Source organism: Amia ocellicauda, chromosome 12 (genome assembly GCF_036373705.1).
Source record: "Amia ocellicauda isolate fAmiCal2 chromosome 12, fAmiCal2.hap1, whole genome shotgun sequence".
NCBI classification, from domain to species: Eukaryota; Metazoa; Chordata; class Actinopteri; order Amiiformes; family Amiidae; genus Amia; species Amia ocellicauda.
The window spans coordinates 27,285,932-27,358,020 of record NC_089861.1 but is presented as its reverse complement, the minus strand read 5'-3'; the positions used below and the strand labels follow the sequence as shown (position 1 = coordinate 27,358,020).

The 72,089-nt window shown below is 41.4% G+C and overlaps 3 protein-coding genes across 4 annotated transcripts in view; 1 reads left to right on the top strand and 2 right to left on the bottom strand.

Annotated features, from left to right (window-relative positions):
- Nucleotides 1–6,398, bottom strand: part of psmc4 (proteasome 26S subunit, ATPase 4) — a 7,386-nt gene extending 988 nt beyond the window's left edge. Inside the window, exons 1-10 of the mRNA XM_066719142.1 lie at nucleotides 6,285–6,398; nucleotides 5,318–5,416; nucleotides 4,643–4,829; nucleotides 4,144–4,290; nucleotides 3,936–4,045; nucleotides 3,093–3,186; nucleotides 1,813–1,980; nucleotides 1,424–1,500; nucleotides 1,030–1,198; nucleotides 483–538 (exon numbers count right to left, since the gene is read on the bottom strand). Of these exons, the coding sequence (XP_066575239.1) occupies nucleotides 483–538; nucleotides 1,030–1,198; nucleotides 1,424–1,500; nucleotides 1,813–1,980; nucleotides 3,093–3,186; nucleotides 3,936–4,045; nucleotides 4,144–4,290; nucleotides 4,643–4,829; nucleotides 5,318–5,416; nucleotides 6,285–6,320 (1,143 nt within the window). The 5' untranslated portion in view covers nucleotides 6,321–6,398. The remainder of the gene's footprint in view (nucleotides 1–482; nucleotides 539–1,029; nucleotides 1,199–1,423; nucleotides 1,501–1,812; nucleotides 1,981–3,092; nucleotides 3,187–3,935; nucleotides 4,046–4,143; nucleotides 4,291–4,642; nucleotides 4,830–5,317; nucleotides 5,417–6,284) is intronic.
- A 10,110-nt stretch (nucleotides 6,399–16,508) lies between these two features.
- Nucleotides 16,509–54,736, top strand: LOC136764813 (beta-1,4-galactosyltransferase 3). 2 transcript variants are annotated; one of them, XM_066719139.1, is made up of 7 exons: nucleotides 16,509–16,634; nucleotides 39,790–40,560; nucleotides 46,920–47,155; nucleotides 47,715–47,902; nucleotides 48,215–48,337; nucleotides 51,717–51,821; nucleotides 53,590–54,736. In XM_066719139.1, the coding sequence occupies exons 2-7, from the start codon at nucleotides 40,287–40,289 to the stop codon at nucleotides 53,738–53,740; spliced, it is 1,077 nt and encodes a 358-aa protein (XP_066575236.1). In that variant the 5' UTR covers nucleotides 16,509–16,634; nucleotides 39,790–40,286; the 3' UTR covers nucleotides 53,741–54,736. The 2 variants fall into 2 exon arrangements, with proteins under 2 accessions (XP_066575236.1, XP_066575237.1); XM_066719140.1 differs by lacking the exon at nucleotides 16,509–16,634 and adding an exon at nucleotides 34,220–34,240.
- A 4,396-nt stretch (nucleotides 54,737–59,132) lies between these two features.
- Nucleotides 59,133–61,448, bottom strand: LOC136764042 (uncharacterized). The gene is made up of 3 exons (XM_066717874.1): nucleotides 61,047–61,448; nucleotides 60,372–60,479; nucleotides 59,133–59,984 (listed from the first exon to the last, which is right to left on the bottom strand). Exons 1-3 carry the CDS (start codon nucleotides 61,059–61,061, stop codon nucleotides 59,133–59,135), a joined length of 975 nt encoding a protein of 324 aa, XP_066573971.1. The 5' UTR covers nucleotides 61,062–61,448.
- Between the last annotated feature and the right edge of the window lie 10,641 nt (nucleotides 61,449–72,089).

Here is a 72,089-nt window from a genome sequence, read left to right as displayed (position 1 = left end):
AACAAATAAGTGGTCTATTGTAGCAATTGTAAGTCACTCTGGATAAGGGTGTCTGCTAAGAAATGTAACAAAACAATCAAGGAAAATAACAGGATTCATTAATTCTCAAGCTTCTCCCCCAGATAAAGAAAACGTGTGCGACGGTTTGAATTTAAACCGCTCAAATGTTCCCGCAGTAAAAAGTCACTTTCAAGGCTGAACCTGCTCTACATCTTCAAACTTCAAACATTCCTGCATTTTGTTCCCCACAAGTGAAACAAGCTCTCATATTCTCTATATAAATGTGATTTGTTTCATCCCAAATTTGTACCTCAGTAGCTTGTTGTCTTCAAATGTTTAGAATTTCCCTCCAGATAAATGGAGAGCAAGGTTTTGGGGGAGGGGAAGAAAAGGCTTTGGAAAAACAGAAATGCTTAACTCTTAAAAAAACAAAAAACAAAAAAACCTGCATGCTTTAAAAATACAGAAAGTTTGAATCTTACCTCCTGGCAGATGGAGTTGATGTCGGCACCAGAGATCTTGTCCGGACGGGCCACATCTTAGAACTAAAGTCAAGGCCAACCAACAGAAACCGCACACAAACACTAGCAGCACAGTGAGAGCAAGAGAACTGTCACTGACCCGCACTTCCACACACTACTATGGAATGACCTGCCCACTTCTGAAAACGGATTTCCTTCACTTATTATTTGTTTTAAATGGCATCAGACATTTTGATTCTGCCAAACTTACAATAAGTGCCAAAGCACAGATGCATATCCTTACACTGAATACACATGGGACATCTGGATGTCATATATATGGATCTAATGAACTTAAACACAGAAACTCAAGCAGACAAAGCTTGTTCTAATGGCACAGATGATCAGAGACAATGCAGACTGCCCCCTTTACAAAAAAATATATCTTTACAGTGGAACTTGCCCGAAGTGTGTGCGTGTCTGTCTGTTTACTGACAACAGACTTGCTGAAAAGAGACAGATCTCACTGAAACAGGGAGCTCAATGGCTTTTCTTTGAGGTAGGATACAGTCTTCCAGGTCCACCTCCTCCGACAGGTTCATCTTGCTGGTGATGGTGGTGAAGACTAGACGTTTCTGGCGCCGATCGGGAAGAGGGAACTCAATCTTCCTGTCCAATCGACCAGGCCTCAGCAGAGCCGGGTCAAGTGTGTCTGCTCTGTTGGTGGCCATGATAACCTTTGGGAAGCAAGAGGCAGATGTTCAGGGAACCAAATGAAGACAAAGGGCTAGAATGATCAAGGAATTCAAAATTATGAATGGCATCGACCATGTGATTCCAGAGGACCTCTTCCAGGTCAACAGAGAGTCCACGGCATCATTCGGGTACAGACAGCGACCCAGGAGTCACATCCTAAGTTACCACATAGATGGTTCGAATGGAGGAGGAGGCGTCATCCTTACCTTGACATTGACGTTCTGGTCAAACCCGTCCATCTGGTTGAGCAGCTCCAGAAGGATCCTCTGGACCTCTCTGTCAGCTGGGAGAGAACCATAACCAGTGAGGGAGGGGGGACAGGAGGGGGTGCTTTTTATTGCCTGTGTAGGTCTTCAGCAGCTTCTAATTTAAAAAAGCTGGATGCTCCATATCTCGGAACACAAACATGCATTTCTGTTTGAGACTTCAATACAAGAGCCTGCAGATTGGAACGCCTGAAACAGGAAGGGAGTCTTTCCTCTAGCCCTTCTGATTAGCACAGTCCCCACAAAGTAAATATGACTGAGCGTCGGGTCAGTGTATCTGAGGAGTCAGTCTGCGGGGAGGGAGGGAGGGAGGGAGGGAGAGAGAGTACCTCCCGTCTGGGCGTCAAATCTCTTGGTGGCGATGGCGTCAATCTCGTCAATGAAGATGATTGCGGGCGCATTCTCCTTGGCCAATCGGAAGACGTCTCGCACCATCCTAGGCCCCTCCCCCAGGTACTTCTGGACAAACTCAGAGCCCACCACTCGAATAAAGGCCGCTGAGAGAGAGACAGGGTGGGGTTACATGATACGTCAATAGATATATAAAGGGAGACAGACGAGAACTTGATGGGAGGTACATGAGGGACTTTTTAAATTTGATGTTGGATAATAAAGTAACAAATATACTGTGGTTAAAAAACAAAACAAAAAAAACTGCACTTATTTGCACTGAAATGTAAAACTTTGGAAACACTATACTGCCCTGGAAGTGTGCTAAGCAAAAAATAAATCATCATTATCATATAACACCAGAGGATCTAATGCAGCTGGAACTGCCAACTGTCATTATTAGGCACGTTTACACTGCCATTTCTGATCCGGATCAACTTTCAGCCGCCTCAGCACACTAGCACCTAACCCAATTATATGCATATTAATCCTTTAGAACACAGCTATATCAGAAACTGTTGTTTAATCTCGTTATTCTATTCATCTAAATTATTCTAACAAGTAAAACCAACGCACTTGCATATTTTTCACATCCGAAGCATTTAAAATAAACTAATATTTTGCTAACATAAGTTACTTTTCACAACCAAAGCATTTTAAATATATATAATTGTATTTGTATTGTGCCAACATAAAATAACAAAAAATTAAGTGTTACTTTTAATAATTGTATTTATAATGAGGGAAGTAGGGAAGTGTTCTCCTATCAGCTCCACTGACGTGAAGGTCTGGCCCCCTGTCTCTTAAACAAAGGCCACAGCAGGGCATGACGGAACTTGAGCCAGTCGATCATTTACACTGCCAGGATCAAATACTGCCAATGCATTTGATCCGGATCAGAAATGGCAGTGTAAACGCAACTATCGTGAAAATGCTGGTGCCTGATAAGCCACGAGAGACCCCTCAGTGCCCCAGGCAACTTCTACTATAAATGTGGAAACGAGGCAGAATCTGTACTATTTTATGGATTCATTCATGAATATACACTTGATTGTTTGATTGTGTGATTCTGATTACTTCTGTTAATGTTGTGTGACAGATGGTAATACCATCATTTTGTACTACATTTGAATTAATTGCATTCAGCAGGAGTTCCACCTTTAACAGATTTTCTGCAGGTTTTTGTAAAACAAGTTTATGGATTAAAAACCACTGTTACCTGTTGTGTGATGAGCAACTGCTTTGGCAAGCATGGTCTTCCCACAACCTGGGGGTCCGTACATCAGCACACCTCGGGGGGGGTCAATCCCAATCTGAGACACACACACACACACACACACACACACACACACACACACACACACACACTTTAGTCTCAAACTTGCAGACAATAACTATTGGTTCACTTCCCTCTGCTGAAACATATCTAAATTAATGTATAGATAGGGATCACTAGGAAACAACAGGTTGGACAATTGCACAGTTTAACAGTTTATTCAACAGTTCAAACAATTCGTTAGGAGAGGTCTGCCACCGCTGAGCTGACATTGTCTGGGGCATAGGGTGTTTGACTCTTGTGCAGTTCTCTTTACTACAAACTGAAGAAATCCCCCCTCAGAAATAAGTGAATCTGCACTTGCAAAAAAATTAAAATAAATACAAAGTGATAAATGGATTTAATATTGGCTTATAGTGGCTTGCGTAAGCATTCACCCCACAAAGGTCTTTTTGACATTTTGTAGGGTTACAATCTGGAACTAAAACTCATTTAATCGGGATTTTCTGTCACTGATTTACATGAAGTATTGCATAATGTTGATGTTATATTGTGGTGCAGCCAATTGCCTTCAGAAGTCACAATTAGTTGAATAGTCCACCGTTGTACAATGAAAGTGTCACATGATCTCATATTAAATACACCGGTTTCTGGAAGGCCCCAAAGTGTATAGAGCACACCATTTTTCATTGATTTTAACATAACAAAATGTGAAAAAGTCCTTTTGGGGGGTGCAATCTACTGCATGTATACGCTCAATAGCAACCCTCTTGTCTGGTGCTGTACCTGTTTGTAGAGTTCAAAGTGCGTCAGGGGCAGTTCCACTGCTTCCCGAACCTCCTGTTTCTGAATGTCCATGCCTCCAATGTCTGCGTACATCACATCTGGTTTCTGATCTGTAAAGAGACCAGGTGTTAGAGAATCCATCAATACTGTGGCACAGAAATCCCACTGCACAAAATCTATGCAAAACAATCTATGTATAAAATCTTACCTGAGGTGAGCATCATGATGCTGCTGTCTGCCTCTGGGGGCAGGACGTCCACCAGGGCATTGCTGTGCTTGTGAAGAGCCACCGAGGCGTTGGGCTTGAGCAGCTCCCGGTCGATGGTGCTAAGGATGCGCACATAGTAGTTGGACCCTGAAGGGGAACGGAAAGCAAAGACTGGAACGTGAGCATCGGGATCTGGCACACGTGACTGACAGGCTAGAGACGGGCTGCGATGGCCATTTTATCTCTGGCGGCCATTGCAGGACTTCCACTGAATGAATCAGCTGACCTGCACTGACCCCATCCCACAGAGGGGGGAACAGCGGTCAGTTACAGCTTTTACAGTTAGTTACCTTTCAACTGTCCAATTGGTATTCATAGCGGGGTCTCTAAAGACTACATTTAGTAACTGATATAAAGGCTGCACAAGAAACAGTGACCTCCCAGCATCCTGATATACATGCAAGATAGAGATAGGGCGAAGACAGCCATGGCAGTTTACCGGTGGTGGAGCCCACGATGGCTGTGTTTTGGTCCACTGCCTCCAGGAACTGGCCGATGACCAACGGGATGCTCTGGATCCTCTTGACCTCCTCTTGGGCGTGCAGGAACTCCTTCTTCAGGTTCTTCTGTTCATCTTTGATATATTCCTCCTGCACCTCCAAGAACTCCAGCTCCTGCTGCAGCTTCTGTGAGCGCACAGAGAGAGAGACACATAGTGAACAACACACAGAGAGACAGACAGATCGACAGAGACAAGCCATGAACAACACAGACACACACAGTGAACAACACACAGACACAGCTTTTGCAAATCATGATGATAATCTTTAAATTCAAATTTTCCCACATGCTGTCTCAGGGTTTTAGCCTCACTGTCTGGGTTTCTGCATGAGTTCCTTTATGCTCTAAGTGACATTTACTTTCGTCTGTGTGCACGATAATAATAACAGTATTAATAATGATAATAATCCTGCAACAGAGCATGTAACAAAAAACTGTTTCTCTCCTGATAACCCACACGTTTAAAACAAACAAAAAATAAAATCCATGCTTTCCAATGTGCAAACAAGACTAAGCCTGCAGTCCCTTCTCTACTTGCTTCATTTTTGAACAAAGTCATGGCTGATCCCCACCGTCATGGAAAACAAATGTTCAAATATGGTGCTGGGCTGACCTTGTAGCGGCTGTATAGATCCTCCAGGTCTTCTGGTTCAGGGGCAAGGAAAGACAAGCCAGTCTGGGGCCGGGAGGTGGACAGGGCAGGAACCTCATCCTGTAGAAACACAGATGGCAGAAAATATGATACTAATCTTTCAAAATACATTTTTAATTGGCAAGTTAATTGAATACACGATAATAAATAGCTGGGGGTGTCAGACTCCAGATCTGCTGGGTTTCATTATAGACCAGCATTAAGGAGCCCCTTAATTGGTCTAATTAAGCAATTAACAATGAATTGGAACACTTCGACTCTGAAATGTTGTGGTTTCAGTGTTTTGAGTAATCAACAGATTGTAAGGAATCGGCTATAAAAAATGTAATATGAAAGTTTTAGATACGCCTACCTCAGTAAATTACATAAGTAATTGGGAGCTCATGTTGGAACAAAAACAAGCAGACTGGAGTCTGACACCCCTGATATATAGGCTACAATTTCAATTATAATTAAAATAATATACGGCTCTGAATTTGGTATCGAGTGCAGAATCCCGCACTCAATGTGAATATATACATATATTCCTTAAAAAACAAGAACAGACCATTTAACCTAAGGAGTCTTTGTTTACAACCAGGAATTAAAAACCAAAGCAATCGTTCACAATCACGATTAAATACACAAATGCGGTTCCTTATGTACTAAATGTTAAGTTGCAATTATCCAACAAACTTGTTATTATTACACGGATTTTAAAAATAAGCTCTCTCTCGGCTAGGCCTCAGTTACAGTAAAATGAATAGGGCATAACTGAATGAATCTGCACCTTTTGGGAGAATAAACCTATCAGGGCTACAGAGGCTGTTTATGAAGTCGAGCCGTGTGAAATGTCACCATTAGGTTGGTCCGGGTCGTTTACAACATACTGTAAAAAGTGCGAGATCGGTGCGCGTTGGATGTGTATAAAAAAAGAGACATTTCCTACCTGGGTTTTCTCAACTATCACTCCAATTTCCTCCATGTTGGTTCAGTCTCCCAGTCTAGCGCACACTCATACCGGCCCGGCAGTGGCGTCACTACTTCACTGTCAACAATGAGGCATTCTGGGGCTTGTAGTTCTGTTCAGGGTCTTCTCCACTCCTGGCCCTGCAGAGCCACACGGCCTGCACCGGGGGTGGCCACGCTGCTCAATTGTCTAAACTGATTGGCAATTTAGAAAACCAGTCAGTGTATTTGTCAGCGAACAGCGCCCACGTTATTGTCCGGATAGTCATGATTTACTCGGGTTCTTGTGCACAGATTTTCGCAGTTTTGCGCAGAACTGCAGGATCCACCGCTCCCATTGGTGGAGCTGCGCAGATCCGCGCAGAACTGCGAAAATCTGCACTTCACGAACGAGATGTTAATGTTATGATGTCAGTTTATTCTGCGGTGCGGCGCTCTGCGACCGAGAGGAAGATGACAAAACTGTAAGTCTGTCCTCTTGTGATTAATTGTGTTCAGCAACGGACGTGTTTTTTTTTTTTTTTTTTTTTTTTTACAGTTATCTCCTGTATCAAATGGAGAAATGGCCACACATTCATATTTAACACTCCGACAATTTAAAAACTTCAAAAAGTTGGAAAAAGAAAGCTGTAAATTCTCAAAAATAAATAAATTATGCCTTTGATTTGTAGAGTACATTTGTGCACATTCATTCTCACGGTAGATTGATAACACTGCATTATTTTCTTCTTAAAACATAAAGTGCCACACAATGTATATTAATCTACCAGTTTTAGTTATTTTACAAAATGTGAAAGCAGTAGATAACTATACACTGAAAAAAATGAAGGTGCATTGGTAATGATTGAGAGCAGACAAAACAAAACAATAATGCAGCCAAATGAACAAACCTCTACGTCTTGTATGTAACGGCAGGGCAATGGGAGAACCTGTGGGACTTTGTTTTGGGGGTAGATTGTGATTTTAATGGGGGTTTAAAATATATTTTAGCATTATAATCCTCAAACTTAATGCGTGATGAAATGTGATTCATGCATTTTTCTGCACTGTAGCACTACTGCAACATTTAAATGATGTATTCATTGTATGATGCACTTATTCTTTATTCTTTATGTTGTGACATGCTTTGGCGTGGTGTTGCACTATGTACAATTAAGATTGATTGATTTAATTTGAATGAGGATTGAATATTCTCATTATCCAAAATAAAAAGGGACACATTCCAAAAATGATTGAGCTAGTGAAGAAATATTACTATATTACTGTTTGTAACTTGACAATAATCTGTGAGCAAAAATGGAACCTGCATATTTATAATAGTTTTTGGGAAGAATATGTGCCTCACTTCATTTAGCTTCATATTCTGCAGCAGACTCCCATTAGCAGACTGGAGCTGCACTTGCTCTCCAGACTACAGAGGGATAAGGGGGTGGGTTCAAGGTGGGGGGAGGTTGGTAGTGGGTGCAGGTGGTGGGTTGGTGGGATGGTTCCCCCTGTTCATACTTTCAAGTTTTTTCTGTATTGCGGTTTATTTTGTTAGCATGTTTGCTTAATAACTTAATTACAACAACAAAAAAGAATATAAATATTGGTTAAAAAAATGCTGTTTAGCCCCTGTATAAACTTTTATATCACTAATTTATCATTGGCACCCTTTGGCACTTTGGCAAACCAAACTTTGGGCACTCCAGCCAAAAAAGGTTCGCCATCCCTGGCCAACACGTTGTACCTGGATCTGCTTAACTGCTTAATTGAGCCAATCGTGTGTCTTAATTAGGCAAAATGTCCCTGTGTTCAAGGTATCCAGTGATTCTTCAAGAACAAGGTTGGCCACCCCTGTGGTTTGTGTGGTTTACTGTAAAATGTAATGTGCTGCACTACATGTGTAGTGTACTGTGGTAATCTATTAATACAGAAACATTTCATGTGGTGTACTCCGAATTCTTTACCTCTGCTTAACCACAATCTGCGTTGACATCAAACTGCAATGATATGAAATTAATAATCGTAAATGCCTTTTACACACACACACACCCACACACACACAGAGACCAGTGGTGTAGTTGTAACATAATAAGCGATATGCTATATGGGCCAAAGATAAGGCTACATAAGACATTTCACTGTCCCCAAGACTCACCAATGCCCTGTAATGACTGAATGACTGATACACTAACAGATTGTAACCTATATACACTGCTATGAGTAAACTGAAGTATATATATCTATCTATCTATCTATATATATATATATATATATATATATATATACACTCACCTAAAGGATTATTAGGAACACCATACTAATACTGTGTTTGACCCCCTTTCGCCTTCAGAACTGCCTTAATTCTACGTGGCATTGATTCAACAAGGTGCTGAAAGCATTCTTTAGAAATGTTGGCCCATATTGATAGGATAGCATCTTGCAGTTGATGGAGATTTGTGGGATGCACATCCAGGGCACGAAGCTCCCGTTCCACCACATCCCAAAGATGCTCTATTGGGTTGAGATCTGGTGACTGTGGGGGCCAGTTTAGTACAGTGAACTCATTGTCATGTTCAAGAAACCAATTTGAAATGATTGGACCTTTGTGACATGGTGCATTATCCTGCTGGAAGTAGCCATCAGAGGATGGGTACATGGTGGTCATAAAGGGATGGACATGGTCAGAAACAATGCTCAGGTAGGCCGTGGCATTTAAACGATGCCCAATTGGCACTAAGGGGCCTAAAGTGTGCCAAGAAAACATCCCCCACACCATTACACCACCACCACCAGCCTGCACAGTGGTAACAAGGCATGATGGATCCATGTTCTCATTCTGTTTACGCCAAATTCTGACTCTACCATCTGAATGTCTCAACAGAAATCGAGACTCATCAGACCAGGCAACATTTTTCCAGTCTTCAACTGTCCAATTTTGGTGAGCTTGTGCAAATTGTAGCCTCTTTTTCCTATTTGTAGTGGAGATGAGTGGTACCCGGTGGGGTCTTCTGCTGTTGTAGCCCATCCGCCTCAAGGTTGTACGTGTTGTGGCTTCACAAATGCTTTGCTGCATACCTCGGTTGTAACGAGTGGTTATTTCAGTCAAAGTTGCTCTTCTATCAGCTTGAATCAGTCGGCCCATTCTCCTCTGACCTCTAGCATCAACAAGGCATTTTCGCCCACAGGACTGCCGCATACTGGATGTTTTTCCCTTTTCACACCATTCTTTGTAAACCCTAGAAATGGTTGTGCGTGAAAATCCCAGTAACTGAGCAGATTGTGAAATACTCAGACCGGCCCGTCTGGCAACAACAACCATGCCACGCTCAAAATTGCTTAAATCACCTTTCTTTCCCATTCAGACATTCAGTTTGGAGTTCAGGAGATTGTCTTGACCAGGACCACACCCCTAAATGCATTGAAGCAACTGCCATGTGATTGGTTGGTTAGATAATTGCATTAATGAGAAATTGAACAGGTGTTCCTAATAATCCTTTAGGTGAGTGTATATACACACACACATATGTCACTAGACGGGGGCTAATTGTAGTTATTGTTGCTTTGATGATTCATTATCTTCATGTTTTTGTATTTTGACTTTTATTTTAATCTCTGGGTTGTTGCAATGCTTTTGTTTTTCCTGATGCACGTGCAATAGGGATTTTTAATTCATGACATGCACATTTTGCTAATTGAGCACTTATTCCCTCCCTGGAGCACACCTATTTCTAGAGGTTTGTGCTTAGCAACAGGCTTTGGACAGTGTTTCACCTGAATTGCCTTTCCCAGTAATTGGGCTGGGCTTTAAATGCAGCTGCCCAGAAGGACTGAAAACCCATGGGGAAGTACACAGAATAAGGTGTACCATTTGGCAGCCAAGAGCTGGAGAGCCACACAGCGCCAAGCAAACTGTGCCTGACTATTCGAGACGATTTGTGCAGTGGAGAGGAAAACGGCAGTGCTGAAAGAGGACTGGGAGCCAACAGGGAGAGAAGCGAAGTGTTGCATTACCTGCTTTGTGGGGATAAAAGGGCTTCTCCCTTCATATCGGGGTCTTGTTTCCTGACCGTGTCACTGAATAATACACAGAACCCAAAGTGATTTAAAAGACTCCTTTATTGAGTCAGTGCTGCTTTCTGGATCTCCCGGTGTAAAGCGCACCTGAAAAATAGAGGGGAAACATTAACCTTTTGTTTGACTCTCACATTGAACACTTATCTGCAGACCCTGATTGTGTCTCCTGCCCCTACTTTCTCCCTGGGGTCAGTCTTCAATTGTCAGAGGGAGCCGCCAGTCCAGATGCTGCTGGAGGGAAATAGGAGCCATACAGGGACTTAACTGAATTTCAACTGGAATCGTGCTGTGTTCAAGGACTGCAACGATAAGCAATTTTATTTTTTATTTTTTTACTGGCTTCAAAGTAATGTGAATAGTAGATTTATTTTTCTTAGTTAGGTTTTTAGTTTTATTGCCCATCGAATTCAAGGCGGTTTCAGAGTTAGTTGGCTATTTTCATAGCCTGTGGTTGTGTATAAAGGTGCAGCCTGTTAATGCACTTAATTTTTGCATAGATGTGTATTGTGCCAAAAGAAACCCAGAGAGGTTTAATTTAAAGAGCACCTTGTACCTACCTTTTAGTCCATTGTGGGAACTGATTTTTTTCCCACAAAATTGTGTGGGGACAGGGCACAGGTTGATGTCCCCAAAGCATCCAAACAAACGAGGGCTGGTGCAGTTGATTTGTAGGCTAGTGTAATTAGTGCCTGTGAAACATGTGTGATCGGCCCATATGGATCCGCTGCTTTAATACTAACAAACTCAATGCCACACATTGCAGTGTACTCCACCGACTGTAAAATATCCTGTTTTGAATGTGAAGTTTCTAACATCCATCCAATAGATGGCGGTAGAGAGCTATCAAACTACAATAACCACTCATGCAATTCGTTGTTCCCAAGTGTTTACACACTAAAACTGGAACTTGAGGCACAATGAGCAAAACCTGTAACTCATCCACCAGATTGGCACACTTTCTGCTTTCCACTCAGATTGCAGTTCTATAACACACGTTTATCAAACTAAAATCTCTTGTGTGCAAATGAAATGAATCACCATTCAAATAAGATGAATTATCAATTGACCACATTCATTTTACGACTCAAGTGTAGTCAAAGTTTTGAGGCAAATGAGGCGCAACAGAGAAGCATCTTATCCCACCGGCGTTGCAATAACAACATGAACCCCCCCCCGCACACACACACACACACACAAATGTCAACAATCAAATAAAACCTGAATTTAACTTTTGGTCTGATTGCAATAAATAAGCTAATTATTAGTCTACGACATTAGAAATTCCTAAAGCGATCGGCAAATCGTGTGCATGTGTGTTATTCCCCCAGTGTCATGCATGCCATTTTGGGTGTGGGTTTCTCTACGTGTCAGAAGTCAAACAAACCTTATCAGAACCATGGTGATGACGTAAGAACATCCCTTTATGAAAACCTCTCAAATACAAGTGCAAACACTATCAATAACACAGGCTTAAGTATCGTATTACAGTTAGAAATGACTCTAACAATAAATGCATTTTTGAAATAAATTAAAGACGTTAAAAAAATAAAAAGATACAAACCAAATGATATAAGCAAAAATAAAACCTAATAATAATAACAGGTAGTCTTTCTTAGTCGGCAGAATGAATTCCTTCCAAAAAAGTCCACTCCAAATTACGCGCGCCTTCCGAATAAACTATCGCTAATGTAATTGTTGTATTTTGTCAGGGTTAAATCAAAATCAAGGAATAAAGGAAGCTATAGAGATATGAGGAAACTCGTTCAGTATATGTGCATAGGCTGTTACAATTTGCATTTGTGAGTCTCCTGATGTATTCATGGCAAAGGGGAAACCACAGCCAGTGCTTAATACACAAAGGGCTTCTGCCTTATACTGTCTCAACAGGGGGAAAAAGTATAAGGGAGGCAGTTGAGGTCAAGAGAATTGTGTGTCTATGTCTCATTTGTTAACAGAAGCTTTACTTAGCCTGAGGTTTCTCAAAAGAATAAGTGCTCAATGGTGTTGATCTTGAGCTTCTCTAAATTAATATGAGAGATCAAAGCACCGCTCCTGACCTCCCATTATGTTCAAATGACTGTTCTCCCACAGATGCTAAATAAGGAATCTCTCACACCAAAACCTTGCTAAGCCACTTCAAAGCTGAACAACCGCAGCTGAGATAAATGAGTCTTTGTGATTGAGCCTAAGCGGCTGCCTCGACCTGAGTTGACCTTGTATCATGATTAGTTAGTACTGTAAGGTTTCAAAAGGAAGAGGCTGCACACAGTGGTCTATAAAACACACTGAATGTACAACACCACCTACCAGTTTGGAAGCCAAACATTCAAGAACCCTTTTGTGAGGTGCTAAACATCTCACAGGAGCTGTGGACTTCCAGCTTTTGTCTGCAAGTAACCACTGAATTGCCCAACTTCAGTAGTAATTACACCCAGTTCTGTGCTGTGAGCCAAAAGCCATGATATGACCTGAAGGCATAAAGTAACCACCATAAAAAAAATCCCATGCAGTTATCCGATCACTGTCCCCAGGCTAACTGCCCTCATTTGTTATACTGGCCATTTTTTTATGGTGCCTTATTTCATGCTGTATGGTATAATTGCTCCCCATACTTCTTAACATACTTTTTGCTGCACTCTCATGCCATTACTGTAACTGCTTCTGTAATATCAGTCATTTTGGCTGCTCTGACCCCACTCCACACAATATTAATAAAATATTTTTCCTTAATGTGTTTGACCCCAGAAATGGAGCAGCCGTTATCTCAGACTGGATAACCTCGAGAAGAAATATGTGTGGTCTTAGCAATATACACCACACCCAGTCACTCACTCACATCGGTATGGGCCTGATTTCCTAATGCTTTTGTTACAGTGAGATTAATTTCAGGATGCATCAAGGATATGTGAACAGGAAACTGTGCAATATTTACGTGTGTAAATGGCAATCCTGACGCAGTGCAAGGAGGCAGGGGGATAACGTGGGTGTATGTTGAAATGATTGCTATAGATCAAAGGCACAATGACCATGCAGGTTAAATATTTGAAGTTCTAATAAGGCAACTTGGCATATGGGAGAGCAAAGCTTAGATCCTGTATTGCACTGATGTGCTACCCCTTATGACGAAACAGTCATGTTGCATATATATTAATTACCCCTTAGCTAAACCACACTTTGCTTTCCCGACATTTTAATATGGTTTTAAGGGACAGGTTGTTGGTTGTTGGAGGGCAAATAACCACAAACCAAACACAAGCTGTGCATCTGTACACATCCACCAGTATAGACGTTCAAGGTATGATAGCAGCGAACAGTTGAGATAACTTCACAGATACCTTCTCACCATCGCTCCTTGTATAAACATTCAATGAGCATTTTCCCACCAGGCTACCCAGATGCTGGTGTTTGAGGTTCTTCCCTTTTGTTCTAGGTATTGTGTCACAGTTTGCACTACATCCAGCTCAGGGCTGTATGGCGTTAATCCCCTTAAGCAGTCGGTTACCATTCCCTTTCTTAGCAGTAAAGTCGGTATGTGCATCACCTTTAAACTTTTAAAGGGAAAACTTCACTAAAGTAATTTCAGGCAACTGGCAACAAGTATTTGACTTGTAACAATTTAATATGACAAACAACAACAACAAAAACAATAATAACAATAATAACCCTACTTTATTGAAATGTGTGTGCTGGCTGGTTGTCATAGCCATACATCTGAAACAGGAAGTCATCTGTAGAAATAGCCTTTGCATTTTCTGTCCCACCTCCATAGTGCGACAGGCGGGAGAGGCAGGGCCCAGGGATCCGGTTTTGAATTGGGGTGGCGGGGTTATAAGGTGGTGTCCAATGGTGGGCTTTCTGGTGGTCGCCGCTCTCTGGCTCCTCGTCAGCCCAAGATGCGAAACGGCTCAACAGGAGGCTGCAGAGCTCCGGTTGGCCCCTGGGGGAGGCGGGGGGCAGCTGGCTGGTCACAGGGTCGAAGAAATTACAGTAGAGCGCTGGCGTGTGGGAGAAACCATGGCCCTCGGAGAGCTGGCAATAGGAAGGCGCCAGGTCGATACTGGGCGGCACTTTCTGCCCAGGAAAGGCACTGCACCACAGGGCAGAGAGAAGGTGGTCCAGGGAGGTGTAGGAAAACCACAGCTGATACAGCGGCCATCCGGCCATCCTAATAAGGGGCGAGAGGGGAGAAAGACCAATCTAGGGTGTGTCATCACAGGAGACTTGCATTGGTTCTATATAACATTGATAGCACAGTCAGAAAGCCTTTTTTAAACATATAAATCTAGGTTGAATTAAGAGGTGTGATATGACACCACTGGTCACAGGAGTCTGCAGTAGAGTGCCCACTCAAGCTTATTTTTTCATTCATCTTTAAATAGTGTACCAATCAGTTCAAGTGTTCTGCACAAAGTACTCTAAATAGTCAATACATTACTGAAAGGGAAAACTAGCTTCAGACTGATTCATACTAAAGGGTTGCCTGAAAAATAAATAGTGAAGAAAGGTAATGGAATATAGTAGCGGTTTTCCCCCGAAATGTTTAGGTGCTTCTGTCTCACTAGTCCATGAATGCTTCTTTGTAATTTTCAAAAGAGATATATAATAAAGCAGCACTCTTACTGTGTTCATATACAGTGCATCACTGTCTTCCTGCACTGAGATTAGACTCTTTAGCATACTGTGTAGACCACTCTGACCTTTCCCCATACATGACTTTTTCTCGAGATGCATTTACCCTTGTAAATCTGTATACATGTATGACATGGTGTGTTATGGTTCGTTAAACCCTAGGGTCTCCTTTGACAAAAATAGCTGCAAAACAATAATAATAAATAGTGTGCGTTTTCGGAAATTGTTAGTCAGCACATCTCAGTGTGTCAGTTTTATACAACAGGCCGCATTCTAATTGACCTTGGGATGAATGGCCTGGACTGATTTTTCCACCCTCAATTTCACCTTGGCTTCCCCTTAACACTGGTTAATCCTCATGAACTTCCGTTGCAACTTTCTATCATCTCTCTCTCCTGCACCATGGTGGCAGAACCGAAAGGAGTTAGTAGTTCATGATCAGCTAATCTGCTGAAAACTGAACACAGGAAACCTATGTTACAACACTCGAGAGATTATAAACAATTAATTAAAATAAAATCATGTGTATTGTATCACGTAGGTAGGGAGTACTTGGTTGACATACCTGTTTGTTTTGTGATAATATCCCACCGATAACCTGGTTGTAATGAATTGCCTCGCACTTCTAGCCAAGGAAAGTCAATATAGTCAACTCTAGTATTGAAAAATAAACTTGTTTTGGATTGATTTCAGGTTTAGAACGTCGAATCATAGATGACGTCATGGGGTTGGTGGTACTTCGCCTACAACTTACAGCACAAAGTTTTGGTTTCACTGTTGGGTCTAAAGGGAGTTTAGCTGTTCTTTTGCAAAATCTCTGTAGCCGCCTATCGCTCTACGAAATTGTTTTCGGTTGTATAATGTACCCGCATTCGCTCATCGTTAGTCGTTACATAATACATTAATACAAAATAAATGAATATAGAAATATTGATCATTTTATATTGACACACTGCACACACGTATCCTCCACTGCGGATAATAAATAAATACATACATACATAGACAAACCGAGTAAGTTACAGTCTAAAACACATCCTGTTATAAACTTTTCAGCTGCTTTTTTCCCACGCGTGCGGTCATTGCGCTCCGCCGGCCCTTCTGGTCTGACGAGCCGCTGCGCGTTTTACGTCGTTGCCCTCGCTCGCAGACCCGCACGTCTGTCTCACGGCAGGGCGGCCCGGCCACCGTAGTCGTGAAAGCCCCGCATGTGCCCCCCGTGCAATGAAAGGGGAGAGAGGAAAGCGCGGCTCCCCCTCCCGCTCCTCTGCCGTTACAGCCTAAACCATTATCAGCGTCACGCAGCGGAAACCGGGCTCGTTTGGTGGTTGTCTTGTGGAGAAGAAAACGGCGGCGCCGAGACGGGGAATATAAAACCGACGTCGTCAACGTCCAAACCGCAGCGTTACGCGGGGCGCTACGGATGAGCTGCGCGGTCTGGGAGGAAGGGGGCGGAGAGAGGAGGGAAAACGTGCGCTTGTCTGCTTCTTCTGTATACGTCACTTCCTGTGTGTGGAATAGTTTTTTTTTTTTTTTTTTTTTTTTAAAGGTTCAACTTCGTGTCTTTGGTGAAAAGAAAGCAAGGGAGATAAAGAAACGAGCGGATGGGGCTGGAGCTGACTTCGGCCTCCCCACACTACACGTACGTATTATCATGTATTACTCCTATTATTAGCAGTAGCGTGTTGTATGGCTCATTTTTGTGGACCGCTCACACATTGAAGTTTGTACTGAACTTTCCGTCGAGAACTGGTTCAAATGTAGCGGAGTGCTCCTGAGCCAGTACACCCCCCCCATACACACACACCGTATGCGCGCACATTCCCGCAGCTCTGCGCAGATCTGCACAATCCCACCGATCCCATTGGCGGAGCAGGGCAGAATTGCGGACATCTGCGCTCCGTGGATCTACTCGGATACCAGCTTTCGAGACGACAGGCCCGTTTTGTTTTCTTGCCGTGTCCGCTGCGGCTCGGCAGTGTAGTGATCTCTCGCTGGATTAAAGTTCCCCACCGCCCGGCGTGCTTTCATTGATCCAGCGACTCGATCTGCGTGTGTGTGTACTTTAGACCCGCGGCCGGGGTCAGGTCAACGTTTTCTGTCATATTGCTTACAGGCTATGATTGAAGCGGCTGCAATCAACGATGCGATAGCGGGGTTGTCCCCCCAAAATCTACCGTTACTTTCCCCGTAGTGGCGGTGGCTCCTCCGGTGGAGACGAGCATAGCGGTGCGCAAGGATACACATGTTACCAATTGTATCTCTATTGCATCCATGTCGAGAGGAGAGGGAGTCCATTCTGCTACAGGTTTTGCACCCTCAATATATGCACAGCCTTTCGCGTACACTGCACGCTAATCTCCTTTTGTGTGTGGTCCTGTTACAAACTATTGTTGGGGCTTGCCACGGCGAGTCTGAATGCTGGTTAGTTTCGGCTCGCCTTGCTGGTAATACTAGTACTACAAGATTACCCATCCCACACTGTATGATCTAGACATGCTTACTATTGCATCTCCCTCTGGCACTTGAATGCGGTGTATCTGGTGACCCAAGGTGGGCAGAGACGGTTCAGCTGTTCAATTGATTGAGTGAGTGATATTTCACTGTTTCGTCTGACAGTCACACCAAGACAACCCGCCAGAAACGTGTGCGATACTAAATGTGATGGATCACGTAGGAAGACGAGACCAGTAGTTATAACGCAGGCTATTGACTCCATTGATCTGTGTGTCTGGCATGCATACAAGTTCAATCTGTCAGTCGGTGGGAACAGTGTTAGCTAACACGGTTTGCTTGTAACTGCAAGACATCTCTCAATATAGAAGAAAACAATGATTTTTCAAGTTCAAGTAATGTCGAAAAGTTGTATTCGAGTTGTGCCTTTAGATGATCGTGCAGCTGAGCCATGGAAACACAATTGTGATGCTGTCAACATGGACTATTTTATAGTTATTTAAACACCACTTATCACAAGCATGGCCCAAATGTCCCCTATTGGATATACACTCACCTAAAGGATTATTAGGAACACCATACTAATACTGTGTTTGACCCCCTTTCGCCTTCAGAACTGCCTTAATTCTACGTGGCATTGATTCAACAAGGTGCTGAAAGCATTCTTTAGAAATGTTGGCCCATATTGATAGGATAGCATCTTGCAGTTGATGGAGATTTGTGGGATGCACATCCAGGGCACGAAGCTCCCGTTCCACCACATCCCAAAGATGCTCTATTGGGTTGAGATCTGGTGACTGTGGGGGCCAGTTTAGTACAGTGAACTCATTGTCATGTTCAAGAAACCAATTTGAAATGATTCGACCTTTGTGACATGGTGCATTATCCTGCTGGAAGTAGCCATCAGAGGATGGGTACATGGTGGTCATAAAGGGATGGACATGGTCAGAAACAATGCTCAGGTAGGCCGTGGCATTTAAACGATGCCCAATTGGCACTAAGGGGCCTAAAGTGTGCCAAGAAAACATCCCCCACACCATTACACCACCACCACCAGCCTGCACAGTGGTAACAAGGCATGATGGATCCATGTTCTCATTCTGTTTACGCCAAATTCTGACTCTACCATCTGAATGTCTCAACAGAAATCGAGACTCATCAGACCAGGCAACATTTTTCCAGTCTTCAACTGTCCAATTTTGGTGAGCTTGTGCAAATTGTAGCCTCTTTTTCCTATTTGTAGTGGAGATGAGTGGTACCCGGTGGGGTCTTCTGCTGTTGTAGCCCATCCGCCTCAAGGTTGTACGTGTTGTGGCTTCACAAATGCTTTTCTGCATACCTGGGTTGTAACGAGTGGTTATTTCAGTCAAAGTTGCTCTTCTATCAGCTTGAATCAGTCGGCCCATTCTCCTCTGACCTCTAGCATCAACAAGGCATTTTCGCCCACAGGACTGCCGCATACTGGAAGTTTTTCCCTTTTCACACCATTCTTTGTAAACCCTAGAAATGGTTGAGCGTGAAAATCCCAGTAACTGAGCAGATTGTGAAATACTCAGACCGGCCCGTCTGGCACCAACAACCATGCCACGCTCAAAATTGCTTAAATCACCTTTCTTTCCCATTCAGACATTCAGTTTGGAGTTCAGGAGATTGTCTTGACCAGGACCACACCCCTAAATGCATTGAAGCAACTGCCATGTGATTGGTTGGTTAGATAATTGCATTAATGAGAAATTGAACAGGTGTTCCTAATAATCCTTTAGGTGAGTGTAGATCAATTATTCTTTGTTCAAGATGAGCTAATGTATTCTACTTGTGCGTCTTTGCTGTAATTGGCTGTTGTGTGAATGAATGCCATGTAAAGGGCTTGGTTTAAATGGCAGTATTAATTGTGGTGTCGGATACATTTCAAAAGTCATTGCACATCAGATGTTCAAGAACACAAGAGTTCGGAGTGGAAATCTGGCTGTAACTTGAATTCAGTTGTGTTGCTGTCCCAAACAGAAAAACATTTATCTTCTTGAATTGCTTTACCTAATAGGTTACCCCTGACTGAAATATACATAATATCTTTGGATTTGGTTGTTATTGCTGTGTTTTTGTCTATTTTAAACATGAAGGGACATTTTTGTAGGAAATGCCTGTGTTACTGTGATCCATCTACAAACAAGATAGATCCTTTTAATTTAGCATTGGAACAGTACTCATGTCAAGATTGTAATTCTGCTTTCTACATTGTGTGCTGTGCTTAAGACACACAATCATTTTTGATTCCAACAATTTATGGTTCTTTGAAGTTGTGCATCATAGGATAATAACCTTTTTAATTGGATATGGTTTCCTGGAAACGACTACTAAGGGCTGCTTGACTGAGTGTTGTGTGAGCTCTGTCGCCACCCCTTCTGCCTCTGCACTCATAAATATTTGTGTTTATCTCACTCTGGTTCATAAACTCACCAGCACTTTCTTTTTCCTGATGTGACCTGGCAAATTTTATTTCCGGGGTGGGGGTGGGAATCAACATTATAGAATCAATGTGTAACCAGGGAGTTAAGAAACTAGGTATACTGGTTTTGGGTATCGACAGTCCCTCTCTCACTCTAGGGGCTTTGGTTATGTGGGTAAAGTGTACATTGAGATGCATTACTGTACAGCATTTTAGATCACAACAATTGTGTGAAAAGAACTGAAGGAAAAAAAAGGCTTTTCCTTTAACATGATGCTTTTATACAAAAAGCCTGATTGGCTGAGAGCGGAACCTAGACCAGAATCAGAATTACTGCAAGTGACTACTAGGAGAACATCACAGCTTATGCTCTTGCCATTTTCTCTTGGCATATTTCCGACCCCCACTCTAAATAGTGAGTGATCTAAAATGACCAGGAAACAAAATTGTTGCAAAAATAGTTAGTATTGCTTTTCTAAAAGTTCAGAGTCCACGTGTAATATTATTTTGAAGTGTGAAATGTCCCCGTTTTAATAGTATCAAACTTGGACTCTTTGTACTGTTTGTGCTTTTTGGCAAGTTGACGTGGATTTCTGCATTACGAAGTTGGCTTTTCTGACTTTGCACTCTTTTCCATTTCCGTCGAATGCATCCTCAGCACATTGACTTCAGTTTATTTATTTTCTCGTCTTTCTACATAGTTGGGACTCCAGAACTCTGAATTCAGGCCATTTTCGCTTTAAAATCTATCATTCGAATAAACACATTTTCCTGCACATGTCTTATAGGCAACTAGAAATGCATAAAATGAAAGCTCTAACTGTTAAAGTATACTGTGCATCCCTTTCCATCTTCTCTTTGGGAACTTAAATTCCATGGTTTAAGAAAAAGGCTTAAACACAGGACTATCATTTTGTTTGCTTCTGAAGGTGAAATGTTAGATGTGTTTTGCTGCAAATCTCTCCACGGACTTTGTGATTCCCAACAACCATTCAAACCAAACGTGTAACATTACACAGAAAACCCATACTGAGCTTAGTTGCCTAATTTAAACAAGCACCAGGAATGTGATTGTCATTCATCAGAAAAAATACATTCGGGAAATTACCTCTACATTACCAAAAGAAAAAAAAAATGTATCCAACTGAAACTCACTGAAACCACAATAGCATTACAAATCTTGGATTAAATTATCCCCCCCCCATCCTGCAGGCAGTCATAGCTGGAAAATGACTTTGTTTTTCCTCTTAACAACTTCTATCCTCAGTTGAAACCCCTCTGGAATGACTGTGTCATTGCCTCTTTGATTTTCTTTCATATTTGGAAGGAGAGAACATAAAACAACAATGACAGAATGAAAGTTTAAGAGGTGGCTGGGTTGGAACAGCTGGGTAAAATAATCACACACAGTTGATTGTTTTGGAATGTGATCTGAAAACCAGCGCAATTTGATCCGGTATCTCATCGTATTTCACAGCATGGAGGCTATCCCTGTCTGTTAGCACATTGCATCCCCCACATAGTGTCCAGTGCCTGCTTCCTCATTTATTTATTTTTTTTGCTTTGTGGTAGGGTAGTCTTAGGCATTAAGATGTTATTTTGTGAAGAAAGAATTGTGTTCAATCTCTTATGAATCTTATTGTTCATTCTGAATCATTCTTCTGTCTTTACAAAGTGTGGTCTCCCACTTAACATGGACGGTAATTCTGAAGGATTCATCTGTGCAAATGCATCTTCACCATTCACATCAAGAAGGTTGTTCAAATAATGCTGGCTCCAATTTGAGAGAGAGTGAGTGTGTGACTGAATGACGTTTTATTTTTATTTTTTCCAGTTAGGCTGCCTTCCCAAATATCTCCCAGTTCATAACAGGCCTGTCAGCAGCTTCTTCTGTTTGAATCTAAATTGAAAACATATGATGTGCAGTTCATTTATTTATACACTTTTCATTAGGAATGGCAAGAGTAAAGTTATTTCCTTTTCAGCTGTCTGAGTCTAGTTCTTCTACTTTTTGTTCTACCCGAGCTCTAATTTACAGTCGGGGCCCTATGGTCCACATGGCGCTGGCTCCAGTCTGGGCCCTGCAGTGTTCTCAGTGGGTGCTACAGCATTCTCCCCATGGTGCTGTACCACTATTGATTTGCACTTTGGGCCTCACAGTTGAGAGAGAACTCGATTTAACGAGATCTTCCAAATTAATATCTCTCCCATTGCTCTGATCTTCATCTCATTGAAACCAGCTTCCGATTACAGGCAAAATTGGCTAGAATCATCCCACAGAGTTGTCTTCCAAGAGATTTGGCCTTTTGCTTAACCAGTTGTTAAAAGAGGCGGGGGGAGAAACACGCTTACCTTTGCCCAAAAAAGTTGCGAAAAATTGACCTTGAAATTCGGTACAGATTGATCTGCTACCTTGCAGCGAATGGGAGCGGACAGCCTGGTTATGTTCTTCCTTCCCTGACATGCCTTTGATTCCAATCTTTACTGCTAATATTGACACAGTCTGGGATTCTCACACGTGTTCATCTGCGGCGGTGAATTCTTTTTTTTTTTTTCTTATGTTTAAAGTACTTTCACATGTTAAAATCTCAAAGTATTTACTTAATGAAAACAGACCCTAGATCAGGGGATTCTAGTTTTCATGCCACCTTAAGTCTTAACTTCTTCATTGAGGTCGTATTTAGGATGAGAAGTTGAATCGTCTGTTGATTCCTGGTCCAAATCAGTTGCTAATTGAAGGTTACCTTTTAATTATGCAGGATCCTGGGCGCTCCAAAACTGCAGTGGCCTACCCTGTGCTAAATCTTTCTCATGTTGCCTCTGAGATTAGTGTCGTTACAAAACCAATTACATCTGTCTCGTCTGGACACCAACTGAAGGGCTCGACCATGTAACACTACAGTTTTAATTCAACTTCATGCATTTAAATGTCACTGAACCACGTGTAAACACTTGTTGGCGATACTAGGTTTCCAGCTGCATCAACTCCTGAGGCTGACTAATTGGTAGTCACGCTGGGTTGAGAAAACTAAGTGAGAACTCCACCCCAAAACCCCTTGAAAATAAAGCGACATTGCAACAGATATCATTTGAAATAATCAATTGATAACCCAGTTTCCTTCTAACACCTTATCTAAAACTAGAAGTCTTATCAGAAACATTCCAACCGGTTTGCTGATTTCTGTCCGAGAAGCAACTTGAAAGATGCAGATTTCTTGACTCACCCGTTCCCCCATTAGTGGTGCTAAAACCTATTCTGTTTTTGTTGTGTTTTTTTCCCCGCTGAACAAGCTAATTAAGTCCCCATAGTCTCTTTGGTTTGTTGATCTCAGGCAGGTCTCTTAATGCAATCACCTAGCTACTGCTTACTGTTCTTGAGGAAGAAAAAACAAAATGAAAAACACACACTCTCTCTCACAGGAAGCTACAGTTGAAAAGACAAGTGTTTTTCATTACACCGTATTATGTGATCAGTTTGAATGACAAGGTATGGTTTGCATTTTAATATACTAAAGCCGTTGTGTGAGAGATTCAGTATCTAGGAGACTTCGGGGTATGACGTCTCTCTGCAGAGACTGGTTTGACCCAGACCTCGGACTCTCATGTAAACGCAGCCATTGAGTCGCGTCCGTGTCTTTGAGCAGGTAATACAATGGCATTTCTAGTTCTATGCAAATGTTCACTGACCACAGCTGACATCGGAGCTGGATCAGACTGACTGGTTTTAAATTTCTTCTGGGATCCCGACAGATGCAAGACTGAATCCAGTGTAGCCGAGCAGCTTCTTTTTCCAGCCTATTGGTGTCTTTATAAGCGCCCAGCCCTGTGGGGCAGATGGGAGAACTTGGCTGTAAACAACCAGAGTTCCCAGTAGGAAAATGGTCGGGAAATGCTTACTGTCTATTTATAAGACCTCGGTCTCTTGTCAGTTAGTATCTGTCATCTGTCGTCTTTGCTTTCCCCTCAACAATCCTTTTCTTTTTCTCTCTTTTAATTGAAATCTTAATGCTTTTTTACATTTCCTATTGCTCTTCACCTTCCACTCTCTCTTGACTGTTCACAGGTTGTTCTCTTGCTTTTAACCCCCTCCCCCCTGTTCTGTCTCTACAACTTTAGATTCCTATCTCATACTCTCTCCTCATCTTTGTTAATTTTCTTCCTGGTTTCCTTTTTTCCTTCATCCCTCTCATTCTCTCAACTCACAGTCTCTCTTTTCTTGCTATGATGAGTTCCCCGTTTTCCCCAGCACATTATTGGTAGTAGCACCTTAAATCAAAGGAATCTTTTAAGGCATCAGTTGTAACTTTATTAAAAGGTCTTTTACCTAACTACCTAACCATGACTACTTCCATGAAGGCATTTACAGAGAGCAGGAACCAGAAGACACTTGCTTCTCAGGATCTGAGATATTATACCCCTGAATTAACACCCCACTCTTTAGGACTGTGTGTGGGTGGGTGGGAGTGAGTGTGGGTGTGTTGGTGGGTGTTTTGTGCTTGTTTTTTATACCAAAATGTTACTATCCATTATTACTAATTTCCCAATGATAGCCTTTTGGCTTATCCCATGTTTGTTGTTGTTATTAATATTTATTTATTTCTTGCAGATGCCCTTATCCAGGGTGATTTACAAAATATACGCGCAGTACAAAATTCTTGATGTAGTTTCCTTGTTGCTCTTGTAGACATTGTACATTTCTGTTAGGGGAACAATTGAGTTGATAGTACCTAGATAACACTGTATAAGAGTTCCCAAAATAAGAAACCACTAACCCCCCCTTCCCCCACCTCCCATTCTTAAGCAACCTAATTATTGTTCAAGGTATTGTCACGGAAGTGAATTTCTGCTTGCCACACACCTTGCCGCCTCCAACAGTTTAATTTGTGTCCTGTTTCAATAGTCTTGTCAGGGTTTTTTGTGATTACTAAAGTGGCATTTTTTTAGTCTAACTTATTAGGGAATGTAATATTTATTCCCTTATCTCCATCCTGGTACTTTGTTTGTCATTACATATTTACCAGATCATATAGAAGTTGGATCCTCATACTTCTATCATCCGGAATGCGCTCTATTTGTACATATGTGCAATGTGTACCTTAAGATCACACACACCTATACAGTCAGGTTTGACACACAAGGCACATGCAGGTTACGTTTGCTGGGCAGATTGTGGAATCAGATTTGTACCTCATTCAAAACCTTGAGAGAATGAGGGTTGTTTTTTTGGAATGAGGTCCCCGTCTCTTTGGAATAAGGCTGCTATAAAATAGATTTCACCACTAGAAATTGTTCCCTGTTTGCAACAGATAGTTGGTGGGTGGAATATGTAACGTGCCATTTTATTTTATTTTTTGCACTAAGGTTTTGTTTGAGTTTCTGCAGGGGTTTTAAAGGACAGTAGCCCACTTCCCTATTCAGGTTCTGCTCACAAGTACTCACAACCTGTATTTTGGAACAGTATTCCGTGGCCATTCATATAGTTTGTTATTGATCATTAAACCGTGTGTATCAGTAATATCTTTTCACAGCATGTTGAACATGGATTCAGCCTGGATCCACTGCTATGTGAAGGCCTCCCCAGTATGTTTCCACTTGCTTCAGTTTAGTATCTTTTCCGTGACACTCCTGCAAAGTGTGTCATTTCATATGTAAGTTTGTTCTCTGATCAATCGTTCCGTGTTTCTTTGTGTCGTCCGTGGTCTACGTAACGTTCGCGTTTGATAACCAGGTTTCAGAGATGTAAGGTACTGTGCATTGATCTAATACTTTTCTCTTTGGGGAAATGGGTAGATTTCTTTCAACAGCGTGCTTTCTCTTCCCAATTTCAGTCTTGATTTGAATACTTCCATCTTGTCTCCAGCTGTGCTGATTTGTTTGTAATTTATAGTGTGACGCAGTGCAAGACATGGAGACCACCCTGCGAGGTGCTACCCCTCCCTAGACCGTAGGGGGGAGCGGTAAATTACCGGTGGGAAGCACCCGAGCTGCCGCTTCCCCAAAAGAGGCTCCCGGCCTTCGTCAAGCAGGAAGTGGTAGGATTCACGGTGAGGTGGCAGAAGAGAGAGAAGGAGGGCATTGAGGATTGATTCATGGTAATGGTCTTTCCTATATGAACTTTGGGTATGGATTTGGATTATGGTTGGTATTGTGTTCGATTACGTGTTTAGAGAGGTGTCTTTGGTATGTGTTTAGATCAGACTCCAGAAGGAGTAAGGGATTTATTTGCTGTTTATTTTTATCATTATGCACTGCCTATAATAAATCTACAGTGCGTTTTCCAAAACCCTACCTTACAGGACCTGGGCAGTTTTTTATTGTTATTTAAAATGCATTAAAAACTGGTTATGTTTACCAGGCCAGAGCCCCGTCCGCTGCTGCACACTATACATCACATTTTAATACATTTCTTTATTTGTGTTCTGGCTAAATGTATCAATGCTATTTGTAGAGGTGGAGCAGTGGTCGGGGCTCTGACCTTGTAAACATAATGATCCTGCTGTTGTACCCACACTCAGGACCCATATTATCAATGCAAAAATAAAATGATGTATAATATGGTTACTATTACTTTAGATAAATCGGAAGCCTCTGTTCCAATGCGTGGGGCTGTCGGACAGACTCCAGATGGTTGCTTGTTAGCTCTGATTGGTCAAGAATAGGGTGGATGGAATATGCAACATCTGATTTTATTAAATTTTTTGCTCTAAGGTTTGGTTTGAACCTCTCCAGGGTTCTTTAATAATAACAGAAGCTCACTCCCTATTATTCAGTCTCTGCTCTCCTCAACTCCACATGTCTGCTCTGTATGGGCAATGTTACGCTGCTGTTTTTGATCTTTCACTTCTAGCTCTATTTCCTGTTTCTTTTTTTTGGTTCCTCTGCACTCTGTACTTGTTCCTTTCTAATATCCTCCATTCCTTCCTTTTTGTGTGCTGGCCAACCCAAACAGAGGGGTACACTCTGAAAAGGGGAGGAGGGAAATCTCTCTCTCTCTCTCTCTCTCTCTCTCTCTCTCTCTGTATTCAGAGCTCCTCCTTGCTTCGCCCTGGGAAGTGCGTATGTGCGTTTTCTTCAAGGTTACTCATTCCCCCTGCAGGGCTCAAACCCATGCATTAAAGGGCATTTCTGATTGTTCACTACAATGCTAAGTTTGTGTGTGGTGCTGTACCTCGAATGGAGTCTCTTACTGATTTACTTCCTATCCCAAATAGACTTGAATTATAAACGTGGGTGTCTTTTCTGTTTCAACAAACAGTTGCAAGTTTATAGGTCTGTTCATGTTCAAACTTCAGGATTTTGCCACTGCTGATGTTTTTCCAACAGGGATCATTTTGTTTTCCCGCGTAGCATGGACACCATCTGTTATGCTAATGCTGTACCCTCACACACTGTCACTGATGTATATATTTATGCTCCGAACCACACCTGTTTCAGTGCTTCCCATAGAACATCGCGTAGGCATGGCAGTCTGTTTCTTATATGTTTAATTGCTCACGTTTTTTTGTTTTTTTTTTCCCCAAAGTGTGTGGCCAGGAGGCACAAATGTATGGCCTGGTGGGCCAAAACCCTGCATTTTGACTAGAACAGATCCAGTCATTATCAATTGGCTATGACTCAGCGTGGTTGGCATGTGTTTGTGATATGCTAATGCTCAGAACACAAATGCGAACTGTATCTAATATATTCTGCTGTTACACTAACATGTGCTCTGGTATGCAACCCTTTGGTCATGTATGAAACTTTTGGGTCCTGCATGGCATTTTCTGTGATATGATAAATTGTGTATGACTAAAAAGTACTGTAACTTTACCAGTGAAATGCCTGCAATTCCACAAACCAACAGTTTCAGAGCACTTTAGCCTATACATCCAGACAAAGTCCACTTCAGTGTGATATTTAACTTATTTAATAGCTTATAAGACTGAGGATACTAAAATGTGTGCAAAAGACATAGCAAACAATAACAGATCACAGATGGACTACAATATGCTGTAGAATGTATCCCAAGACATGAAAAATTTCCAAGACAACCAAATGAATTTTACTATGTATTACAATGGATTGCAAGCAATTACCAGTGAGGGCAACAATTGTGCAGTGCAGGGAGAAGGACAGGGAGAAGCCATGGCCCATCAGAGGGAGAGAATAGAAGTCCTCCAGGCAGCTGCCAGCCCAGGGAGTCTATTCTCCACTGTAACACCGTCCCCCAGGGAGCTGTCCTTTGACACTGAGCTGCCTAGCCTAATACTAAGGAAGTGTAAGAGTGTAGATGTGGCATTTCATCCTGTTCAGCAGGATAATAAAGAAGGATAGAGTGAGAGAGAAGGGGAAGGGGGAGGGGAGAGGAGAGGAGTCTTTCTGTAATGGTTGCTAACGGGAATAGCTAGTTGGGCACAAACCTCTGCCTCCCACAGAAGGTTACAGATTGGGGGGGATTAAAAGATTACTATTCTTGGTTCTATTGCCAAATACATGAGTGTGAGAGATGGTGTTTGTGTCTGTATGTATGTTTGCAGGTGAAAGACAGGAAAGCGAGAGCCTCTTAGCTTGTGATCCTTCTTGGAAAGTTGTCCTATTCAGACAGATCAAGGAAAATCTTTAATGAAGAACAGAGAAGAGCATGTGGGGGCTTGAAGGTATCGAGCAGCTCAATTCAGACCACCTCTTTGAGATTGTCAGTGATAAGAGCGAATTTGCACACGAAAGCATTCAGCACAGGACACGGAAGACACTTCCTTACCTTGAGAGTGGTGGGAGTGTGGCGCAAATGTCTCAAAACTATGTTGTTTAAGCCCACTCCTGTGGATCATTCAAAAACGGACTACTTATGATTTCAGCATTAACCAGACGTGCATGGTGGGTCACATTGCTCTCTAGTTTGTATACTTTCTGTTTCTAAGGCTGTTGTTGCTACATTGAAGTTGATGCCTTTGAGCAATAGTAGGAACAGACAGTCACAGCCTATTGTTGTTGCCCAGTAAACCATGAGCAGCCCTGTTTGTTCCTGTGTGCCTGTAGCTGCTGTGAGTGGGTTGGAAAGGCTCTGTGAGAGAGAGGTCTTGACATATACTGAGCTTTGAGGCAAGATGGGAAGAGAACAGGAGAGGGTGGGTGATTTGAAAGCATCAGCACACACAGCAGCAGCTTTTCTCCAGCACCGTGAATTGATCATCTTATAGCTTTTTCACATTTTCATTTTTATTTTTAACTTTGTAATATCCCATTATCCTTTTCTTCTACCCTTTTATGATGTGTAACCTACAGTGAGATATACAGTTAGGTCCATAAATATGTGGACAGTGACACAATTGTCATATTGTTTGCTCTGTATGCCACTTCAATGGATTTGAAAGGAAACGATCAATATATGCTTTAAGTGTAGACTTTCATCTTTAATTTGAGGGCAGTTACATCCAAATTGGGTGAACGGTCTAGGAATTACACCCATTTTTATGTTGTCCCCCCAAATTTAGGGGCTCAAAAGTAATTGAACAAACTAACATAATCATGAATTAAATCGTGAGCTTCAATACTTGTTTCTTGCCTGGTGATGCTCTGCCAGGCCTGTACTGCAGCCGTCTTTAGTTCCTGCTTGTTCTTAGGGCGTTTTGGCTTCCGTTTTGCCTTAGAAATCGAAACAAACCAATCCGAGAGATAGCAAAAACATTAGGTGTGGCCAAATCTACTATTTGCTACATTCTTTAAAAAGCATGCACTGGTGAGCTCAGGAACACCAAAAATCTTGGAAGACTATGGAAAACAACAGGAGGTAGGTGTATCTGTGTCAAAGTCAACAATCAAGTGACTTCACCAGAGAAAATAGAGGGTTTACCACAAGATGGAAATGGGGACAAGTACCCTGTACAGTTCTGAAACATCCTATGGACAGATGAGACAAAGATCAACCAGAATGATGGGAGATTCATCCAAATGCTTCAAAACTCATTGGACGGCGCTTCACAGTGCAGATGGACGATGACCCGAAGCATGCTGCGAAAGCAACCCAAGACTTTAAGGTGAAGTAGAATGTTCTGCAATGCCCAAGTCAATCACCTGACCCGAATCCTGAAGACAGCTGCAGTGCAGGCCTGGCAGAGCATCACCAGGGAAGAAACCCAGCATCTGGTGATGTCTATGGGTTCCAGACTTCAGGCAGTCATTGACTGCAAAGGATTTTCAACCAAGTATTGAAACTCATGATTGTTAGTTAGTTAGTTAGTTAGTTGGGGGGACCACATAAAAATGGGTGTAATTCCTACACTGTTCATCCAAATTGGATGTAACTACTCTCACATTGAAGATGAAAGTCTATACTTAAAGTATATATTGATTTGTTTCCTTTCAAATCTATTGTGGTGACCTAACTGTAGATGAATATTGCCCAGCCATGTGCTTCTTTCCCCAGTGTGAATCCACAACACAAATAACCGCTATATTATTAACTGAGAGGACTGAAGCACCTCTCTGTAATAACTCTAGTACAGGGCTCAGACTGGAGCCAGTGCTGAGCTGTAATGTAACTATGAACTGTTGGGTTTTCTTCTATTAAAAAAAGACAAAAAAAAAAACAACTCTGTACTCGACTCTCCACTGACCTTGTGTGTAGCACACTGGTCTTGTTTATTTTGCCATTGACACAAAACCAACCCATTGCCAGTAGTTTAATCAGTAACATGACCATGAGCACTGAAAACTGATTTAAGACCGAAAATCCTTTTGAAGGAAGCAAGCTGATGAAACAGTAATCAAAATGATTACTTCTCATTTCTTTCCTTTGTCGAATGTCATTAAGACAAGTTATACGCTAATTGATGACGGTTTAATTTGAGGTTGAGAACAACCCCAATGAGCACGTGGATGGCAGGGTTCGGTGTAGTGGCAGAGTGAAGTGTGCGCAGGCCTCTCCCCTTAGCTCTGTTCACATCAACTGGAATCTTGACAAACTCTGAAAAGGGTCCCATTGATGATTAAAAAAAAAAAAAAAGAGAGTGAGAGAGGGACTGGGTGAAAGGAAATGGCTGGTGGAGAGGGGAAGATATTTCCAGGGACAGGACGGGAGTAATTGGGGTGGGGAAGTGAAAGAGGGAATTACATGCAGGGAAAGATGGGGAGATATGGAGGAGAGTGTGGGATGAAGATGTCTGGCTAGGGGCCTCATTACTGCAAGGTTAAAGCCTTAATAAACTGGCTCCTGATTAAACTGTCAAGGATATGGAATTGGTCTGCAGCGCTTTTCAGTATTGGGAGTAGGAAAGATACATAATCCGACCGACTCAGTATAGCGTTAGAGTTGAGTGGGGATGTGTGCTCGGGGCTGGAGGAGGAGGGGGTTTAAGGCTGTTTCACATCTGGTGAACATCTGGAGTGCAAAAACCAACTCGTATGCTGTGCTGGCTTTTCTGAGTTCTTTTACAGGGGATATATGCAGGCGATACAGAGGGCATACAGTGTACTGGAGGCGGGAGGCAGGGGGGGGGGAATCTTGGTGTACTGCTTTAACTTGATATTAGCGTTATGCAGAGATGTGGCTTTATTCCTGTATTGGAAAATTGAAGGCACCAGTGTGGTCATAGCACAAGAATTTGTATTATTGTGGCCCCATACCAACTGTACAGATGTGGACAGTGGTCAAAAGACAGTAATATAGCATTAAAACTCATTTTAAACCAGGCAGTCCTAACCTCAGTCTAATGGAACACCTCTGGCATGGACTTGACAGTTTCCCAAAAGAGGTGGATTTTTCTGTCTTGCTTAGAAACCGACAGAAACATCACACTATTTATTTGGCAGTCTAATAATAATAACAAAATATCAGATCTCGTTAGTTAAGCAGGGATAGGTACACAACCTTTTAAAATACCTAATTCTGTTCTATGTATCCCAGTGTGCCTGGCAATAGTGTAAATAGTGCATTGGGATTATGTAGCAGGCAGACTGTCTTAAAGACTCAAAACATTGAGAGACTTAGATCTGTAAGCTTGTAATCTATATAGGATGATCCAAGTAGCTCCTCTAGTGAACTAGTGAACTTAGTCACTAGTGTCCCATATGCACATTCACACTTGGGCACTATAGGACGTCAGTGAGACATTTGAGAAGGGGAAGCTTGTTTGTAAATCCCCTATTAGATTGACATTAGTTCTGAGACTCATTAAAAAAGTAATCCGTCAGAGAATGAGTTATTAACGGAAATGATAAGAGCTTTAAGGAACATATCCAGGATCCTCCGAGCAGGGAAACGAAGGGCTTGGTGTTTTTTTACAGGCTGTGTAATTCATATAGTTTCTGGTGCCTAATGGATCATTTGGCCATCCCTTTAGTTCAAAGTGACTTCTGAAGATGAGGTTAACAAACTATCCATTTAAACAAAAAAAAATGTATTGATGTTTTTCCACATAGGAAATGTCTAAAGACTTTTTTTACCTTTATTTGGGAGGGTGGAAGTAGAGTAAGCACTAAATAGATGTAGGAATACTTAAAACTGCAGTAAATATTACAATGGAGTAAACATTATGGTGATTTTAGATTTGTTTGCACTGTACCATGACATATCCTGAAACTTCAGGTTCCTGACAGGTTGGTCTTTCTCAAGCTCTAATCTGAATATTGCGAGAACTCGTAAGTTGAATGAATTGTCTTGAGAGGGGTTTATTATTCTAATGTAGCCTATTTATTGCTTTGTTATTTTTCCAAGCCGATAAATGTGTCTAGTACTGTTGCCCTGCAATTACTATTTCTTTAGTACTTCTTAGTGTGTTCCTGGTTTTCAATTAAAATGATATAGACACACACATGCGCACACACTCTCTCCAGCAATAGTCTCTCCCATTTAAAGTGCTGTTCAGAGAAAAATGTAGTCTGAGGTGGCGAATAAAGGTTATTGAGGTATTAGGCTTTTATCTTTCAATTGCTTCATTCCATAATTTGTTTTTCTGAAGGATCCATTGAGTTTTGCTTAAACCACACAGGGTGTTCCTGACACTGTGATCTTTGTGTAAAAGCTTCCCTTGTCATGTCAGTCCTGTGATTTAATTGAATCTCGCAACCTCCTAGTTTATTGAACTTGGAGTGCAGTTGACTTTGCCCTCTTGCTTCAGCACACTCTGTGCCTGAATCAAACCACTCATTTAAAGACCAAAGAGCGGCTCCTTCAACCTGTGTGCATAGGACAAGAAAGGGGAGGTTGTAATGTTATTTGTCTGTATCGCTGAATGGCAATCATGTTTGACTGCTCTACATTTACCTGCTTTGTGTGGCATGTTGGAAAAAGGTGTTTTGTATCTGGCCAAGATGTAATAATGAAGGTAATCTCTCTGGTTCCTGAATCTGTTTCTGCTCCCTCTCTAAATGGGATATTTGCCTTGAGCTGTTCACAGATTCACCTTGTTAAAGTCTTTTGTTAATATCTCTTCGTCATGGTCCCTGTCTCTTTCTGTGCTCTCTCTCTCTCTCTCTCTCTCTCTCCTGGTTTCACTCCCACTTACTGATTTTCTTACTCCCACTCTGTCTTTAGATTTCTCTCTCTAAGTGCCCTGAATATTAAGTGCATCACCAGCCAGAACCCACTTGACAATGTGTAACGTTGCCTAACAGGCTTTATCTTTGAATTCATTAATGTCTTGAAGAAAGTACAGAATTCTCCCGATCTTACTTAGTACAAAAGCAAGAGGTTGTTCAAGGTCTTCTGGTGCCTTTTCCCCAAAAGTTATTATCCACTGTTGCATTTACCCAGCTGTTTGTTCCTCCCTGCCCTCTCTAGTCTCTTCCCATATCTCTTCTCCATTCCTTGTCTACAGACGCATTATTAGTCACCTGAGGGGAGGCTTGAATAAAAAGTTATATCATAGATTCAAGACCCTATCCTTTTAATCCCAGCCCTCTTTACTTTTACTGCAGCCCTACTGATTAAAACATTCCTCCATTTTAGATTTTTAGATTTTTTATCCATGTATTTGGAACATTTACATAGTGTTTGGAAATAATCCCTTAAAATGCTTCCTGATGAATAAATTAGACCTCACTTCCTTGTGCTGGCTTTCCCCTCTAGGGAGAGATCCGCGTTACTGTTGTGAAGTCCCACAGCCACTGCTAATGATGGATTATTAATGTGCCTCGCAGTGTATGGTACTGGCTTTGAGCCGGAGGTACTGTAAAGGGTCCGCTTCCATCTGGTGATACGTTTGAGTGCCGTGCCTGGGGGCTGTATCGGGTCACAGGGAAACATGCTTCCACTGTCCCTGCTGGCAGATCTGATTGCCACCAAGAGAGGTGCAGAAATACCCAGGCTATACCTCGCTTAAGCGTCACTCCTTTGAAAAGATGGACTGGTTGCAGGAATGTGTAAGACGGTAAGCAACCAAGACAGCGGGAGCCTACGTATGTGAGCTTGTCACGTTGTGTGTTTTTTGCATGACTGGTCAAAGGTTTAATAACACCCAAGTTTGTTTTAAATGTTGAAGCTGTGATCTAGTGTCACAGATATGGTACAGTGATTTTAAATCACATTAAGCTTGTAATGGGAGGCAGAGTAACTCTACCGCCCAGACAAAAGAGCTGCGTCTTGGCACAACAGTAGTGTGTGTGTGTCTCGAGCTCATGAGGACAAGGGTTTGAACCTTGCCTTCGACACCACCAGCAGCTCCCTCTACAAGCTTAAAGTTCCTCTTTAGCCTTCATAGGATGTCAAGGGTACTTCAGCAACCTTTCAAGGGTTCATATTAAAGTTTCATATCATTGAATATGACATGCATTTCTAAACGTGTGCATATTGTACGGCAATTCTGAATGATTTATGAATGTAGTTTGAAATGCTACCTGGGACTTCCTAAACTACAAAATATTTCGCAAGCAGTGACTTTGTAGACCCAGCAATGAATTGGCTGGTGTGCACTTAATTTGGTTAGATCATAAAGTCCAAAGGCATGAGCAGATGTGCAGAAATGGGCCTTTGTGACCTTTTCAATTCTGGTTTGGGTTCATAAGCAGCAGCAGCAGCGATAGGCCAAGTGTTTCTACCAACAGGAAGTGCAATGGATGCGGCGTGGGCCAGCAGCAACAGCAGCAGCACCAGCAGAGTGAGTGGAGCAATTTACATGTGACTGGTGCTCTCAAACCCCAAGAGATGAGTCACCCAGGAAGTGTCATGAACTCATCGTAAATGAGAATCAAAGTAGGTATGCAGGATGTGGCAATTGATACAAGAGTGTACGTACAATAAGTTACAAAGTTAATAAGTTATTTATTTTAAACCCAGTGACTGAGAGAAGGGCATCATTTTCAGGTTTTCATTTTTTTTGTCTGGTCTTAGTTTAGTTTTATATAGTTTATTAATAATTCTCAGGTAGATGCCCTTACTCACCTTAACTTTCTCAACGTCTACACATTTTCAGAAACAAAAGACCGTAACTACAAGAAAATACAATCTGCAACTTTACTCCTAGTTTGACCTAAAATCAAGAATGAAGAAGCAGAAAATGTGGCTTTAGTTACGTCCATGTTCCATGCAGTGAGGTCCAAACAGGCATCGCTACCAATAGCAGAGAGATGGTGTCAGTGAACGCAATGTGAAGAATAAGCACAGATCAAAAGGTAGAATGATAAGAAACCTGAGCAAGTCAGGTTAGAACTACATCATGAAGCGGAAGGTTTTCTTGCCTTGTCTGGTCTTTTTTTTTTTTTTTGCGTGTTTGATACACGCAGTTCGTCTATATCCAGCAATACATCATACGGCCATGTGTTTTTATTGTAATTGTGCCATTGTATGGTTGTGTACAGAATTTTGTGTTTGCATTTGTGAAACCATGCAAGTCAATTATTATGGAAACTAAGTAATTTTAATCCTTTATATGTTTTTAAAAGTAAAAGTCACTACAGGTTTTCTTTTATACCCAGTCCTTTCCGAATTCACACAGGACACTGGTATTTTGAGCAGTGTGCTCCTGCAGTCAGCCTTGACAATGGTAGTAGTCTGTGCTCGAGGCAGTGATGTTACTGCTAGTTTACCAAGTTACTCAGCAACTTGAAAAGTATTACGAAACATGGGACAAAAAAAATGTACCTTTTTAAATAAGGAGTAGAAGTATTAAATGGACCAGATTACAGACCCTACAGAACACAGTCATTTAATCATCTCAACGTTAAAGTGAGCCACGGTTTGACTTTTTTTTTTTTTTCTTGTATCGATATGAAAGTTGAGAAGCAGGTGAATAGGTCCTGTGTAGTTGGGTGGCAGAGCTGTGATTCGAGATCTTGTCTTGGTGCGCTGAACTTAGTAAATGGGTGAGAGCTTGTTTTACAGGACATATGTGCCACAGAAATGTGGATCTCTTGTTTGTTCTGTGTTAACGATCACCCCCCCGCCCCACAACGCCCCATCAGCGAAACTTCATTGCAGTCAATGCTTAGGAATGTTGCCATTCCAGGTTTCCTGGAAAGACAAAAAAAAAAATCTTTCAGTATCAGCCTGTCATTGCAATTATTGTTTTTTTTATTGAATTTAGATTACTTAACTATTTTCTTTCAAATTGTTGAAATGAACTTGGTTCATTTTGAGCTTTAACAACGTAATCCCTTAAGCTTGTTGCTTTTGATTCTAGACAAATCGATTCCAAAATGACTTTTCCTCATTCAACACTTGCTGCCCTTTAAGATGTTCAGATCATGATTGCACATATATAGCCAATTTTCACCTTGCTGAAATGTGCACCACCAGAGTTATAATCTACCACCTGGCAAGAGGACCTTGGCTCAAGGGGGCAATAGCAGTGCCTTAAATGGGACACAAGCCTTGGTTACAGTGGCTGCAAGTTGAGAGCTGTGACCACTCCTCCACACGGCTCATCTCTGAGCAATCTGTGGATTGTCCTTGCCCTGAGATGCAGCCAGTGTTTGTTTTATTTTTATCTCGTTTGTTGTTTATGCAAATGCCTGCTCCTCTTTCACCTACCCCCTCACTTCATCCACCAGCCTGGGGGAAATGAGAAATAAAACCTGCACTTCTAGTTTGTCTTTAGAAGCTCTCCGGATGTTGCGTGATTAGAGGAGAACACTTTTGAAAAAAGACAGATACAGGTGCTTTAGGAAACCAGAAATCCCTGTTGAGCAAGAGTCCTTTGAAAAAAATTACTGATTACATCGCAAAAACAATCCAGTGGCAGTGCATTGATACCAGTGAAGTCAGGCAGTCGATCAAAGTAATTCCATCAAACTCAAGGTTAATAAACATATGTTTAAATCTATCTATCTATATAAATCTATCAAAACCCCACCTACTGGATTATTATAAAGTAAAGTTATTGCCACTGTTGCTTTGTGTAAAGTGTATATAGACGGAACATTTATCAACTGTCCCCGGAAAGAATCAGTGCTAAACTGTATTGTTCTGTGCTTAGACCTAACGAAACTAAAGCCACACAGTGTATTTATTCATATGATTTATTTGAACTGTCAAACAAATGATGCTATACAATGAAGGGCGTTTTTCTTTTATTTAGAAATTGTTTAAGGTTGCCCTCCAGATTGCACATTTTTGGGGAAAGGTTACAGTCTTATTCCATCATTTTGGGATCCTAACAAGTCAGCTTAAGCATTTAATTTTATATTGCTAGGTTTATATGAACCCTTAAAGATAATGCAGCATTAGTTTTAATTTACCTTATTTTTTCCTTGAATAGATCTAACACTCTGACAATTACAAATAAGTATTCTAGTTTTACTAGGTCAATATGTTGAAAATAAATGGATTATATAACCTGCCTGAGGAACCTGGAATGTTCTTTGACTTATTTATAATCCTTAGCCAGTAATAGACAACTTAATTGTTTTTTTTCTTCTAAATATCTGAAGTTACAGAATTAAAGTTTTGCCAGTAACTTAGACCAATCCTGCAGAACTAACAAAATAAAATGCACTGTTGGATGCACACCGAGTGCTTAGCAGCGAAGTCAAGCCCTGTGTTGCTAAGACGACATTTCTGTGCTCACAAGACGGCTGTTTAGTTTAGCTCGTCCTGCGACTGGGACTTGAACGTGACTAACTCATGACTCCCTATGGAATGTGCAGCCCCTCACTACAGTAGAAAGTCATGCCTCCGTGCCATCCGTTCCCTACAGATTGGATTGTGCGGCTCGCCATAAAACAAGCAGGCATGTCATGGTAGTGAATATGTTCAGGCCTGTGTACATACCATCATGAGAGAGGTTTGTGCTGTTTTGAGATCCAGCCCTGTGATGTGTCAGGCATTTGCTGATCATGGGACATCCAGTTTTGTGATTGTGTGGCACTTGAGCCTCCAGTCATCTTTTCAAAAATAAGTCCCCCATTACATCATTGCATGAGACCTGCACTTTATCTTGCCACCCTTGATGTTTGATTTAAGACGCATCTGGTTAAATTAACACCTGTAGAACTCGCCTCTACCTTAGTGTTGTTCACTGTAATATGCAGATGTTTCATTTTATATATAGTGATGATAATACCCTTGTAATATTGTTAAACTATGCATGTCACTGTGGATTATAACTGCATAATCATGTCTTTATGGAAATGTTACCTTTTCAGTTGGCCTAGAAAATACTTCCTGGTACAGAATCAGTTTGGCAAGATAAACTAATTAAGAACACACGCTCTGGGACAGGGAAGTGAACTGCACAATGCAGTCCTGAAAACCTCTGACACATTTACAGATATTACAGAACTTGTTACCGGTTTATCAACCTTATATTTTTGAAGACTTTTGATGTCAATTGCAGATCCCATGAGCAGTTCTCTTGTTGGTAATTACCATGATTTTAGCCCAGACATGCGTGAATAAAAAACAACCCTAAGTTTTTAACTCTGCTACGTAACTGCATCGAGCCATGTGTATAACTGCAACGCATCTGCCAGTCTTTTACAGTGAAAGATGAGTAATGCTGTAGTTGAAAGTTGGTATTTTCTTTCCATTCCAGTTTTTATTTATTTTCCTCAGCAACCTGCCAGTGAGCGTAGGCTCAAGGGGGTTAATCTGTAACGCAGGGTGATGAGGCAAAGTGAGCTAAGACTCTGATCAAATTTGTTTTTGGTCCCTTTCTGTGTACCCCATTCAAGAGCGAAGTAGTGTTTGTTCCAGCTGGAGCATCTTTCAGTTGACATTCCCTATTAGCTTTTCATTACCCTGCTGGAGCAACACTGCTTCTCTGGAGGGAGTCCAAAAATATAATTCCAGGGTTTAAAGGCGATGTCACGCACACATCCAGACCTCGAGAGAGAACTGGCATGTCATTGTGAGATATCGGCCAATAAAGCACACACACCCCCAAGATCTGATTCACTCCCAGGGACCTTTGCGACTCAGTTTTCACCACCGCAGACAGGTAATCAGTCTGAGAATGGAAGAGAGCGAGGATAGCAAAGGAGAATTTGAATGAAAGAAAAATGTAAATGCAAAGGCTGTCTGGCACAGAAAGAGGAGGCCAGTTCATAATCTTAGGGCGATCCCAAAGGTAAAGTGTGTGACGGGGCTTAATGGATTTCCAATCTCTCGTGTCTGTGTCAAAATAGACTTGACTGATCTGCAGTGTGGGAGAGGAGTGGCATGGACACAAACTCCACCTTTAATCTTCAGTTTATGAAAACATGGATGCAACACTGGAAGTTGTGACCACTGTAGAAATGGATGCCAAGGCAGATTATTCTGTTTGTCACCCTCTAGCACCATAGGCTTCTTTTGGGGCCAGCGGGTTCAGATTGTCAGCTGTTTTAATTTTATTAGCATGTGTTATGCAGGGTGTAGAGGACCTCACTTCTTGAGAAGGGAGTCACTGTTGGGGCACTTGTTGCCAGGATGTTGGAATTGACCAAAACAAAAAGTATTTTCAGATTTACACTAATGAAACCTCATCTGTTTCTTCCTTTTCAGATCTTCTGAGGGCCTCACTCAACCACACTGCTGAGTTCAGGATTACAACATGAGCAAATAACTCCACAGCCGTGACTCACACCTTGAAAGACCCCTCCCAAGAAGTTAATCCTTCCCATGCACCCCCAGAGCTTTGCAGACCCTGTTGGCTTTGTATTCCAGCTGGGAAATAATTCCTGAAACCAGCCCTGTTGTCGCCTCCATTTTGCCCAGGAACTCGGGGCTGTGGTGGGGGGGTGGGGGGGCTGAAAGGGGCAGAAGGTACTGAGGAGTCTGCAGTAATTGCGTCTCCATTTCAGTGCCTTGAAGAAAGACTGGTCATGGTGAGGTGAGGGCTGTGGTTGATCTTGCAGTGTTCCATGCAGACTTCTGACACTACAGGGATTGGCCACCAATACATCCCTTTTTTTTGTTTTGTTTTTTTTGTTTGCTCTTTTTAAACCTTCTCATCCCCCTTTCCTCCTCCTCCTGACACACTTGCCTTTTGATCCTGAGCCATGCTGCAATCTAAAGGCCGTTATCTGGTGATGTTCTTGGGCGTACAGTTGGTCGTCATGGCTCTGCTCTATCGAGAGGGCTACCAGAAACGAGTGGCGTACTTCTTTCGCATCTTCCGGAAAGGGGACCAGCCCCTGGTGACGGGGGGGGTGCCCATGGGCCCCCATAACGCCACCCGCTCGGGAGACGTCTACGCCAACCTCAGCCTCCTTATCAAACCCTCGGCTAAAGAAGAGGACCTGCCCTTCTGCCCCGAGAAATCACCCTTCATCAGTGAGTACGACCTCCAAAAAGCCTACCTCACAACCCTGTTCTCTCATGCACCCCTCTTCTTAGTGCATTAGGACTGTGCTTTGGCATACCACCCTACACACCTTCACTAAGACACATCTATTTACATCATGCCTTTGGTCCATTCAAATCTTTTCTTCTCCCTCTGTGAATTGTTCTTGAGTGGGGATTAACTTTTCCATCGTGTACTTAGTACATTGTATTTTACAGATTGAAAACCATGCTCATTGCCAGGGATAACAGCATCTGCTACATTACTTACATTACATTACATTACAATAGTAATAGTGCTTCTGTACAGTGGTTGGAGACTGAAGTCATCAATTGATTTGAGCACCACGTCCAGATTTGCATGCCTTCCCCTTCACCGAATTGCTAATCAAATGAGCTTTTAAAAGCTCATATTAGATTTAAACTCATTCAAAACTAACCTGGTTCGTCAGGGCATTGGAGTGGAAAATACCACCCAGATGGGCCACAGTCTCATGCATAAGATCCACATTAGTCATCACCTCTTTTCTAGGGTGGAAATGGATGGGATTTTAAAGACATTTCTCCATGACTATATTAAATCTGTTGCATAAGTACAGTACATGTGCAGAAGGTTTAGGCAGGTGTGAAAAAGTGATATAAAGTAAGAATGTTTTCGAAAAAAGACATGTTAATGGATTATATTATATAAAGTGAGTGAACACAGAAAACCCAGTTTTATTCCTTCTACACAGCAGTTTCTGTTTCAATTAATGATTGTGTTTCAACCTACATATTGAATTGATGAATTGATGCACCTGTTTGGTATAATTCTTTAATCGTACACCTGACTATGTGCCTACAAAATCCCTTGTGCAAGTGTAACTAGAAGAAATGATGGGTGGTCACACCAAATATGGAATTAATTTCATTTTTTCAAACCTGCCTTTTGTACAGTACTGTATTTATGTAAATCTAGTTAATGCGCTGGTCATCAGATTCATCCACTCGCGTATCTGTATTGATTTCCCCCCTCCCATAGTGTGCTTTTGAGTTACTAAAGTAGATTAAAATGCAGAGGTGCATTCCAGCCTAGATCGCTTGATAAGAATGAGGCCTAAATTGATAGCGCAGTGATATCCAGCAATGTTTGTGAACTTGTTTATAATAACTTAGGAGCCATAGTGCGTCTCTCCAGCTGTAATGTAGATATGAGACTGATTGCGATGCTGAAATTGTCCTAACCTGTTTTGAGCTCCACAGATAGACACTTTCGTAGCCTTTTAATCTCATTAAACCCATGGAGGTGGTACCGTGTCTCGGAAAGATTCTTGGACCCATGCTGTAAAAGATTCACATATCTTGTTTTAAACCTCATCATATTAATGAACTTTGTCAAAATCCTGATCAAATGATATTTATCGGTAGCAGAAGCCCTGTTAACTTTAGAGAGGTAGCCTATTATCTGATCATCTGGCAATGTTTTTTTTCTTTTTTTTTTTTTTTTTCTTCCCCCCCCCCCCCCCCCCCGATCATCTCCCCCACCCCACCCTTTCCTCGACTCTTCCTTTCCATTTCAAACTCAGTGCTGGGCTGCAAGGCCCTCTGGCTCCCAGTTACTGATTTGGTCTGCTTAACTAATTTACATAAAAGGCAATAGTTCGTTTAGAAATTTTTCATGGGTGGTGGCACTCGGATCAAAATGATCTCATCCAAGTCATCCATTGAAACCACATTAAACGTCTGAAGCTTGGTTTCGGTCATGCTCTGCTGTAAGTGACAGATTTCAATGGATGTGGCTGAATTATGACATTAGTGTCACACAGGCAAGTCCCTGCCTTTCTTGTCCAAACGGAATGCCCATTTTCTCACTATTCCTGCTATGATGTCAACCTAGTTCCTCTTGGCAATGGAATGCTCTTCAAATTGAGTTACCACAACGTCCTGACACAATTACATACAACATAGCATCAGTTACACTCGTGCGCATAGATGTCAAAGGAATATTTTCATAACATCGGCGTCATTGCGTTTCTCCTGTGTTTTCAAATGACTCTTGTGGAAGCTGTTGTAAGTATGGCCGACTTCGGTCTCCCCAGTGCCCCACCTGGACAAAAACGGGAAGGACCACATAACAGCAAGTTGTTATCCAGCCTTACGTATTTAAATTTGTCACTTAAAGCATGACATTTGGTATGACTGAGACTCGCATGTGAGGGAGTCTTGTTCAATTTTGAAGTGACACGGAAGTGTCATCTAAATTTTGTCCTTAAACTACCACTCATGTTCTGTTAAAAATAATCACGCATCATACTTGCTCTGTTACATTTACTCTACAGTTATGCGTTTAATCTTCTTGTTCTTACCGTATCAGGGGTGTGTGTGTGTATATAACTTGTAGCAGTTATACTATACTCTATATGTATACTTTATTATAATAATTCATTATACCTGGAAAGACCATCCTATCTGCAATACATACTGGTTTGCATAGACAAGGGCAAAGATGTATGCTAAGAAATTTCATTTTTAGTCATAGTTTTAGTATCCACGAGAACCACAAGCAAATGCAAAGGTGTTTTTCAGTGTGTTCACCATAAGAACCACATGCGAGAGACCACAGAGTTAATTTCTAGCAAATTGAAGTGAGAATTGTGTGAGACATGTTTACCCGAAGAGGATCTGTGAAACTGGTTCACAAACAAGAACTGTACAACTGTATAATTGCTCACCGGGACTTTATCAGACGCTGCCAATTGATTAAAATGCCCTCTTGGATCTGTTCACAATTCAGTCTTTTTCCACAATGATCTAAATAATTATAGAGGGAGAGGAAAAGTTCAAAAGTTTTATCTTACTGAAATGTGGGTGGTGTTGAGAGGAGACCTTTCACTTGTAATCAACGGCAGAATCAAGAGCATTTCAGTTCACTCACTGGTAAGAACAACATTAAAGAGTTACAGATATACAACAACAACAGTGCCTAACTACCTGTACACACAGGTACAAATTTATATGTAAAGCACACTTATTTATATGTGTAAAATATATTAAAAAGACAAAATAACTGCTTATACTTTTTATATTTTTTTCCTAACACCTTTAAATTTCATCTTGAAATGCAGTTATTTGGACATGGGCTGGTGTCCTGTTTCTGTGTTGGAAAACACTAATGCCGGCTGAGCCATCTGCTCAGCGATGTCTCTCTCCACTGAGCAGATGTGTCTTACACGGACACCTCCACACAGCACTGAGCACCAGTACTGTGGATTAGCACCTCACACTTGTGCACTCAATTGGTTCATCCCTGATTTACTTTATTCAAATAACTGAGTAAGTAGTGTACTTTAGTTAAGCAGTACTTGGATATTGTAATGATTTATATGGGTGTTTTTCAAGGAGACTGACCAGGTGTGAAAATACCATGAAATCTGGCCAGTGTGTTTTGTATTAGATTTACATCCACTGAATAAATGCTACAGTTAAATGAGAAGTATTTGTAGCTATTGGATTGTTGTCACAAATCAAGTAGAAAATGCTCATTATTGGTACACCTCTGCTGCCCACACCAAATCCCCCCCAGGGACCAAGTCCCTGTCGACCGGAACAGGGTAGCTTGTCTAATTTAGAGTAGATTATATTATGTAGTGTCAATCCGTACCATAGTCTGCAACTTGTACAACTTGAAATGGCACCAAACTGCAATATAGTGGGAGCGCTGTACTGGTTTTTAGTCACTTTCCACTGGAGATTTGGCTCGCTGAAAATGTTGGTTCTGGTTTGAAAAGTGAACACCGGTTCGCACTTTAACCCATGATCCAGACCCAAATCGTAGCGCTAAGCTCTAAGACCTTGCGAACAACATGCCCCCCTCCCCGCACCCACAGCTACTCCCGTTTAGATCTAACCGCAGCAGTCAAGACTCTGGCACAGGCCTCCAGTCGCACACAACTCCACTGTCTGGCACCTGTTGGCTCTCTGTCTGAATGCCTGTGTCAAGCTAGCCCTCCTGCCGTCTCTCACACCTCCCCCTGTCCCCACCTGCTAGGGATATGCATGCCAGGATCACCTTCCTTTTAACCCAATTGGGTCAGTCAATTTTGTTGATTTAACATTTAATATGACTCTGTATTGAATATCATGTGTAATCAGCAGTTGCTGCATTTAAATGGTACTGGTAAGGGTGACTTTTTTGATTAACGTTAAGGAGGCTTTGAAACCTGCCTCTGTAATTCCCCCTCGCTTAATCACAGCTGGAGACTACAGCTTTTTTTGGGGCTCATGAATGGATAAGTCATAATCTGAGGCTGCTGATTAGCATTGATGGATCCAAGACCAAATCTAGACTGAAGTCTAGCTGAAGATCCGGTGCTTGAAAAGATGGTCCCGGGGTGGTAGCCTTTGTTTTGCCCTAGCAACACAATTTGGGGTTAAAAATAGGGAAATCTCTGTATTAAAGTGAGATGTGTGTAGGCTGCGGCTGTCAGCCATCTGGGACATGCCGATATCCTTGGCAATGTCTTTGTTACTGAAACTAAAAAGCACCAGAGGGAGACGATTTTTGGGGGGAATAAAGGATAATCCGGGGATTAATTGGGATTAGCGAGGCAGTGACTACAGGGAATATGACACGTGAACTTTGCAAATGGCTAAACTGGGCAGCCTCAGTGTAAATACAGGTCTCAGTCAGGCAGAGACAAGTTACAATTACAGCATTTCAGAATGACGTTATTCTGTGACAACTGCACTATAGATCCACTGATTTAAATCTGGAATTGCCAGGTTGGACTTGTGCTGATACCCAGGTTTAATGTGTGCAGATTCATGCAGTCTGTGTATAACATCTAATCAGACTGGGAGTAGATGTGCACGGAAATGGGGAAACCTAAAATATAAATTGCATCAGACACTTGGGATCCCATGCATTTGCTGTGCTCTTCAGATCCATTATAAGGTTATGTTCACCACCATTTTGACAAGGTGGGACCTTCCGATCTCTCCTCTAGCCACCACCCTTGCCTCACCCTCCCAGACAGATCCACCGGTATCTGATCTTCTCTGACACTTTGGACAGGTGGAGGAATTGAGTTCACAGTGCTTGGATTAGGGGTCAATAGGGCCTTGACATTATCTGATAGTATTTGAAGTACTTGTGCACCTGCTTTTCACCACATATGGTGCATGGCATTTCTGTAACCACTGAAAACTTGTTCCTGAAATGTATAGCAGTATTATTCCATAGGGCAGATCTCCTACCTGTGCTTTCAACTGGAACTGTTATTCAGCCCTTGTTCTAGGCTGACTAGACTGTGCTCAAGTGAACAGCTCTTATGTTTCAGTGTAGCAGTTGTTAAGACTGCAGATCTCTCCAAGGCCACAGCGTCCCCTTTGTAACTTGATCAAGATGGGCTCTATTTATTTTTTCAATCATTTATTTATATATTTTAAATCTCTCCGCAGAGCCAGATGAGCACAGATATCTGTCTCACGCTGTTACCCGGTTCGCCTGGCGGAAATAAATAGCCGACACATGTCACTGTTGGCACTCTGCCTGAGCTGGGCACCAGTCCCAGTGTAATCTCCACTGTTATCTGTCGCTCACTTGCTCGCTCTCCTTTTGTTCATTTTTCTCGCGTTCTCTCGTCTATCTTCAGTCAGCTTGAGTCTTTTACTGTTTTCACTTGACTGAACTTGTATTGAACATAAATATATATGACTGGTAAACAATTTTCATGCCACTAATTACAAAACACTGCTTCAGATAAAGGGAGTGAAAGCTTTGTACATCTGAATACAATAGATACATGCACTTTCTAGGGTACTTCAATTAACCAGGAAAAGAAAATAATAAAATCCCGAATGATAATGCCATGTTGAACCTCAGTTCAACAGGGTCTTCAAAGATCTGGTTTATGCATTTTATTTGTTGATTTATCGTTCAGCAGCTTGTCTATTTTGCTTTGGTTAGTGCCCAAAATATATAACATGCTAAAATCCAAACCCCACAATATTATTGTGAATAACCCCTTTAGAGACTGCTCTTTGATCTTTCTCCAAAATTAGCCAAGATGGCTCTTTCATATGCACTAGTTTATTAATAAATAATAATAATAATAATAATAATAATATTAATTGATTTTAAATTCCAGTCACTAAATGTCACTCCATGTCACAGACTTGTGTACAGGGTCAGTGAAGGTGACTTCTGCCCTGTCATTTAGGTGTAATAGAAGTAATGTATACACATAGTGACGTAACTGAAGGGCATACACTATAGCTGTTATATCATTCAGCCCAAACACACACTCATGAACTACAGATGCTCCCACACACAGTCCATAACACAGTCTGCCTCCTCTCTTGCTCCCTAGGTGGCCCATTCCGCGTCACCTTCCCCCCCGGACTGACGCTGGAGGAGGTCCAGCGCAAGAACCCGCTGGTGGTCAAAGGGGGGCGCTACAGGCCTCCGAACTGTGTGTCCCAGCACCGCACCGCCGTCATCATCCCGCACCGCAACCGCGAGCACCACCTTAAATACCTGCTGTACTACCTGCACCCATTCCTGCAGCGGCAGCAGCTCAACTACGGCATCTACATCATCCACCAGGTAGGGGGCGCTGCTGACCATATTAAGGGTATGAATACCTGTGGAGGTCACTATCCCCCCCCATTTAGAGACTCCCTACTGTTGCTCTTAATGGGAACTGCATATTTACTGTGTGTAATGACCATAAATGACATTAGTGACAATTCAACCCCACTGTGTGTAGGACTGCTGTAGCACAATGTTGAACTGAATTTCATCCATTAGCACCAAAATTGGTTCTGGTGATTTGGCATCATAGTTTATATACACTTGCATATGAACAGGACGATTTAATTTTGTAATGTGGTTCGACGAAAAATGTACTCGATTGGTACACAGAGCAGAATACACCCAATGCCAAAAGATACGGCTTCCCCCTTGCGCACAGAACTTGGACTTTCTCCTGTAACAGAACCACTGGCAGTTCTGCACATCATATAAGGAAGTGTAGACCAGTCTTTTGGGACAGAACTTGACCCCAGGCACAGAACACTTTGGCTATGGATGATTTTAATACTGATATTACTGTTTGGAGATTTGCTGCTCTTTGTGATGCATGCTGCTGCTCCCTGTCTCTCAGGCGGGGAACTTCACCTTCAACCGAGCCAAGCTGCTGAATGTGGGTTTCAAGGAGGCCATGAAGGAGGAGGAGTGGGACTGTATGTTCTACCATGACGTGGACCTCATCCCCGAGGACGACCGCAACATTTACACCTGCGACCGCCACCCCAAACATGCCTCCATCGCCATGGACAAGTTTGGATACAAGTCAGTCTCCTTGCATCCCTTGCTCATCTGTGTCTGTTTCTGTCAGCCTTTCCTCCCTCTTCTCTTCCTGTTTTCCTTCTCCCAGTCTCTCTCTCCATCTGTTTTTCAGGCTTTGTCTGCTTCTATTTCAGGCCTCATCTATCTCTTTTACTGTTTTTGTTTCTCTCTGATCAGGGTCAGCCATTATTTCTCTTTTGTTCCTGTCTACTTGTTGCTCTCTCACTCTCTCTATCTGCCTGCCTGTCATGTCTGTCCATCCATCTTCTCCCTCCACCTCAATCCTCCCTAACATGGCTTTTTTGTCCCCGGCAGGCTCCCATACAAGACCTATTTTGGAGGCGTATCTGCCTTGACCCCTGAGCAGTACATGAAGATGAACGGCTTCCCCAACAACTACTGGGGCTGGGGGGGTGAGGATGATGACATTGCTGTTAGGTGAGACCCCCCAACCCCCTCAAAACACAACAAACAAAAGTCTGTTCTCACTTCCTTTTACAGTTTAGAGTCCAGCTGCAGTAGACTCCATCAGACATTCAAAATATTAAATCTGTGTCATATTTAAATCTAGTGTTTCTACTGCCCTACCAGGCTCCGGATATTATTTGGTCAATCCATTGTTTAAATTAAAATAGACGGCCTCTGATTTATTATTTTGATGTGAATCTGAGGCCCAAGTGATCTCGGATGCACTTTTACGTCTCGCAGTCACGAACACAGTCTGCAGCCTAGATACTTAAGTACGTTTTCCCTGCAAAATGTATTTTGTGCCATTGGTTGAGCTGAGGCACTGCACACAGTTGAACATTGTGTATGTATGGATGTGTTTGTGCCTGCTCTGTTTTTGTGCTTCATGTTTTATCCCAGTGTAGCGTAAGGTACACTTATAAATTTCAATTAAAGAAGTGAATTTATAGTATCGCCTTATCACGAATCCTGGAATCTTGTAGAACTCAATTTCTGTAATAATTGGACGCAGACACCAATTCCAAAGATATAAATTGACAAATTTATTCAAAAACAAAGACTAAATGTAGCACTACACTAATTATACAAAAGGGAAAATGAATTTAAATTCAACTCTAGATCAACAAATCAAAGACCATGGGATTGCATACGATATCACACAAATCGTTAAACAAAAAAGGTTATAAACACATTGACTACAATACCGGTTAGTAAGACGGTGAGTCTCTCATTAGTATTGTTAGTCCGACATTAAATAACTACGCAGGTTAGTATTTATGTCAGGTAACTTCTCGTTATATATATATTGATATATGATTATAATTCAATGATTAAGGATAGGCAGGGCCACCTATAATCTGGTGTCTATTAACTTGTCAATTTCAGACTAAACCGTTAAACAGGAATAAGAAGATATTTCTCGGCGTTGACAGATTTTATTTCTAAAATTATCAACAAAACAGTTTAATGCAACACACGTTTATATTTAAGAAAACTAAATGATATTACACATTCTAGAGTTATGAATCACAGATTAACATTTCTAATTGATTTCTCAAATGTCGTGAATCACAAACTCCAAACTGTTAAACTTATCTGAACTTCGTCGCAGAGAGGCCTCTCTGGCTTCGGGCTCAGATAACAGCACACGGCACGAGGTCCGTGTGGTTTGGAACAAAGGCAGTCCGGTTCGGCTTTGTCCAAGAACTTCCACTTAGTTGATGCACCTGGAAGTTGGGGTTTCGTGAAAGTAGAGTCATTTCCAAACAGATTTTCCACTGGTTTGAAGGCTCCAAGGTTGTGCACAAAATCTTCTTGGCAAGCAGGGTCTCTCACCGTACTTATTTGAAGACAAAGTCTTTGAGGAAAGCAGGGCCCTGTTTGTTCCAAGGGTCAAGTTTCTTAAGACTCAAATAGCTATTTAAATGACTGACACTTTCGTATACAGTCGACTTAGTCAATTGTCCAGCTGTAAAACTCCACTGATCAGGTGGGCACAGGCGGGCAGCGCAGTCTGTAAAGTTCTTTATTTAATAAAGTCCTTTAAAAGAATTCTTCGTACGGCTCAATCTCCTTCTCCCAGTTTAACTCTTCTGTTGCCGGCAAAGACTTATTTGATTTCTGTTTGGGCAACAGAGCTACAGGTTGAGCTGTGACAGCGAGTTACTGGTTCAGGAGAGGGAGAGGGAGAGGGAGAGGGAGAGAGATTCTTTATACGCCTGTCAGATCAATAGGTGATTGGTTTGTGAGATTGGATTTCGGTTTCGGCCCCCAGTGTCCTATTGGAGGGGGGCTTGATTTATGACTGATGTCAATCCATGCCATCTTTTGGAAATGCTGGTTGGCCTGGGTTCGTAGCTCTGTGTTGGGATTTCAGCTCTCGTCCATTTCAAAGAGTTTTTATTATCTACAGGCCCCCTTCCCCAGACATCTCGCAGCAAGGATTCCAAACTATTGGGCCTATTCTCGGTGCCATCCACCCAAGACTGTCACTTTGATGTAAAACAGTTCCCAGCTGATGAGTTAAGGAAATCTGATAACTTTGGGGGGGAGAGGTCTTCTTTAGATCAGAGCTTCAGCTCAGAGCTAAAATGCTCTTATCAAAATACACCCAACATAACGCTACACCAGTTTTTTTTATTTGGTCTTTCACAGGTAGACCATGACGCATGCTAAACATTAATAAATATATTAAACATTGGTGAATTCTTAGCGATAGGGGATGCTGTAACAGTTAATGAACTTTTGCAGCAAACGCATTCATACACCTGTATCTACCCCCACCCCCCTATTCCCAACATCTGTCATGAACTCACAGGCACAGGGATACTTGAGTCTCTACAGTATCCTGTCATTTTGCTCCTCAGCTGGAACTAACTGGGAAGGCAAGCATCGTTGTTCCCCATGGAACCATCCTGGCATATTTCATGGGGATTTCTAAAAGTCTACTTTTATATGGGGGTTGGGCTGTTTAAGCGCTCGGAGGGTTGGGTGAGTTAATTCATTCCTGGCAAGGACGGCCAGTGGAGTCAGCATTTACAAGGCGTTTGAGTGGCGATCCTCTGGGAGGGAACAATGGGAGCTGTGTGTCACCGTTGGACCGATTTATAATTGTGGACTAATAAAGCTGTCAGTTTCTACTCTTCAGCACACAGTTCATGCCCAGAGAGAGATCAAGATGTTCTCCACATGACACAACTGAGCATTTATGCCTGTTTTTGTTGGATCCCAGGCAGTGCTGACATTTGTTACCCAGATTTGTTCTCTAATTGTCTTCAGTGTTGAAGACTGAAGGGCTTCTGTTTAACTGGTTCTCTAGCTAGCTAGCTGTTGTCTGTGTTATGTCCGATGTGTTTGGCACAGCAGTAGACGTTGGCCCGATTTAAAAGTGCTGTCTGTTTCTGCAGTGTGTTATTGCCTTTTCGATTCTAGATTTGGTTTTATATTAGAGTTGTTTGTTAGAAGTATGATCTTGTATCGGGGAAAAAATATTCTGTTACTGAAATACAATTGAGTACACTAATAGATAATTGTTAACAATACATGTATCAGTACTTTCAAACTATTGAATAATCCAGTTTTCCAGATCACACAATAGGAAATGTAATCATTATAACAAAAATGTCATAAACGCATTGAACAGTAAGATAAGAACTGTCAATATGAACGGTGATATATTTTACACTTTTAACCTAAACCAACATTTAACCAAAACATAAACCTGATAATGTATAGAATTCCAATGAAAAACTGAACACCCTTGTTCTAGAAATAATGGATTATAATGTACATTATTCCCTCTCCCTCTCCCCCACTCTCTCCTCTGCCCCTCGGCTTCACTCTCCCTCAGGGTGGCACTGAGTGGCATGCTGATCTCTCGACCCTCGGTACAAGTGGGCCGATACAAGATGATCAAGCACGAGCACGACCAAGGCAATGAGGAGAATCCCAAAAGGTGAGAGCCCTTATTAAAAGCCCACTTAAAGACTGCTGTTCACCACCTCTTTAGCAGCTCTGTGTTGTGTACTTGTTGTCACTTGTGTGTACCAGGACGAGTGCTTCTCTGATTAGAATTGCACTTATTGCAAGAAATTAATACATCATAATATAGCCAGTAAGTTAATGATCCAAAAATCACAGCCAGTCCATTGCTGAACGATCCAGAGGAGTAGGTTGGAGTGTGCTTGATGTCGGCCTTTAATTCAGTACTGTAGCACTCCTGCCCATCCCACAGCCAATCTGTGCTTGTGAAAACTAAAACCTATGGCTCCATCTAGGGGTGGCTTCCAGTGCTGCAGCACAACAAACCACAACACTGTACACCAAGACTAACAGGTATCAATAGCCAGCACACCTGTTGTTCTTGTTCTCCTTTGATTGTTTTTGCTCCTGGTTGTATAGTAGAAAGCTCCGAATTCTGGCGGTGCTTTTTATTTTAACTGAAATGTCTCATGACATTGATGGAATCAGTTGATCCCAATTCAAAGCTCAGGGGCCTTTTGTTTGTTCTGATTTAGCACCAATGTTTCTCATACTGCATTCTGGGTATAACTGTTGTCTCCTCAACAAGGTATTTTATTAAACCTCCTGGGAAAAAGCTTCTCTTGTCAATAAAGGATGGCCCCAGAGATTTGAGATGAGATGGGATTTTTAAATTGCCTGCAAACAAAGACCATAGTGTTTAAGTCGAGCATCACTCCATTGGTAAATGGAGTTGCTGCTTAATTACCCAGTATAACAAAATTATAATGGATAATGCCTTCAAATAGGTTTGTGGTGTTTAGCATTCCTGTGCATAATTTCTCGCTCTATATATCTACATACATATGCATGTATGTATGTATGTAATGTATGTATGTGTGTATGTGTGTGTGTATATATATATATTACAATTAGTACCATACACCACAAAGGGCTGTCGTATGTTAACACTTATTTGCATATTCTCTCCCCATCTAATCCATAATGTTGACCAACTGTTCCCTGTGATCAGTGCAGGGCTATTAGTCCAGTATGGACAGACAAAGGTGTAATTTTTTTAAGGTCCATGCTATTGCCTGTCCTGTTTCTCCGAGTCCCAGTGGCTATGGAGTCAGATGCTCAGCCTTGGCAGGGGTCTTGCAGGGCAGATACCCTTGACTGCCAGGAAATGCAGGGAAAGGTTGTGTGGCAGTGTAATTACAGGCATGGATGGGCTTTTCTTTACCTGTGCAAGTACTGTCACGTCACTGAGCTGGGAGATGAATACAGTGGGTCAAGGTGAATAATCTAGTGCTGAAAACATCCCGTGACTCAGCGTAGTTAGTCCTGACCCGAATCAGACACAGCGGTCTGGAACTGGGGTGGCAAAGACACCCTAGTCCTCTGTCAGACCAAGACAGAGCCCTAACTCGATTAAATCCATGTTTGTTAGTTTTTGTTTTTTAATAACTTACAATCCTTAAAATGAAGGTTCTTGGGGAAGGTGTTTAACATGTGTTAAAGACCCCCCATTGTTGGTTATCTTACACAGTGCAGGCTGTGACTGAGGACAATATATTCGGAGCTCATTCTAATGAGCACTTGTGTAAAGTGTGCGTTTGTTGTCGGTACATACATGGCAAAAAGCTACATCAGATGCATCCATACGAATAGCACGTTCAGTTTCGCAGCATGGATTGTCGTTGTAAGATGGTTCTGTTGAGAGTGCTGGTTATTAATCAAAAGTCCGGTTCTTGTCACAGGTTTAATCTCCTGGCGAAAACCAGAAGGACTTGGAGGCAAGATGGCATGAACACCATGGATTACAACATCCTGTCAAAGGAATACATGCCCCTGTACACCAACATCACAGTGGACATTGGCACAGATAAAGGATTAAGAGCCAGAACATAAGGATCCATACATTTCCAAGCCGAGTTGGGCAGGAGGGGAAAGGGTTTGGGGACCTTTTAGAGGTATGCTACCACTAGAAAAATCCCAACAACCCCCTACCTTACCTCTTCTAAAAGATGCAAATACAAAACCAACAAAGTCTCCAATGAAGAATCTCTCATATGAAGAAATCCTGGAATTACAATAAAACATTGAATTCGCACTTTAACAGAAGACAGAGTGTTCAAAGACATTTCATACCTGAAGGAATTCAATTTAATACTATTTGAAGAAATGGACACCATTTTCTTGCGATTCTTCTGTGTGTTTTTGAGATCACTGCTGTGTGTTTCACATAGACTTATTGGCCACAGTTCTAAAGGAAAGGGTAGAACTTATATTTGATATCAGCTTTGTGTATAATTACCTCTGTTGCCTTAACTTTTCTATCTTTCTCTCTTTCTGTTCATGTATGATGGCTGGGTCTTGGGAGACGCATACAGAGACAGACCCCCCCTTCCTCTTAGATGAGAAAAATTGTCCTGACTGCCTTGTTTGACCTTTCTAAAATCATCTTGCTTCAGATCAAGCACTACAAATATTTGTCCTGTAGTAGTACAGTGCAGAAAACTAACCCCTTTCTTATTCTGAATAAGATTCTTTCCACAGTCCTGCAAAAGAGCCTGGACTAGGGGAATGAGGTAGCGTTAGTCTCTCGGGGCATCATTAAAGAGTCTCTGAGATATGAATTCACTAGTCACAGAGCACATGGTTCAGACGTTTCAGGGCACATTCACTTTAGATCTGAGTTTCTATTTCACAGGAATTCCTCTCGTCTCAAATACCTTGATCACTCTTCCCCCTATCACTTTTGAAAAGCTTCAGATATGCCAAAGACCGCTCCAGTTTGTTTCCTTTTCTTATGGTGGCAATGCTGCCAGTAAATATTGGGATACAGTGCATATATATATATATATATATATATATATATACACACACATATATATATATATATATATATATATATACACACACATATATATATATATATATATATATATACACACACATATATATATATATATATATACACACATTATATATATATATATATATATATATATATATATATATTATATATAATGTGTATGTGTATATATATATATATATATGTGTGTGTGTATATATATATATAATGTGTGTATATATATATGTATATGTATATGTGTGTGTATATATATATATATATATATATATATATATATATATATATATATATGTATATGTATATATGTATGTGTGTGCTTTTAGTTAGAACCTTGAGATTGAGCTTTGTGTAATCATGACGTGTGCTTTGCAAAATGGATCTGATCTGAAACGCATGATCGTGTAGTTCAGTTTTGTTTTAATTTCCTTTTAATTTAGTTTTTCTAATTCCGAACCTGCATTGGGGACCTTTGTCAAACTACAAAACTAAACTAAAAACCCTTCCCAGATGCAATAGCCATGATCCTATCTATTTTAGTGAAGGTGACCTATGCCAAACTCCCCCACAAAACTCCTGTGTGTCTTCCCATGTTCCCTTATTTTCTGTTTCTTCCTCCTGCTGTTGTCTCTGATCTGTGTGACAGGTGCACTGAATGCAGGGTGGGACCCAGATACTAGCTGCAGTGCTTTGACTGTGTGCACTGGTGAACTCAAGAACTGCAGAAACCGTGGGATGTGCCGGGAGATTCCCACTTGACGGCAGAGCTGTGTCGTTCGCCAGCAATCCTCTGAGAAAGAGCCGTAATAGGCCGAGACCTGTCCGTTACATTTTGAGAGGTGGGGCCAGCAGTAAGCTAATGGGGGGGGGAATTGATGGGCTGCTACACACAGCTGGCCTCTCACTGGAACAGAGTCTAAACCTGGGCCAACCGTGCACCTGTATCACGGTGCTTCTGTGTCTTTCTTCTCTTGATGTGATCTGCAAAGATCAGAGTGGCCTTAAAAAGAAAGAGAATGGAAGCAGTAAGGAAGTATAGCCTACTGAAATGTTTGCAAAGCTGGGAACATTGAACTCTGACCCCTGACCCCTGAACAAGCTGCCTTTTCAACTTTTGCTGCATTTATTTGCAGGGGCAGGGGGTGCTGAATTAAACTTGTTTTAATTTTATTTTAGGTTTATTGGTGGCTCGCACACTACACAAGTGGCTAGATATGGTCACTGGTTGCTTCAGACTAGTTCACACTAGTTTTGATTATAGAACGCTGCTCGTAATTTTTAGTCTTTTGGATTCTACTTCATTTGGTGCAGTTGTTTTACAGTGGAAATGTCCTGTACTGATTTCTTCCTGGGATTGAAAGATTTGGTGTTTTATCCTTCACTGGAGCTACATGTCCACACCGATGTACAAATCACCCCCACCCCTTCAACAAATGCACACTTTCTGCCAATGTGCCTCCCTGATCTTTGACTTCTGCAGTTGGAGTGACAGTGTCAGTGTTCAGTGTCCTGTTCTCCCTGAACTCTCGACTCCAGACAGTGTGTAATTGATCCATTCTCTAACTCAGTGTGCCATTCAAATCAAATTTTTGCCTTCCCAAGATGGCGCTGGCTACAATGCCAACTCTCGAGGGGTTGTGGTCAAAAGGAGCCATTCCCTTTCATAAAGCAGTGGGTGGTCAATATCGTTTCATCTTCTGCCAAGCAGAAATATTCCCAGTAAACTGCATATGTAGTTTGTTCAAACTAATGTATTTATTATTTCTTTGCACCCCCTGCTGTTTTAAAGTGCTGGAAATGACCTTTCTGCACTTCCAGGTGTCCTGGGAAGGGGAATTCTCCTCATTCTCAATTGGTGTCACGGGTTTTGGTTGTGCGAGGCAGTAAACCTATATGACCGCTAGATGGTTTTGCAGAATGGCCTGATGTGCACAGTGCATTAGATGGGAGTCGGTGTGGTCTGACTAAGGGAGAGGAGACACTTTCACGGACTAGCTTTTCCCCACATCTAATAACAGTACTTTGTTTGAAAGGTTAAATCAAGGAATGTAGTTTGACTGTCTCTTCAACAATGTTTTTAGCCCCATTAAAAATATTTTTATGAATGAAAGCAAATGAAGACTCAAGTGTGAATTCCCCAAACAACTCTCCATAAAAGATCCTGCACTTTTTTCACATTGGGGGGATTTTTCTTTAAGGTGCCTATGCAGTGCCTGTTTTCTAGCAGCTGCTGATTCAGTCTTCCCTTCTGACATTAGGGCCCCTTTTTGTGCAATTGTGGAAGGGGAGGTTGTCTCGGTCTTGCCTGCTCAGAAAGTAAACAAATAAAATGACAGATTTGGTGATTTGTTACCGCTGTATTTTGTATCTATGAATGATTTCAATAAAAAACGAATAAAAATGTGATTGTATCCCTAATAACTGCCTATGTTTTAATCTAAAGACGCTGGATTGAAGAATTACTCTATTTGAGGAGTGTAGAGGCAATACAATTGGCAAGATCTGCATTCTGTTGCATTATTTTTATTGACAATCAGCTGCTTATGTTGAATGCATGCATGTCTTCTGGTTTGTTTCAGCTTGGCTCTTTATCAATCCTTGATCTCCAGTTCAGCACCTGTTAGTAATGAAAAATCTCCAATTAAGCAATTAGTTTAATTGAGTTTCCAATGAAGTCCATTGGAGCTCAGCAGAAATCAAAACCTGCAGCCACAGGTCTACTCCAGGACCAGAGAACTCACTATTGGCTTCCCCTCACTGACCTTATTAAACTGAAACCCCCTGTCCCACCCCACCTCTCTTTTCCAGCATGCTCTTCCACCACCCATTCCCTTGTCTCTCCTGTATTCCTCCATCTTGGAAGACAGGTTTCATTTACACCTGTAGAACATGCTAGTCTACCTTCATACCTTCACTTTAAAAAAATATTTTCAATCATTTTATTTTCTGGAAGATATTTTATGGGAATGTTGTTATTCTAATGTATATGTAGGACACTGTATGCATGTGATTTATGTTTTCTGTTCCAACCGAGCTCTGTTACTTAATTGAAGTGATAGTTGACTTAAATTTGACTTTTTAAACCGTCTGTTTAAAAAAAAAAAAAAAAAGTTGGTTCCTTACTAATAAATTCCTTATTCAATTTTATGCTTAACTTAAACCCCCTATTGTTTAAAACATTAATTGTTGATGAAATCAGAGCCATTTAAGTTTAAATTAAATTAAGGGTTTGATTAAGTAATTAAGAGCTTTGGATGGCAGAAAAACCAGCAGAGTAGGGGGTCCTCCAGGACCAGGGTTGAAAACTGATGTAAACCATAATGCCTATGATAATGTCTGCTAAAGAACTAATAATAATAACACAATATAATCAGATTATTTTAGTGTTTGAGCCCCTTGGGAGCCTCTGCCCTATGTAGGCTGAGCGTTTGGAAAATGTGACACTACCACTGTGTTGATTTTATTGTAGACAAACCAGTATAGAGTCAAAACCAGACAAATGTCATGTTTAACTGGGTTCATAGCAAGAAAACTGCAACAGTTTAATCGTGCAGGGGTTTGGAATCTACAATCCAGATTGCTTTACGAATGGAGAGGTGAAAAGACAAGATGGAGAAAGAAAATCCATTCACTTCTGGCTGATCACCAAAATCCTAGTGAAGAACATTTTGTCCTATTTGCAGTGTCCCAGCTGTGGTTTCTGACCCCATAACCCTTCCAGAAGAAATCTGGCAGTGTTTATTTTGGTTTATACTCGGATATAAGATTCATATTCAGACACGGGTAAGGACTGCTTCATCCTTTGTTTTTTGTTTGTTTTATATATATATATATTTGTGATAAACTTAGAAGTGCCTCTTGCACATTGTTGTAGTGCATAAGCAAAAACTGAAACTAAAATATTAACGTAGTATAAACATATTTGGTCAAAATATGATTTTCTCAAAGCTAATTTAGTTTTGTACAAGAACAAAAATAGAATGGACATGAAAGTGACATTTCTCATAGGCAACACTTTTCAGAACATGTGGTGGTTATGATTGTATTGTGTATTTTATTGGAATTCTTGGTTCAATTGTTTGGTATTTAATGTTTGTTTGTGGTTTCTAAAGCCAGTTTTAATGTTCATTAATTATTGGAGCAAGTTAAATTCAGTTGTTAAATCTGATCAGTTGTATTATAGGATGGTAGAGGTTTAAGGTAAGTCTAAGGGCAGCATGTTGGTTTTAGGTAGATTAGTGTTTTTGTTGTTTTTTTGATTTTACTGGCCATTAAATCTTGAGCTAGTAATACAGAGAGAAGAGAAAAAAAGCATGCTGAAACATGGTGTATAGCCAAATACGCACAGTTTTAATATATCAGATCAATATATACGGTCTATATTCCCTAACCTCCTAGTTTACAGACGTTGACCATTTTTAAGCCTCTCTAGTCTGTGACTATCCTTGGTTTGAGCAATGACCAGGTGAGGCCTGTCACCATTTTACAGAGTGGTCGTTCATCTCGCACTTGACTACTTCCCCCTGGGACTTTTCCATCTGGCCTTTCATGACCCGATCCCCCCCCTTCCCCCCTGCTGGAGACATCCTCGTATCGGTAGAACTGGTGTGACTCTTGTACAAAAGCCCCCTGGGGCATATTCAGAAGCCTTGACGGCCCCCTGTCGAACAGACTATCCCTGCCCAGGAAGGGGCTGCCATTACCGGGTAACAGCGAGGGCTCCCTGATTTGTAACTGGCGCAACCCCCCGCTGATTCCCAGGTCACCCCATCTGTGAGCAGGGGAGTTGAACAGGATTGGGCGGATGTGTGGGAAGTTGCTCCTCTGGATCGGAGTGATACCCATGAATCGCTCAGAGGGGCCAACAAAAGCAGATGCTCGTGGTGCTTTTTCCTGCGTAGGCTTTGGCTTCTGCTCCAGAGATAGAGATTCCCCTGCTTTCACGAGGCTACCCACTACCGCATCCATAGAAGCCCGCAGATGATAATTGTCATTTAACATCTTGGTAAGCGGTTCCAGGTAAGGTGACCCTTCAAGTTGCTTTGACAGGTCCCAGGTCCTGTATCTCTCAATCTCCAGTCTAATTTCCAGAAGGAGCTCAGCTACGATCTTCCCCATGGCCCAGACGTCCGAGTGTTTCCCCCGCAAACTCCCCCTCAGGACCTTGGGGGGTGCGTAGGCCTCGTTGCCAATGTTGGGCGCCGTCGAGATGCCACCGGCATACAGGATTTTGGCCACCCCGAAATCGATCAGCACAGGCCGGTTACTGCCATACTCGATCTGAGGACGAGGACAAGGCAGAGGAGGAAGTGAACGACCGAACAAATAATGGATCCTTGTGCTTGTTCAGCTAAACATGCCTCCCCTTATGCGTTTGTCGTAAAAAAGCAACAGGAGGCAAGAGGAATGAAGACAGACTTCTAATTGGGTTGCTAACATTACTAATCTGTGAAACTGTTGCCGTACACCTCTATTCTTTTCTCTAATGTGTCGTTGGTTCCTGTTGTCATGCCTGGAACTGTAGTTTGCTCAACAGGAACAAAAAGCAGAAGACACTGCGGCCTGGCAGCACAGGAGTCTGACGTCCCTGTCTCGATGCCTTATCTACTGCTGAAGACTTATCACTTGGTATTATGATCATTATTAATAAATAACTCTTTCTTTTACCATGATGTTGTCAGGCTTCAGGTCTTGGTGGACAATCCTCTTTTGGTGGAGGTATGTCAGACCCTGGCACATCCCTGTGATGATGGTAGCCTTCACTGGCAGGGTCAGCTAGGGTCAGACCAGATGCACACACCTGTATGTTTATCAGTGTTTCCCTCTCCCAAATCCAAATGATACTTTACAGTGTGGGTCAATGACTTACTTAAGACTAAACAGCAATTTTAATTGTTTATTCAACTAAGCAGTTTCTCAAATCACAATAATTTTCACTGGGTATGGCAACAAATTTTTGTGTAAATAGATGTTACAGTAAATCTTTAATTTAAGTACAGTCTTTACGAACTTACTAATATCAGTCTGTAAATAAGCACTTGTGGGGTGTAAGTACTTGATTACATTGTTTACAATGCAGGTACACAGGTAGGTAGTAGTCATTTCATTGCATTTTTACACATCTGTGTGTAATTACACTAATACACTGTATGTACATATGCAATACTTACTCGGTACTTACACCCCAATAATGTACCACCTCCTTAATGTAAAAGTTACCTCTATGTTTAGGAGTCGTGTTTCTTTAGATCTGAACATTGTTTAGTTGTGAAAGGACATGGTCTTTGTCGATGCGGAGGTGGAACCAATCTATCCAGTCATTGCTCTGGCTCAAGGGGTTACCTGAATTTTGGACATCTGTCTTTTGAACAGGGCCGTCTCCAGCTCCTCCCCAGTGATGAACTCAAGGGGAAAATGCCATTTGTAGTCCTCTTTCCATGGTCGTCCCAAGAGCTTAACAATATTGGGGTGATCCAGCTCCCTGAGAGAGACAGTGGAAGAGGAACAGATGTGGAGAACAGGGAAAGAGAAACATCAGCAGAAAACGAGAGTAAACAAATTGAAAATCCACCCAGTCAGGAACTTCTGCTTTGGCAGAACAAGATAGTATTGTTTCAGTTTCAGATTTAGTAAGAGCATAAGAACATAAGAAAGTTTACAAACGAGAGGAGGCCATTCGACCCATCGTGCTCGTTTGGTGTCCATTAATATCTAAGTGATCCAAGGATCCTATTCAGTCTATTTTTAAATGTTCCCAAACTTTCAGCTTCTACCACATCGCTGGGGAGTTTGTTCCAGATTGTGACAACTCTCTGTGTGAAGAAGTGTCTCCTGTTTTCCGTTTTGAATGCCTTGAAGCCCAACTTCCATTTGTGTCCCCGGGTGCGTGTGTCCCTGCTGATCTGGAAAAGCTCCTCTGGTTTGATGTGGTCGATGCCTTTCATGATTTTGAAGACTTGGATCAAGTCCCCACGTAGTCTCCTCTGTTCCAGGGTAAAAAGGTTCAGTTCCCTCAGTCTCTCAGTAGGACATTCCCTTCAGACCTGGAATAAGTCTGGTTGCTCTCCTCTGAACTGCCTTTAGAGCAGCGATATCTTTCTTGAAGTGTGGAGCCCAGAACTGCACACAGTATCCAGATGAGCTCTAACTAGTGCATTGTACAGTCTGAACATTACTGCCCCACATTGTTTGGGTGGAGAAAGTGAGGAGTCCACATAGACTCCTAGGTCTTTCTCATGCGTTACTTAATCTAGTTCTATTTCTCCCATAGTGTAATTGTATTGGACATTATTACCTGCATGCAATACCTTGTGGCACGGGTGGTGGTGGCACTACAAATAAAACCGGTTGACCACGCCACCCCCAAGACCACCCGAGGCGGGGGGACCTCGACCACCCAATTTTCCCAGCACAGGCAGACACGTAACTTTGCACACTCAGCAAAGGAGAACAGCAAATATATGGGGCGCCAAATGCAAAATAGCGCACACTTTTTTCCCAGTCTTTCTTCACACATTTAACAGGATCTTGTTTTTTTTCCATAAAATAGTAAATAATAAATGTTTTCTCAACATTTATAAAGATTTCGTTTTTTAAAATAAATTCTTAAATAAATACTTAATCTCCATTTTTGAAAAATAAATATTTATTGTTTGATTAAATATTTAACTAAATCCTAAATCTCAGTCACAGAATAAATATATTGTTTTTAAATAAATATTAAGTCTAAATATAAATGTTACATGTTAAATATAAATGTGGAATTTGCAAAATACATGTATAGCTAACATGCAAATCCAGCCTCGCCCCTCTGGTCAGTCAGCCTCTCACGGCAGTGGGCGGGACTTCAGTAACCCGTGTAATGAGAGCTGTTTCACAAGGTTTAATTTAAATGTGTGAAAAAAGACATGAAAAAAAAGTGTGCACTGTTTTACATTTGACGCCCCATACAGATACGATATACACTTTATTTATACAATACATAAATTACAAGTATAACTCAGCTGGGGGTAAAACTACGGGGGCCCTGAAGTGCAACTGCTGAAAAAATAAAGCAGCTGCTGCAGCATTTGTCTGTAGTGTTCTGTATAAAACCTGTTGGGAACCTTAACCTTTGTTGTATTGGTTACTTCAAATAAACCATTTACAAATTTGCCTGCACAATATACATTATAAAGCAAACAAAATAAATATATATATATATATATAAATTAACCTATTTACACAATAAAGTTGTAAGAAAAGTATATTTAATTTATATAAACATCAACATATTTTATCATTATTATTATTAATGATAATTAATAATTAATTATTATTAATCTTCTGGAATTGCTCTCAAATTAGTCTGCCCCATTTATGCGTGACCAGACATTGTAATTTACATTGGATCAGGACTACTTTACTTTTTTAAATGTAAAATCTTTCAAATACAGTTAACAGAAAATAGTTCTTCGTGAGTTAAAGGCTTTGTTTAAGAACTGCAAGGTCCATGGCAAATACGTTATCATTTAAGAACCCTTTTTCATCATGATCGGTATTGATTTAAGATACATGTAAGGTTCTTTAAGGATCCTTGTTTGCAAGGAACCTTGGTAAATAGTTCTAATAAGAACCTTAAGATGTCCTCCACAGCATCAACCCTGGGAATCCAAAAAGGTTCTTATTAAAACATTCACTTCTTAGATTCTACATATAGGCACTGCAGTTATATAAGAAAATATACATGTTTAGGTAAATTAGTGTTACCATAAGCTTTCATTCATTTCTGATACATTTTAGGACAGCCCAATAACTCTATTAATATGTCACCACAAAGTGGATAGAGAGAAGATCACAAAAATATTAATATGAATACTTTCTGCACTGCGCAGTTGGCGCCCCTTTCTCAAATTCTGTTGACTCTGCCTGAGAAGCAGGCTCAGCCGACAAGACTTGCTTGCTGTCCAATGGTATAAGTCAAATATATTTTACAATGTACCCGCCCTTTCCATAATTGCTTCTGAAAATGCTGCAGCAGCTGCTTTATTTTTTCAGCACATCCAAATCTCAAAGCCGCTGCTTTATTTTTTCAGCAGTTGCACTTCAGGGCCACCGTATTACACCCATCATGGGCAAGGCACAGATAGCTACTAAAAGTACAATTAGAACAACTAATTAAAATGCCTTTAATAATACAGGCTAAAACCTTCCTCTCATCTCTACTCCCTTCAAGGGCGAAGCAGCACTCTGGGCTCGATTGGGAATGGGATCCAGTCAGAGAAAGCAACACTATGGGGCAAGAAAATTAATATAGAGGGGTATAGTTCCCACAAATAACTGTGGATATTCATTCCTTCTTTGAATTTAACAGATTTAGTCGTAGAATTAGTTATATAAATGAGCCTCTGTCATGTCTGTGACACTTGCACTTGTCCACATTGAATTTCATCTGCCAGGTGTCGGCCCACACCTCAATATTATCTAAGTCCCTTTGAATAACCTGTGCTGCCGAGATTGTATCTGCTGAGCCACCTATTTTAGTATCATCCCAGAGTCCAGATAATTAAAATAGATTAGAAAAAGCAAAGGCCCTAGTACTGATCCCTGCGGAACTCCACTGACAACCTCACTCCAGTTAGAAGCAACTCCTCTAATCGACACCCTCTGTTTTCCTATACATCAACCAGTTCATAATCCATCTACTTACATTACCCTGAATGCCTACAGCTTCCAGTTTGAGAATCAGTCTTTGGTGAGGAACCTTATCAAAAGCTTTCTGAAAATCTAAGTATATCATATTATATGCTTTCACATGATCTACAGCTGCAGTTGCATGTTAAAAAAATTCTAATAAATTAGTAAGACATGATCTGCCTCGTCTAAACCCATGTTGACTATCTCCAAGAATATGGTTTTCATTAAGATGCTCCTCTATTTTCTGTCTAATATTTTATGCAGGTGAGACTGATTGGTCTGTAATTTCCTGGCTCAGTTCTGTCCCCTTTCTTGTGGATTGGTATGACATTTGGCATCTTCCAGTCATCTGGAATATTTTAGTTAGCAGCCTATAAATAATTTCCCTAATTTCTTTATGTACTATTGGGAATATACCATTGTTGCATTAGTTTTAGCTCCAAGATCTATGTTTCTTTCTATATCACTCTCTGCTTTCCTAATCCCTTTCTTAACATCTATTTGCAGTTCTATATATTCTTTGTATTTTGTTTTGTCTCTATCCCTTTTGTATGCGCTATACTACATTTTCTTTCTGTTTATATTTTTGTTGCATACTTCCATTAAACAAATTTCTCCTGGACTGAATCTGTACCTGTGCTCCAGTCTAACTCTTCTAAGTGCCGCCTCATACCTTCAAGGTTTGCTTTTCTAAAATTGTAGACTATTGTTTTAGACTTGGTCATTGTTTTTTGAAAGAATGCCTCAAAGGTAACCATATTGTGATCACAATTTGCCATTGGTTCTCTAACTAGTGTCCCTCTGACTCTATCTTGGTCATTTGAAAAGATCAAGTCAATGCATGCCCTCTCTCTGGTTGGTTCCCTGACAAATTGAGTTAGAAAGCAGTCATTTACCATCTCAACCATTTCTATTTCTGCTTCTGTAGTCCCCACTGGGCTTTCCCAGTCTATGTTTGGGAATTGAAATCCCCCATTATAACAGCCACATCCCTGCTACATGCAGTCCTGATTACACTGTACAATGCAGCATCTTTCTGAATATCTGAATTGGGTGGTCTATAACACACTCTTACTACTAATCCTCCGGGTCTTTAATTCAAAAGTTTAACCCACAAAGATTGTATCATTACTAGGATCTAATTTGAGTTATTTTGCCTCAGTGTCATTTCTGATATATAATGCTACCCCACCACCTCTTCGATTTTGCCCGTCTCTCCTAAACGGTGTGTATCCTTCCAACTTGTATTCATCCCCATCATTTTCTGTAAGCCATGTTTCTGTCACTCCTACAACATCATGCCTGACGTACTATGCACTTGTTACCTTGTGACAGTCTGAGGGCGCCACCTGCTGGGCGCTGCCATGCACAAGGCCTTCTACACTGAAATAGTTTATCTCGATTGCTTAAACACATTTGCCCGAACAGAATTCCAAATTGAAATCCCGCTTCATCCATCTATATGAATGCCGCTTCATCACAAAATGAACTTGTGCATCCATTGTACCATCAGACAGCACACTGATTCCGGAATGAATGTAATGTGAAATAAGGAAAATGCAAAGTTTGAAATGTATTTTTTTTTATTTGAAGTTTATTTATTTATTTATTTTTAAACTAGACAATCTGTAAATCTGTCCTTTGGGAAATTCTTATAAATATTATTTTGAATAATATAAGATGAACACATTAATTTTAAATGCATCAGTGTCCAGAGCTCTTACTGTAGTATTTTGCACAAATCCTGCTCACAATAAGGTAGAGTGGACTCAAGCTCATCCATCCATCCATCCATCCATCCATCCATCCATCCATCCATCTTAGATCTCAGTTTGTTTATTTCAGGCTTTGTATATCTTTAAATATGTAATGTAAAAGTTGTATTCATATACATACACATGTATGTATGTAAGACATTGATTTTTAAAGTTAAAAAGATATTATTATCAAATTAGTAAATCTATTGAACAGGTTTTGTAAGGCAAGTGCAATGTTAAGGGCAGAGATGGTAATCAAGCAATGTTATTATTAAAGAAAATTTTGTATAAATGCTAACATAAAAATAATATATAAAGAGAAATGATTCATTGGTGTAAATGAAAATAAAAGATCTGTATTACTGTTTGTATATTTAATGTACTTTTCAGTATGATGTATTCATAACTGTATGCCAAACCCGTTTGAAATAAGTGTAATAAATCTAAATGAGACATTTTAACAATAGCTATATCAATTCATACTGTCTTAGTATATTATAGTGATAGAAAGTATTGAAATAATATATACTATGTTTTTAAAAGTTATCCCTCATCAATCCCAGTGTAGGTTCAGCTGATGCACACAGTTGTAACCCTGCTAACACACAACGTTGCCACACCATTGGAGCAACGTTGTGTGTTAGCAGGGAACCTGACAGAACTCATCCCTAGTGTGACAGTATGTTGTCCTGCAGACTGACAGCCGCACTGAGCACCTGTTGAGCAGATTGAAAGCAGAGTCTGACTGAGGACCATCATCATTAATGAGTTCCTATTATTCTGAATATCCCCCCCAACACACACACACACACACACACAATTATCATCTATCATCTATAACCCACGTTGACACAAAATAACACATTCAACATTACTGTAATGACACAGCTTGTTCATAACCAGTGTTGTCATGCCATTGGGGCAAATTATTTCCTTTGTTCATATTTATGTGAAACCTATGTAGAAATAGTACATATTTTTACCATCATCATAGACATCATACTAATAAGGCAAGAAGATATACAAATATTGTCTTTCCTTTGAAATGTTGTCTTTCACTTTGCAGTCAGGAATGTAAGGATTTACAAGAACTATTGCAACACTTGAAATTGCATATTCTAGAAGGGCATGAAGTGTCCTTTCATTCAATGTAGCCAAAAATAAAGTTAAGTCATCTTTCTCAGCCAATATTTCAAGAAGACATAGACATTGGACAGTTGATGATGTATCTGATACAGTTAGGTCCATAAATATTTGGACAAGGACATAATTCCCATAATTTTGGCTCTGTATGCCATCACGATGGATTTGAAAGGAAACAAGATGTGCTAAGTGTAGACTATCATTGTTAATTTGAGGGCAGTTACATCCAAATTGGATGAACGGTGTAGGAATTACACCCATTTTTATATGTGGTCCCCCCAATTTTAGGGTCTCAAAACTATTTGGACAAACTAACATAATCATTAATTAAATTGTGTAAATTGTTTCAATACTTGGTTGCAAATTATTTGTAGTCAATGACTGCCTGAAGTCTGGAACCCATAGACATCACCAGAATTTATCAACAGCCCAGATTACAATGATTAAAGCTTAGTTGGTCTGTTTTTCCATTTCTCTTTATTGTTTATTCATGTTTCTTAACATTATCAACATGAAATAAAATAAACTCTGTAAGAAACCATTTCAGACAGGCTGTCAGTTATCCTAATGATATACTCGACACTAATTAATAAAAGTTACCAGAAGTGAATTTTCTATACAAACACAAAATTGTTGCATGTTTTATATTATTATACAATTATATAATACTATATATCACATTGTATTTTAGAGCTTGAGAACCCTGTAAGCCTTGGATAAGAATTTTTTTCTTCAATTAACCCCTGTTGCCCTCTTGGTACACTTTAAACATATTAGTTTTATTAGACACTTGCAGGTCTGGGGGTACATGTGAAAGATGCCTGTTGTTCACAGCTTTTCTTCAAACTTTCTCCTGCAAAAATTGCATTCAGTTGATTTTAACAACGCTGCATTTGTAAAGTCATAATCTATAATGAGAAGAAGAGCCACTGATATCACTGTAAGTTAACCTAATACAGGGATGGCGAACCTTTGTCTATTTGTCTACGTCGCTCAGTGCCAAGGGTGCCAATAATAAATCCCGGATTTAAAATTGTATACAATTTTAAAAGTTTAAAAACAATATTTATATTTATTTATTGTTGTAATTAAATAATTTTACAAACATGCTAACAAACCTAACAGCAATCCCCCCTCCCCCATCACTTTGTTGTCTGGAGAGTATATGAGCTCCAGTCTGCTAATGGAACTTCTGGTGCTCAATATAAAGCTGAAAAAGTGAGACACCAAGAAAAATACTGATAAAAAAGATGAGAAATATGCAGGTTACTTTTGTCCCTTGTTCAATTTTTCCTAAAAAATTACATTTTATTGTACATTTACAGATATTAAAAATAGTAATAGCACCTAATTTTTGCAATATGTCCCTTTTTATTTGGTGCAATGAGAATCATTAATCCTCAATCAAATAAGATCAATCTTAACTGTATATATCAGAACACCTTTTCAAAGCATGTCACAACATAAATAATTAAGTGCATCATACAATTAATACATAATTTGAATGTTTCAGTATTGGTACAGTGCAGTAAAATGCATTGACTACATTTAATCACAAATTAAGTTTGTGGATTATAATGCTAAAGTACATTAAAAATAAATAGTCACAAAGCATTACACTGCAGCAGAGGAACTCATGGTTGGTGATGTCACACACGTACACTGCTTGCTAGCTTCCTCTCAGCACTCACACACCTCTGCGAGTCCAACACAAAGTCCCACAGATTCACAATTGCCCTGCCGTTACAATACAATTCAGTAGCTAGACAACACCGAATGCGTGGGGGCTAGGGTAGTGACTTAATTGATTTGGCTTGTTCTCTTGGCTACGGGAATGACGGTCTGAAGCCGGGTCCAGACCGTCAAACCCCCAAAAGGTGAAGCTCCCTGTAATGCCTGGGCAGATTTAAGAGCAAATATTAATGTGAGCTAGTTGAATGTCCCGGATATCGTCTCGAATCTACGTTTGGTAAGCTTCAGAAGACCAACATCCAAGAGACTTAATGAGGTGATCTGGTATAACCTTGTGTGCTGCGGAACAGGATGCTCTGATACGAAATTAATGGCCAGAATAATGTTCGGTGGCGAACCCGGTTTGGGTCAGAACCTGGCAGAGATGGAAGAGCAACCAGTTCCGGGTGATGACATGTCCGTTCTCATCTATGAATAACAGGTCGGTGGGTGTGGCTCCTTGGGAAAGACGGAGTTGAAGTAGGGAGGTGATTGGTTCATAAGGGCTGATGGAGGATGAGAGTCTGAACAGATAAATGAATGGACCATGATGTAGTTGATCCATTTTGCTTTGTTTGAGGCAAAAAATGAAGCAGTCGGTGGAATGAAGATGAGGTCTGTGAAGTAGCGAGGGTGAGCAGATGGGAAATAAAAGCACGACCCTGGGGAATGATGCGCATGGCGTAATTTAATTGCCCGAGGAGGGAAAGCAGCTCTTGTTTAGATAAGTGGCGAAACCGGGAGTAAGTGGACAGGTATAGAGATATGCTATCGATTTTCTCGCGTGGGAGGGAAGCGCTGAAAGTGTGTGAATCCAGGACAATGCCCAGGAATTCCAAGCATGTGGCTGGGCCGAGGGTCTTTTCAGGGCTGAGGGGCACGTCGAGGACAGAGAAGATGGATATGAGGGTGGAGATGGAATGAGCAGGTGGGGAGGAAGGGGGGTCGATAAGAAGGAAATCATCGAGTAAGTGCAAAACAGAAGGGAGTGCATAGTTGTTGAGGAGGATCCAGCGTAGCGCCTTGGTGAGAGTATCGAAAATCTTTGGGCTGCTGCAGCCACCGAAAGGCAAATGAACTAAAAAATAGAATTGGCGTCGCCAGCATATGCTGAACAGGTGCCACAAATCGGGAACCAGGGTTAAAACTTTAATTGCATTTGAGATATCGTCCAAAAAGTACGGGGTGACCGTGGACGTCGGTGCACTTGGCAGAAGATTGGGAAATGGGGGGAGCTGCGGGCTCGGTGAGGGGACAGTGCAAATAGGCGTGTGAGGAAGAATTGCAAATAATACATGTAAGTGATTGCAAACCGGAAAACAGCCAACAGTATAGTTCTGTGTCAAAGGTGCCCCAATAAACGCACTGGTTCCACTGCTGCAGGCGGGCCACTGCCTTGGCCGAAATCTGCTTGTGGTACGCGTAAAATGTGGAGCCGCTGAAGCGAACAGAGAGATCCAGAATGATGGACATGTCTAATTCACGGGGGTGGTCGGGGAAATTGGAACACAGGATATCGCGATAGGTGGAAAAAGACAGAAAAAAATTCAGAAATGGTTAGAGGTTTAAAAGCTCTGGGGTCGGGATTTTTTTAAGTGACTGAAATGGGGCCACAACACAATCATGCGCAGCGAGGCTGAGGAGGGTAGAAAGATTAACATCCATACCTTGTATGATTTGCTGCTGGAGGGAGAGTGGAACGGTAAGTGAAGAGTACAGCAAAGTATTTTTGGGAGGGGGTAGAGGGGCAGCGGTGGAAAGCATGTAGTCCCAAGGTGGAGGAAAAAGAGCAATGAGAAAAGGAAGGAAGCCAGAAGAAGGGCTGGCATGAATGCTGAGCGGCAGTCCAGTTGGGACAGCAGAAAGTGTGAAGACAGGAGGGGGGACAAAGGAAAAGGACATGGAAGAAGTCACTGGGCCCGGGTGGAAGCCAGGATCAAGAAGGGAGGACAGGAACAGAGAAAGTAAAGAAATGGCAGCGTTGGTGGCGGAGGGCGAGGGGAGGACAGGAGCTGAAGGTGGAATGGCGGAAGAGGGAGGAAGAAAAACCAGCGGGGCGGAAGATGGAACAAGTGAAGGAGGTACGTTATTGTGATGCAACCGCAGGGTGTCCTGGCAGCCATGGGGACTGGCAGGCGCAGGTGGATTGTCACGGACAAAACTTGTGTAGGGGTGAAGTAGCTGTGGCTTTCGGAGACTGCGAGGATGCGCAACTCCGTGTTTGTGTAACACCTGGTGCAGGCCCACGACGGTCCATTACTTGACGTCGGGAACTGGTGGATGGGAGTGAGGGGTCCGAGGTCGAGAAGAGGTTGCCAATGATGAAGAACCAGAAGTGTCGAAGGAGGCCAGCACCAAGCGGTGTGAGTGAGGAGCAGGAGACGGGCTGGAATCGCCGACAGATCCGGAAGCAGACACGTGCCAGGCAGTGCCGAGGCGTGGAGAGTGGGGACCAGAGCCGCGGTGCGCCATTGGTAGCTGGGAGAGCAGGAGCAGCAGAGTGGCTGGCTGGAGAGGCAGCAGAAGCACCGAGTTCCAGGAGAGAGTCGGCAACAGGAGGCGGTAAGGGATCCATTGCCAATTGGTAGGAGATGAGTCAAAGTGTTGCACCGGTAAGTGGCGATCACTGAATCGAGTGTAGCGCTGGACGAGGCAGGGCGACGAATCGATCCCAGACTATGTGACAAGTTGAACGTTAGGGGGGGTGTAGATGAAGGGGTATTTATACTCTTTGGCCAGAAGTAAGTGAAGACATTGGAGTTGTCTCGTTCCCGAAATTGATTTATAAATTCCACTAAGTAGAAGTTTGTTCATTTGGCCGCATCAGTAACCTTTCTATGTTTACATTTTTGTTTGCACTTGCACTGTGTACCAGTGTACATTAGTTTTTTTCAGCTTATATTTAGCCTACTTAAAAATGTATACTGCTTTTACATTTTGTAAAAATAACTAAGATAGAAGATAAACTAGTGACATTGTTTTTTTAAAAGAAGAAAAAATATTTTGATTGTAAAAAGCATAAATGTATTGCACAAATCAAATGCATAATTTATTTATTATATATTTTTTTGGCCCACTT

Bases quoted from the DNA above. Each gene is read 5' to 3' on its own strand.
- LOC136764813 (XM_066719139.1), top strand. From the start codon at position 40,287: ATGCTGCAATCTAAAGGCCGTTATCTGGTGATGTTCTTGGGCGTACAG. The intron at 47,156-47,714 runs GTAGGGGGCGCT...CCTGTCTCTCAG, and splicing joins GCATCTACATCATCCACCAG to GCGGGGAACTTCACCTTCAA. The intron at 47,903-48,214 runs GTCAGTCTCCTT...TGTCCCCGGCAG, and splicing joins ATGGACAAGTTTGGATACAA to GCTCCCATACAAGACCTATT.
- LOC136764042 (XM_066717874.1), bottom strand. The intron at 59,985-60,371 runs GTAAAAGAAAGA...CCTCGTCCTCAG, and splicing joins TGAAGCCTGACAACATCATG to ATCGAGTATGGCAGTAACCG.